Source organism: Durio zibethinus, chromosome 26, assembly GCF_047325235.1.
Source record: "Durio zibethinus cultivar Kanyao isolate XHJ-2024 chromosome 26, ASM4732523v1, whole genome shotgun sequence".
Taxonomy (NCBI): Eukaryota; Viridiplantae; Streptophyta; class Magnoliopsida; order Malvales; family Malvaceae; genus Durio; species Durio zibethinus.
Window position 1 is genome coordinate 5,123,057 of NC_143187.1, and position 69,062 is coordinate 5,192,118.

Consider the following 69,062-nt stretch of genomic DNA (forward strand, 5'->3'; position numbering starts at 1 on the left):
TTTGTCTTTTATACTCATTTATGCATTTTTTTTCATAGTACAAGACAAAAATATAAATTCTACATTTTTAGACGTTAATATAATATAAATTGAGTTATTACAGAACAAAACAAACGTAATCACAATAAAACATTAATAATCAAAATATTTAGCAGGTTCCAATGACGAACGAACAAACAAACAAACAAACAAAAATGGTTTGGGAGACAAGATCCGTGAAGCGTGGCACAAACACCACGTCAGCAGCTTAAGGAAACGACGGCGTTTGGTCTTGGAAATTATTATCTCAAATTTAACACTAACGGCTACTAAATTAAGTGGACCTCGGGGGAGTTGTCGACGGTAACGTGCGCCGGTGGGAAAACGGAAATACTTTAGGCATTGGGAAGTGGATTGACGGTGACAGGTGAAGGTTGACGGAGATGCAAAACGGCGAGTGGGTCCCACGGGAGGGGGTGAACTCTGGTCTGGCCTGGTGTGTGGCTTGGACTGGATTACTTTGAATTCACGTTTCTGCATTTAATGAGAGGAAAGTCAAAAAATTGAAGGTTGCTTCTAAACACTTTCTTTTTTTTTTTTTTAATTTAAATTTTATTCACTTTGAACTTTTGAATTTGTAAATTTGATAATTTTTAAAAATTTTTGGATCATATGTCTGAAATTTTTTAAATTAAACAAATTTAAATGTTTACATACATAAAATTTTTTATTAATTTATAAATAAATTTATAATTATTTAAAATAAATCATATTTTTTATAATATTATAAAAATTTTGTAAGATGTAAGATTTTATTTTTTCAATTGATTTTTTAAATCTAAAATATAATATATCTTATATAAAAATTTATATAATTTATTGAATATCAGATAAATTATATAATATCAAATTTTTATATTTAATAAATTAATACTTAAAATAATTTTAAAAAATGGTTATAAAAAGAAAAAAAAAACAAAGGGTGCGCATAAAAGCACCAAATTGACGAAGCGAGGGCAAGGGAGGTCGAGGAGGTGAGAAAACAGAAAGGGGCATACATTTGTCGATAATTTACCAAAATGGGATTTCCTTCTTTTTCTTCTTTAAAAAAATGGGAACCGTCGGATTAAACATATCGAAGATTACACGTGGCGAATAAGATACTGAATACACAATCACTATTGGGCGGTGTGCAAACTCTGAAGTTTTCTCCTATCAAATCTAGCATTGGTTTTAGATTTTGTTGCTTTTAACTTTTTTTTTTTTTAATCTATTTAAATGGTTTTGCTAACGAGCGTTGTTAAGAAATTTTTAATATTAATTTATAATAACTCTATATACAAGTTAAGGGTGCTTATCTTTATCATATATAAATTGCGTATAAAAATTAAGACCAAATAAATACTTATCATAATGAAAGAGAATGTAGAAGTTTTCATGTTTTAAATACGGAAAACGTTTTTTTGGAATATTAAAAATACAAATGCAGAGCTTCACGTATTATTAAATGGACAATGTGATGTTTGTAAATCTTTAATTTGTCGTGGGGACTTCAATTTGATGGCTGACTTGCCATGGTTCAGGATGGGAATAGACAGACTATATAAATTCTTTGTGAATTGATTTGACAAGTAATTTAGCATCCAGTGAGATTTAAATATCCATATTTATTATTGCATTTATGTATGTATTAACTATATTACGTAAATTATTTTTTTATTTATTTTTCATCATTAATTTGCATAGATCTTCTTCGTCAGTGTATGTAATTTTTTAATTAATTTATATATTTATTTTTAAAAAATTATATCTAATAAATTTGATATTTAATATTTATAATTAAATTTCTTTGTTTTTTTTTTTTTTCTAATTTTTATATCCGGAATTAATTGGCATCTCTAAAAGTGACTATGTTTTAGTCAAAAATGCAATCATGAAAAACATATGAGCAGGCATCCAGGAATCTTTACACCGTAAAGGTAAGTATAAATCGTAGCATTCAATCATCATCGTTGTATCGTTGGCTATTATTTCATCATTATTGACTTACATGACTTTCTAGCTCTCAAATGATTATTTTTGTCTACTCCAAATTCCAAAACCTCAGCTTATCATAAAAAAATATATGTATATTATTCATTAGTATTGTATTATTTAAAAACATCTATATGTATAAAGGGTAATATTATATTTTTTATAATGGTAATTGAATATCAAATAATATGAATATTTAAGACTTTAACATTTTTAAACCATATTTTACCTTCACATAAAATCAATTACTTATATGATAGACAGAGTCGCAGGCAGCAGCAGCAGCTCGGGAACGTGAACTCACCTGTGATTGTGCGCCACCCTGTGCCCCCCCCTGCGCCGCCTAATTTCCCCCCTCTTCGCCCCTTTCCTAAACGACAAATTTTCCCCTCTAAATCCAAACTTTTAACCTTTTCGTAAAGATGGCGCCTCCTCTCTTTCAAAACCCAACACCAAAAATTTCAAATCCGCTGTCGTTTTAGTAAGATAATCCAATCTCCTTTTAAATCCCAACCTCGAAATTCCATCCAACTCTAAGGGTATTCTCGTAACATCATTATATTTTTCATCACTGATTTTTCCTTTTTCTTTTTTTTTTAATATTTAAAATATAAGAAAAAAAAAACTTTTTGGGTTCTTCTTAGAAGCAAAAATTACTGTTGTTATCTCCGATAATGCAGAGATATGCAGCATTTAGTTGCCAAAGGTTGTTCTTTCGAATCTTTGTACTAAAACCCTAAAATTATTTCCATTTTCGCGCTTTTCTTTGTTTTTTTTTTTGTTGGGATTTTTGTGAGAGAAAATTTTATAGTATAAGTAAATATTTATCCGTAATATTTGTTTATTTTTTCTGTTGTTGCTGAGATGATGTGAAAGAAGAAGAGGACGAAGAAGAAGAACAGTGTGTTAAAATCAATAAAAAGAATTAAAATGCAAAAAAAATGTGTAATTTTCGTGTTTGGGTAGGAACCCTTTTGTTTCCCATGTTTTTTCACTTTCAAAAAAACTGTTCTTTTTTTCTTTATATTTCCTTCAACAAAGTTAGCTTTTTCTTTATCTTTATATATATTTTTTTCAAATGAAAGTTGCGTCCTTTTTGCCAACGGGCATCTGGGTGTTTGTTTTAAACAATTTTGTGGGGTTTGAATTGTTAGAAACTTAGCTGGTAATATTTGGTTTTCTATATCTTTTTTTTCAATGTTTCTATATGTTGTTTTGTCTGCTTTTTTGTTTAGTTATGAGAGGATTGATGAACCTTGATTATTAAAATCAAGGGTAAGTTTGGGCTTGGGAGATCTTTATTTATTTATTTATTTTTTGGTTTAAAGGAAGAATTGCAGGTGATTTGATTTTGTTTTCTTGCATTTTCTTTTTGGTGATTTTTGCTGGTTTGTCGTTATGGGTTTTGTTTAGTCATGGAAAAGAAATAAAAAAAGAAAGAAAAAAAAACTATGTTTAGTTGGTAATTCTGGTTGTTCTTGTTGTTTCTTGCATTTTCAGGCCTAATAAGCATGACATTAGTATTTTCTTCTTCTTTTGAATGCTTATTTAATTTTGAACGTACTGATCTCTATATCTTCTGTACATATTTGCAGGATTTCAACTGTGTTTGTGGCTTGAATTTGAGGCTTAAAAAGGGTACTTCTTTTTTCTTTTTATAGTGTCAAATGTGAGGCTTTTTGCTAAGAAGATTCAACAGTCAAATCCATCAAAAATAAAGCTGCTGGCTTGCAACATATTCCTTCTCTTGTCATTCAATGTGATTTGATTATCTTTGTATGGACGCCTATACAAGAGAATCAAAGAGCAGGTTTTTTTGTTCTGTTTCTGTCAAGAACTGAACAAGAAAAAGAGGGAGAAAACTGATCTTTGGATCCAAAATTTCACAGCTCATTTTTTCTTGTTTTCTAGCTGTTACTTTCACTGGTTTGTCTCCTTGATTTGAACCCCTTCCTAAGAAAAAAGGCGAAGCTAGTTGTGTGGTATAGATATATTGGTGTTCACTTTTTGGGGTAGCTGTCACTCTGCAGTTCGTGTCAAACAGGGGTTTGATTCTCAATCCGTGCCTAATTTAAGCGATAGGACTTAGTTTTTTGTTTTCTGAGACAAAGGCTAGCTAGATCTTCATCAAAATTTTCAATCTCCTGTGGAATATTCATACTAAAATTTCACAAGAAGGTGAAACTAAGAGGTCGTTGAAAGTGGGGGTTAGGAATTCTTGAGGAGTTCAATCAGTGAAAAGGGTCTTTTCTTAGATGCTCGTATCTATCTGTCTCTCTGCCGATTATCTGGAATGGAATACTTAGCAATGTCGCTGGTACATGTCCTAGAATCCAATATGGTGGGGCAGATCAATAATGCAAATGTTTTGTTTTGTTTGTGCCTTTTTAAGACATGTTTTTTTTGGCCTCTACAATAATAACTGGTATTAAGATAGGTTTTTAAGAGTTGAATCTGTTAAGTGAGGAAGTTTCATAGAAATTCTGCCAAATGAGTCGAGAACAGAAGGGAAAACAGGAAAAAGGTGGTTCGGATGTGGCTGAGAAAGTTGTGGTTGCTGTTAAGGCATCCAAAGAAATTCCTAAGACTGCTCTGGTGTGGGCTTTGACTCATGTTGTTCAACCTGGAGATTGCATTACGTTGCTTGTTGTTGTTTCTTCACATGGTTCAGGTACTATTTTCTTGCTTGGTTTTACATCTATCTGTGATGTTTTTAGTATTGAACTACTGCTGATGTATCTTTTTGCTTTGGGCTTTTAGAACATCGATTACATGAATGACTTTTGAACCACTGTGAAAGGGATTAGTCTTTTTGCTTTCACAATTACTGTTTCTGGTCTGAAGAAGTTAGATTGTTCTGACAAGTTATTTAACCAATCTTCTGCTTAATGTTGTTATAGCTGGTTGCTTAAGACAATACGTTGAAGTTAGTAATGAAGAAATTTCCTGCTTAATGCTATTGTTTATCTGTTGTATATTTTGGTTGCTGGGTGCCAATCTTGGAATTAGTTTGATGGATGCAGACGCAAAACATTATCATCTGCCCTGAAAATCTTGTTGTATATAGACTGTCTTCCAGGTTTTGCTTTCCAGTTTCTGACTTAGTAAATATTTCTTTTCAAATGATTTAGTTTTCCTGAGTATGTTAGGTTGTTTTGTGGCACAGAAAAGTGTGATCAAGGTTTGAAAGAGTCACAATTAGAAATGATTACGTGTTTAACTTCTGAAAAATCGTTTAACTTTATTTTCTCCAATAATTCCTGCTTGCTGGGTAAATGCCGCAATCTTTCAGGTAGAAAATGGGGTTTTCCAAGATTTGCTGGGGATTGCGCCAGCCGGAAGTCTCAATCAGGATCAAGTTCAGAGCAAAAATCTGATATTACCGATTCCTGCTCCCAAATGATCCTCCAGCTTCACGATGTTTATGATCCAAACAAGGTAAATACCTGTCTCTGGGTGCAAGATTATATTACTGATTTATGTAACTCTCCTTTTGTGCTAATGCTTTGTTTCCCAACTTAATTGCACAGATTAATGTCAAGATAAAAATTGTTTCTGGATCACCATGTGGAGCAGTAGCTGCCGAGGCTAAGCGAGCCAAAGCTAGTTGGGTTGTATTGGACAAGTAACATCCTGTTTGTTCTGTTTCTTCTTCCTTTCTTTTCCTTTTGTGTTCTATCTAAAAGGGTATATATATTGACAGTCTATATATATCTTTTGTCTTTGTTTCTTGGATTTTTTTTTTCAGGCAGCTCAAACATGAGGAAAAACACTGCATGGAGGAGTTGCAATGCAACATGGTGGTTATTAAGCGTTCACAGGCAAAAGTTCTCCGCTTAAATTTGGTTGGATCACCTGAGAAGGAAGCTGGAGCATCTTGTCAATTAAATTCTGAGAGAGATGAAACAGCTGAAAAGCATCCCAAAAACAAAAATGGATCATCTGATACTATTAGAGGACCAGTTGTCACTCCAACTAGTAGTCCAGAGCTAGGGACACCATTTACTGCTACTGAAGCAGGGACTTCTTCAGTGTCAAGCTCTGATCCAGGCACTTCACCTTTTTTCATCTCAGAAGGGAATGGAGACCTGAAGAAAGAGGAATCATTAGTCATTAAGGAAAATGAGGGTCTTGATGAATCTAGTTCAGACACAGAGAGTGAAAATTTATCCTTATCTTCAGCGAGTTTAAGGTTCCAACCATGGATAAAAGAATATCTTACTTCTCATCGTCAATCCTTACAACACCTAGAAGAAACTTCAAGTAGAGCTAATGACAGGGCTCAAGCTTCAACCACAAAGGCCTTGCTGGAGAAATTTTCAAAACTTGATAGAGAAGCCGGCATTGGAATATCAAGCTTTAGGAGTGATATTGAGTTTAGTGGAAATGTTAGAGAAGCAGTTTCATTATCCAGAAATGCCCCTCCTGGCCCTCCTCCGTTGTGTTCAATATGTCAGCATAAGGCACCTGTATTTGGAAAACCACCAAGGTGGTTTACCTATGCTGAATTGGAGCTTGCAACTGGTGGATTTTCACAAGCTAATTTCTTGGCCGAGGGTGGGTTTGGATCTGTTCATAGAGGAGTACTCCCAGATGGCCAGGCAATTGCAGTCAAGCAACACAAATTGGCTAGTTCTCAAGGAGATCTTGAGTTTTGCTCGGAGGTGGAAGTCCTGAGTTGTGCTCAGCACAGGAATGTTGTTATGCTAATTGGGTTCTGCATTGAGGATAGAAGGCGGCTACTGGTTTATGAGTACATATGCAATGGATCCCTGGATTCTCATCTATATGGTATTTCTTTCTGTTTAAGTAGAATAAAATCTTTATGCCAATCTAATTCAACTGCTATATGTATGTGCTAATCATTGATATAGTCATCATGTATGGTGCCTTCAAAGAGTTTGGTGTGATGGCTATGAGACTTAGAAGAGCTTGTTGTCTTTGCTTATTGAAAGTGCTGTTTTCTAACTGTTTGGATTTGATGATTGAATTAGAAAAAGTGTTCACCAACCCCCCTAGCCTCTATCTTGACTTGCCTCCCAACACAAACTGTGAGGGAAAGAAATGCAAAACTCAAAAACCACAGATAGCTGAAGTTAGTCACAGCAGTAACTATAGGTTTAACATAATCAAAATCTGGTTTCTAGAAAAAAAGATTTATTATACTCGAATTGCTTATTTCTATCTAGCAACCATGGTTTTGAATGTACCATCAATTTGATGTCTTTCAGGGCGTCATCAGGAACCTTTAGAATGGTCTGCACGGCAAAGGATTGCTGTAGGAGCTGCAAGAGGTCTGAGATACCTTCACGAAGAATGCAGAGTTGGCTGCATTGTGCACCGTGACATGCGACCGAACAACATTCTCATCACCCATGATTTCGAACCTTTGGTATGCAAACTTCTAATTTCCCAATATATGCTTCACTTCGAATCTTCTTACCTTCAATATTTTTAGATGGATACTAGGAGATGCCATTTTATGTAACTGTACCTTTTTAATACTTTCCTTAAATAGTTGTATCTGCAGGCATTGATTTAGTTTTGTTTTCACAGGTTGGAGATTTTGGCCTTGCAAGATGGCAGCCAGATGGTGATACTGGAGTTGAAACAAGAGTAATTGGAACATTTGGGTAATCTTGAATGAGAACTTTTTCTTTACAATTTACCTTCCCTTTTCAATTACAGAATCCACTAATTGTTTATGCTGTGGTATAGGTATTTGGCACCAGAATATGCTCAAAGTGGCCAAATCACAGAAAAAGCCGATGTTTATTCCTTCGGAGTGGTGTTAATTGAACTTGTTACTGGACGGAAAGCTGTGGACCTTAATAGGCCAAAGGGCCAGCAATGTCTAACTGAATGGGTATTTTTAAAACTCTGCTAGTATATTTTGCCGCAAATTACTAGTCTCTACTTCTGTGTAACTTCAAAGAACATTTATAAAACACATAGCACTCACATTTTCCACACAGAAGGGCAAAACAAAGGTTTTCTGATTTTTAAATGTCCTCTAGGCTTTGGATTTGTTGGTTTATTGTCACTTATTGCTTATGTTATTATCTGGAATAGGCACGTCCGCTTTTGGAAGAATATGCTGTAGATGAATTAGTAGACCCAAGATTGGAGGATCACTATTCAGAACATGAGGTCTATTGCATGCTTCATGCTGCATCATTATGCATAAAGCGGGATCCTCATTCTAGGCCTCGCATGTCACAGGTAATGAGAAACTTCGTGCAGAAGAGTCTATTTTGTTTTACCACACATTTTACTTTAATACTGATTCTTCTATGTTATTTTTATATAAATCTTAGTAGCCTTAAGATCAGTGGGAACTCAACACAACTTTACTTTATCACAACATTGTTTTACTTTCAAAGTTTTATTGAAAATGTTTATTCAAAGAAAATTTTTGGCTCCTATTTAATGGTAATGGAAGACATAAATGGTTAAACAACAGATTATGTGCTTAGAATGTAATTATGAGTATTTGGAAAGAATGGATTGGGTTACAAAATATCTCCTTTGTCACATTTTGATATTTAAAGTCATTACTCGGTAAGGTTCAGAATATTTTGCTTATTGATTGGATGTTCTTTTGAACAGGTGCTCCGCATATTGGAAGGTGACATGCTCATGGACACAAATTACACATCTCCAGGATATGATGTTGGTAACCGCAGTGGCAGGATATGGGGAGAACAACGACAGCATTACAGTGGACCCTTGGCAAACGAAGCATTGGAAGGGTTCAGCGGGAAGCTTTCCCTGGATGGACTAAGGCCGGGAGCCAGGGCGGCTTCATGTGAAGATAATTTATAAAAAGCGCACTTTCCCGGTTTCTTTACACGCATGGTACGCTAAATATCTGTGTGGCATCTTGGTCGTACTTTCTTTTGATTCTTTTATCCAATGCCATCTTGATTTTGCTTGTGTATAGTAGTAGTATCGGAAGCAAGGGGTAATAGGGTTTGTGTAATTCTTTTTGGAAATGCCAATTTTCAAAGCTGTGGTGAATATGCCTTCTAATTAAATCAATGAAGCAGCTTTAGTTATAGGGTTCTCTCTCTCTTACTTTCACATGTCTGTGGATATTGGATTTTGTTTGGTCGTGCATTGCATACAGTTCTCAATCCTAATTGATGAGCAAAAGTAAAATGCATTTTGGCAGTTCATGGTAAGACTGGTTTCCCATATTTTATTTTTGCTAAGAGAAGCTACTTATCAGATAAAAATGGTCTGAGAATTTGTCTTGCATCAATAACCAAACAAAAATTTAGGGAAAAACATGAGATTTTAAAGCCCATTTCATTTCAACCAGACGGTGAAACATCCTTATCATACCTGTTATTTTTTTTGTTTTCTTTAAATTTCAAACTTTTTAAAAGATTTTTTTTTTAAAACATAAAACGTACCCTGGCAATGGCACTACATATTTTCTCATGATGACAAGTCTGAAAGATGCAGAAAGACAGGTCATCAAGAAGCAAAGCTTCTTGTTTTTTGGTGCTTTGACAGCAGTGAAACCAAATCTTTTTCTTATGTACAAGGACAAGTTGGTTGGTTTTGTTGTCTTGACGTTGCCTCTATAACAGAACATTGATGATGATCAACATGCATATCCTTATTTTCTTCTGGTGTGTAACATCGAAGTTGCATCTTGTTAAAACTTGAGAGTGACTTCTCTCCCGAAAGATGCCTCCGTTAATGTCCTAAATTTCAATGTAGCGGTTACATTGGGATCTTATCCTCGGCTCTACGCAATTCGTTGTTTCACTTTCCCTTAAAAATTTAGGTTTTATTTGATGGATGTTTCTGTTTTTCAGTTATTTTTTAATTTTTGCTTTTCAATTCCTATTCAATAAAATAAATTGTAAAAGTACCCACCAAACGAAATTTTAATCTATTTTCCACAGCTTCGTTTTGGATACTACCGGAAAAAAGCATGCTGAATGGGTCAAGCATGAGAAATATGGCAATTCGAACCTCCAAACTTGGATAGCCACTTACAAATCCTGTTAACAATTAATTGCCTGTTGTCATTCCAATGCAATATTTTATTTTTCAAAATAGATTAATGTCACCAACAGCTTCTAAATTATAATAAAATATTTAATATGATACTTAAATTTTAAAAATTTTTAATATGATATTTAAATTATTAATTTATTAATCAATATGATATTTAAAAAATTATTTATCTATCACATGTAATCTAATAACATTAGAAGAAAATATCATATTAATTAATAGGTTCTTAGTTCAAAGATATCACATTAAAAATTTATAAAATCCAAATATCACATTGATAATTTCACTATGGTTTAGAGATCGACATTAATACTTCCAAAATCTATGGTAATCCGGAACTGTTGATTAGGCTGCTTTTCACATGTAAGAATATGTTTAACCATCTAATGTGAATTGCCAGCAGAAACAGGTCATTGATATATAGATTGGAAAAAATGGTCAAGTGAGTATCCATTCCGTAAATGCCATGAAATCTGCATTGTTGCCAGGGTGCTCAACATGATTTAGGTGAATAAGATTGGAATGTGAGAAAATTATGAGAAAAGAATTAGCGAAGAGGGTGGGAATAATAAGTTAGAATGAAATATGAATTTGCGTCTCCTTTACAATGTTGGATAATTGAACTCACCCTTCAAATAGGGACAGGAGACAATGTTTTTACAGTACAACTGGGATGGTGCCCTGCCAGGCCATTTTTTATAATTGCCAGCTCATTCCCTTCTTCCTAGGGCTTCCTCATCTTGGACCTTGCATATCTGGAAAAGAAGGAAAATATATCATTTGATATAATGAAATGAGACTGCTGAACAAGCAAATTTGACTAGTAAGGCCGGTTACACGTACTCTATGTGCATGCCGCCTCTGTCTGATGAAGGTAACAGGCTGCTCTGGAGGTCCATCATCACTTTTGTAGCTTGTTCTATTTGCTGTGATGCACAGAGAGAGAGAGACTAATGAGATCATGCACTAAAAATTATAACATGACCATTTCGTATGTAATTCACATGGTGACCATAGAACCAACAAGGAATGCAAGTAGCTATAAGTGATGAAACCAATAAAGACGAATGTAGCAAAATTTAGGATGCTCAGAATGTAGTTAGCAGGGCTTGTGACATAACAATAAATTATACATCATCAAAAAATTCAAGGGGTCACCACATTGTGTGATCGTTTTCAATGAGAAATTTAACCAAACAGAAACCCTAACAAATTTTCTTGCCAAATACATTATTTATCAATATCATGAAATACGAGCATGTGCATTTATCACAGATTTCTTCTTTTCTGTTTAAACGCCTGAATTCTTATGTAACCAACCAATTTTTGATAGATTACTTTGCAACAAAACTGGAAGGTGAATTTTGCATTCTATGTTTTTCAATGCTTCCCATTTTCCATTTTTACTCCAAAGTTTCTAAAATATCTTTACTCAGTTCTATTAAGGCATATGGTCTGGAATTCAAAGGATGTGACTTTGCGTGATGAGAATTACACTTTCCTGAGCAGCAAAAGATTACAGAGAATTTTATAGGGAAAAATACACACCCAAAAGGGAAAAAAAAGGTGTTAACTTCTGCTAAAGCTAAATATGATTTCATGGGAGTCTCTTTATAGAAACTCCACTGGTAAAATGATCTATAGATTGAATAGGTTATATGATGAATCAAGATTCATTGGTCATTTAAACAATCTAACAAAACCAAGGCCTATGTGTGCATCATTATGTTTGTATACCTGAAAATCAGCAAATGCAACTGGCATTCCACCTTTAGCCCGTATCTTTAGCATATTGAATCCAGGATACCTGAAACCAGAAAGAATTGATCTCAACTAGTTTCTTATCTCTACGTGGTAAGGAGACATGAGGGGTAAGGGTATGCTTGGAGGAAAAAAGGTAAAAAATCCAACACTTTTTTTTTTTCAACCAGAATATATTAGTATATAATGATTAGCACCGCAACTTACTGAGATAGAACTTGCTTTAGTTCATCTTCAGTGCAATTTGGACCTAGATTTGCTATAAACAAAGTAGAGCATGGTTGAACACCTTCATCAACAGTCGTTTCTAACTGCTCCTGCAGTAACCATCAAAATTAGGTGCAGAGTCAAAAATTTTGACAGAAATAACTAAAAAGTGCTTCTTGAATTTTGTCTGAAAGATGGTAAAATTTGAGATAAACTTTATCCCACACATGCTGTCTTGAATAAGCCCCATATGCCTCATACAAAAGAGCTTCAAATGCTTATATGATGATGGAAAGCAGAATAGAGTGGTTTCTATTTACATTTGCAGCTGCTACAGCATTTTCTGGATCCACTGCTGTCTCACTGCAATGCCAGACAATAAAGTAAACTTAGCAATGGGATAAAAAACTCAGAGGGTTAATTACAATGTGCTTTTTTATTGTTTACTTGTCATACAAAGCTATTCTCACTGTTTATGATTGATATAGAGATGCTTAAAATATTAAACTTTAACTAAACAATAACACATCTCCATAGAGTTTTCAACCTCTTTACAGTTTTCAAATCAGCCTTGTTTGAAGAATCAGCATTGCCAGCCCCAGATTGTTCTTCAGTGTCAGTGCCTCCTGAATATGGAAAATCATACTAGCATGAGTAGGTGATAAAGGATCGTGTTGAGGGTGCAGAGCCTCCCTCCGGTAGAATCATAGATATGCACATCTTTTGTTTTGTTCTTTTTTTAACCACAAGAAAAACAGCAAAGGTTGAGAGGGATTTTAAGAGCTTACCGTCATCACTTGATGTTTCTTGGGTATTAGCTGAGGTGTTAGTTCTTCTATCAATAACAACATAAGGACCACTACCTGAGCAAGGCAAAGTCAGGCATCACATAATAGTTTTGGAGATGAATAGCATTAAAGTTTCAACAAATATAACAACTTAAGACATTGTCTACCTGGTTTCCGTTTTCTCCTCGAGTTTGATCTTGCTAGTTCAATATGCAGAACAGATCCTGCTTGAGGATCAAACTTTACACCCTAAACATGGTCGATCAAAAGTATGAAAAGAATATAAAGTCACAGAAATCTCCAAAAGCTTCAAGAATTCTTGTAAATCAATAATACTCACGTTTAATGCATGCATTGCTGCAATTGCAGATTGATGATTGAGAAAGGTAGCAAATGCAACAACCTGTAATCATGAGATGCAGCCCCCAATATATTAATTCTCCAAACAATTGTCTTAAAAATGCGAAACAATAAACTTCTGCTAAGATTATTAAACAATGCGCAAGTGTCAATAAGTATATAAAAGTGGCAGAAACTTAGACATTTTCCCCATTGTATTATTGTTTTTTGAAGTTGGTTCTTTTGTCAAAGAACCTCGGAAGTGTGATCATAATACAAAATGCAGATCATACACATAAAAAAATTGGCCAATATTAACATTAGATAGCGATAAAGAAGTTATTTTTGCTTTCTCGAGAATAGCTAAAAAATGGGGCACAAAGTTAAAATTTAAGAGAAATTCAAAAAGATCAGTTCACATAAAAAGTAACATAGCACCTTTTTTTTATTTTAATTGCCCAAAAGTATTGCTTTTAAATCCAAATGTACTTCTGCAACAATAGTTAGATAAATTTCTACCTAGATAAGATTTTATTCAACTATTTCTAAATTCAATTAATCTTCATAATTCTTTAAAATATGAATAAAAAGAAAGCGAATCAACTAAGCTATGAGTCCTTACAGCAATTTCTCGTTAAGAATGAATGAATTTTCTCGGAAACCAAACAGAGAGCAAAAGGATTTGCAAAAATAAACTTTATTTACCTGGTTGCCACGGCCAGTGTACTTGAGCTGGCAAGAGTCGAAGCCGGCACGTCTCCGAAAGAGGTTGTGAATCTCGCGCGCCTTGACGTCATCCGGGAGCCCCGAAACGAAGAGCGTGTTGATCAAGTTGCGGTCTTGGTCAGGTTGAAGGTAATAAGGATCGTATTCGTATGGCGGGCGCGCCATTGGATTCTTGTTGTGGAGGCCTCCTATGAGAACTTGATGGACAGCTCTAATTAGAGATAGCTTGATGCCACTTATTGCCGGCGGCGGCGGAGACGGTTAGGAGAGTTTGAGGGGTTTAGAGAGGACAATCCTTGTTTCCCCTTTTCGTTTTCTCTCACATTTGTTGCTTATAAATGCACCACCATTTTTTCTCTGAACACTTTTTCCTTTTCACAATTATCTTTAGATAAAATTATTTAGTTATCTTTTATCATTTTAATTTTAAATTTTTTGGATATTAAAATTGGGTAAGATATATAATTTACTAAATTTTTAGACTCAGTAAATTATATTTTGAAAATTTTTCATAATATTACAAAAAAAATTATTTCAAATAATTATAAATTTATTTACAAATTGATAAATTAAAATTATGCATATGAGTCTATTCATTTTTCTTGATTTAAATAATTTGGAAAAAAAAAACTTTAAAAGACTTTTGAATTTACGAATTCCAAAATCAAAAACTTTTAAAAGGAAAAAGGCATTTGAGAAAGAATAATAAAATAATTTTATTTAAGAATAATTTCAAAAAAATGTGGAAAAAAATGAAGTACAAATTGTGAATTTATCAAAATATCAAGTTTCTTCATGTGGCTGAGCTAAATGAAAAGAGTAATATTAAAAAAATGTGGTTGGCCACGTTTTAACTCTTTATATTAAAAAAATTTAATATTTTAATGATAAAATTACCTCTAAACATTTTTACTTTAAAAATACTTTAATCACACACTTAATTTTTCTCTTCTCAACCTCACCCTATAAAACTTTAATTTTGATTCTCTTCATCCGCAAAACCTAAACCAAATATTAATTATTTTAAGTTAGAAGATGCCGAAAATAGAGGTGGAATACGAAATTAAAACCTTTTACGACGAAAACTGCAAATAAAACGATCAAGTAAACTTTCTGAGTTGAGATTTTAGATGAAATTTAATAAAAAATTACATATTTCTGATATATATTTCAGATATTTAGATAACTTATAAAAACAAAATTTTGTATAAATAAATAATTTTAGAAAATACACATTCATAAATATTATTAATTTAACATACAAAAATATATATTCAAAAAATTTTAACATTTTCGAAATGCATATTCAAGCAGTTTTTAATTTATCATATTTGTAATTTCAGAAAGTTTTAGTCTTTCTGAATATGCACTTTTGAAAATGTTAATAACATTCCAAATATATATTTATGAAAAAATTAAAAATATAAATGCTGATATTATAATTTCAATCGGTTGTTTTGAATAATTTTTTTTTTAATGTGTTTGAAATTTGATTGTATGCATTTGATTATAAAAAAATATTGCAAATATAATTTCCTTTATTTTTTTGTTATTTCTTCAAATTTGAATAGTTGAAGTGGAAAGTACGATGGCTTGGATTAAGTTCTTTCGAGAAGTCGATTGAGTTCTATTTGATCCTCAATAATTAAGTTGTTGAATATAAATTCACAGCCAGTACTTAGTCCTTCGGAAATTGAATTATATATAGCATGCATTTAATGTGATTAACAGATGGATTTAATTTCTTAATGTGTCATGGTCGGTGCATATATGATCTCTTCTTTAAAAACCGGGTATAAAAGATATGAAAAATTGATTTGAAATTGAAATAATCGATGTTAAGATCATTTAATTTTATCCACTTTAGATTAAATTTGAATATTAAATATATATATTAAATTTAGATACAAATATAAAAAATGATAAAATTAAATTAAATTAAATTATATATTTTTTTATTAATTTATATATATTAAATTTTATAAAATAAAAAGAAATATATATAAATTTATTTTAAATATATTAAAAATTTTATTAAAATTATATATAAAAAACAAAAAAATTTAAAATTTGAAATTGATGAATCGAATAAATAAAGTTTAATTCAAATCAATTTCAAAATTAATTTAACTCAAATTCAAATTAAATTTTAAAATTTAAAATTTAAAATTTATAATATTATACATTATAAAAAAAATAAAGGATACCGTTACTTTTCAGTTTCCACCTCAAAAGAAAAAAAAAATGCAGACTAACAGCATTAACCCCTTTATGTACAAAAAGCATGAACATAATGAAAAGCATCCAACAAAGCTGGCAGCGGAAATCGACTGCTGTGATGCGATTGCCCAATAAATCCATCGCCGTTGACTGGCGGTGGATCTCACGCGAAATCTCATGGACCCATGATTACCCTCACCACGATTATATTATTACATTGATCAGAGAAAATGCTGACCTTAACCAGCTACTGGTGCACCTGTGCACCATATCCATGGGCCATTACCTTTTGCTATAAAGCTATGTCAATGAAATTGCAGCAGTCCATTAATTCTGAGGACCATCCTCATCAGCTAGTTAATTAAATAAATTGTGTTCACTATTCCTCACCAATTATTTAATCTTCAATCTTGGTTTAGTAAAATCATGGCCGCAGGCTCCCAAGGCCCACTTACTAGACAAAATTTGCCCAGTCCCCTGTACAGTACTCTGCCGAGGTTCTATTCATCCAAATGAACGCATAAAAGAAAACCATTCAGGCCAAAATAGAAATTAGAGTGAAATTGAAAGTGAAAGACCACATTATAATCAAAATAAAGGAAAAATCCAAATAACCATCAAGAACCATGACCAGACTGTTTCAATGTACAGTTTACTGAGCCAAAGACCAGGAAAGTTCACTGAAAGCAATGGCTAGTTTTTGTAGCAGGTGATTTCCTGCTCTTTTGAATGAATGGATACAACTTTAATCATCTAAAAACTGAAAATAATGGCTAGCTGTTGCATATATTTTTATATCAGACACAGTATTGAAAGTAACAAAATTCTCAAATACCAAAGAAAAAAAAGATACTTGTCAGAAGAAGATCAGATGACCTGAGCAGCAGATTCCCTCATCTACCATTCAAAACTACCACTTGCAAACTTCCATTCAATTATGATTCAGGGGATCAAACCAAAACATCTTTTGGCACTAAACAATGTTAATTTAAAGAACCCATAGAAACAAACAAAGCAACAAAAAAATTGAGATCATAAAAATACCAATAAGAACTCAATTTGAAATCCAGAAAAAAATAAACAGAAAAGAAGAAAAGAAACCCACAATTATGAAGAAGATGAAGGTCCAGACATCAAGCCAGCAGATTCTTCATCATACAAATCATCAGTCTTCCTAAAGGAAGCGTGCACCAAAACGACAGCCACACCAATCAAAAGCGACACTAAAATATTGAGCGTGGCGTCAGTCAACAGCAAGAACACAATGGTCAAAACCCCCAACACGACCAGCACCACACGATCGTCGATCGTACGGTTGAAAACAACCAAAGGTTCATCCCTTAGGAAGTACAAGAACAACCAAGCGGCCATCATGACTATGAAGACTATGAGGGAGATGGGATGCCATAAAAGGCTAAGGAAAAGGATCACAAGTATGATCATGGCGTAGTTCATGCGGAAGTAAGCTACGTTAGTTGTAACCCTGGAAATGGCTTCGGAGAGGCTTCCAGGGATGTTGATGGAACCGATGTTGAACATGAGTTTCCATGGACGTCGAGCTCCGAGGCCTTCTTTGATACGTTCCTTGGCTCGAGATAGGTATTCAAGGTTCGTCGAGGGTCCTGGCGATGAGGAAGTCGGGATTGTGCCGTAGCTTGTCATGTTTTTCTGGTTTGAAGTTCAAAGGTTTGACCTTTCAAGGGCATTGGTTTGGGGAAGAAGAAGGACGAAGAAGATCGAGAATACCGTGCAGAAATAGAAAGGAGACTTAGGGAGGTGGGGTTTAAGGAATAAAGAATTCATGAAGGGGGCGTGGGTGGGTTTATAGTGTGATTCTGAGATCTATAATCTATTGCTTTAGTATGTCTCACGGTTTATAATTGGTTTAGATATTTTCTTTTTTTTTTAATATATACTATGTCCTGCAACTTCAATTTGCATAAAATAAATGGATATATAACTCAAATAGAATCTTGATAATTATTAGTTGGATAATTGCTTATTTTAATTTACATAAAAGCCAAGCCTTTAATTTACAAAATTAAAATAAGATTTTACTTTTAAAGTAATTTTTATAAGATTAACATCTATGGAAAAAATACTAATGAATTTTCAATTAGTTGCAATATTCACCCATAAAACATGTGGTTGAAATAATAAAAGCATTGAGTGATCTTGATGACATTGGTGTAAAATATACGGGAAAATGGAAATAAAGGAAAACTTTGAACTAAAGAATATCATGTTTCATTACAAAATTAGCATGGCCACCGGATTGATGTACTGAATTTGGTCCAACTGTCTAGATTTTGTGAGGTTGATGGGAGATGATGGACTTGAGCTACATCATAACATGTATGACTTTTGAATATTTAAAAACATTGGTAGATTTTTCATTAGTAGTAATATTATTTAAATTTATTACAATATTAACACCCCGACACATCCAACCTAACCCTTCAAGGGAGGATAAGACCGCACTAAAACGTTGTGGGGACGGCATTGATAAAGGGACGGCAAGTTACCAACGAGGCCGGCCACCTCGTCCACGTGGCACGTTGCTAGCTCTGGCAAAAGTTGTACAAGACTTTTTCCCTTGATACAACCTTTGCGGCTGTCGTTGCTAAATCTGGAATCACCTTGTCTTCACACGTTGTCTCAGGTGGATTTAGACAATTTTTCGGGACAGCCAACCAATCAAATATTTCCACGTAAATAACAACAGTAACGATTGGCAAACCGTCACAGAAGGACTCAAAACAGAAAGTCGTGCCCATGGCCATGGCTGGCATGTGAAGGAAAGATTTTGCGGATCACCATCAGTTAAGGGGAAGCAGAAGGCAATGGAGGGTTGCAAGAAATTTTTTTTGTGTATGTCAGTTTGTTTGACAATGTTGTTTTATGTTTGTAATTTAGAGGCTTGGTTTCCAGTATCAAATCAATGGTAATCATTTTGGTCACTTTTGCCATGATGCAAGCTAATAATTTAGATGAAGTTATATGATTTAAGCCATAGATGAAGTGGTCGTGACCCTTACAGGAAAAAAATGATTTTTTTGTCTGCTAAATATATCCATATAAATCCTTTTGATGTCGACTTTATTTTATATATATATATATATAAACATTTAATTAGTTGTCAAATTAAGACAAAAGCGAAATTACTGTTCATTTACTACAAGAAAGACATTCTAGTCTTCTGCCATCATCGTAATAATAATAATAATAATAATAATAATAATAATAATAATAATAATAATAATAATAATAATAATAAGTATTATTATTATTATTTTGTTAATTTCAGTTTCAATGGAAACTTAACTAAATTGTCAATTGTCATCTGTCCTTTGTATGTTGATTGGACGTTTGATAAGGCGAGATTTAGATAGTATTTTTTGGTAAAATTTATAAAATTATGTGTTAAAAATGATTTAATAAAAATGTTAACAAAAAATTAAAATTGATAGAAAAATTTTTTTTGATGAGAATATCAATAATATGAAAAAATTATTGAAAATATTAATTATAATTTAATTATAATTAATATTTATTTAATAATAAATTTTGTCAAAATTTTTTAAAAATATTTATTTAAAAAATTTTAAAAATTAGACATTCAAAGAAGTTTCATTTTCCGTTGGCCCATTTTGATTCATATAATTTTATAAAATTTTAAAGTTCCCAAGGCCTTACGAATGGCATAATCCTTGGTATAATTAGTAAGAGCAATTGGAATATAGGATAGAGAAGCAGGGCTTATTTGACAAATCAAAGTTTCATTCAATGATATGAAATTATTTAGTTACAGCTAATATTTTTTAATATAGTTAATCTTCCTTAAAAGCACTTAATTTACACGCAAACAAATACTTATAATGTTTTTGTGTAAGTTAAGAATAACAAAGTTTTGTTTCAACAATAATTTAAAATGTCAAATAACTCTAATTCAAATTTTATTATTTTCGAATTTAATCTAATTCTATATTAAATTTATTTAATTAATTTAAAAATTAACTTATTTATTAATTTAGTTTTTTTATTGATTTATATATAACTTCATAAAATGAAAAAGACTTGTAATTTAACATTGATATCCAAGGAAAAGCATTTTGATGCAACTAAAATTATCAAATCATATACATTCTCCTTCCTTAACAAGTGGCCAAAGAGCATGAAAATGGTGTTTCCTTTACTCACCTTTTCTCTATTTTTAAAAGTCATTGTACTATAATTGGTTTGGACAAGGAAAATGTCTTGGGATTTGCGAAAAGTTTTGGTTGGCATAGGGCCAATGTACTATATATAACATTTTATGAAAAGTACATTTTAATTCAAATTTTTATTCATGATGATTTTTTATATAAAAAAGTAACAATTTAGAGATAAAAAAATAGATTGTAAATATTAAAATTAAAATTTTAAATTTATTGTATATTATTTTTAAAAATAATTGTATAAACTGATTAAATTAAATTTTATATTCATTTCATCATAAATTTATGTGTCAATAACTGTGATTTAATATGTAATCTATCAATTGATTTGTACAGGGATGCGTGGATGCAAGCAGAATCAGGTTTCAATTTTTTAAGGGGGCCGGAAAAGTGTGATTTGAGTTGAAGTAAACTTAAACTTCAAGTGAAAAAAACATGTCAAAGACATGGAGATTGCATCCAAGATTAGCAATGGAGAATTTCACAAGTTTTTCCAAGGTGCCAACCCCATTATTCAATTGCATTCTAAGTTTCACATTGCGGGCAGCTTCAACCCTCACCTACCTTTATAAACTCAAGGATGTTATGACAAATTCCCTCTCATGTCAAAACAAAACCAATCATTTTAGCTTCTGATCTCTGCCTGTCTGTTTGTCCTCTTTGAGAGTTATAAATTTGAAGGCTCTGAGCAATGGAGGGAAAAGAAAAGTTCTTCCATGGAACACTTGAAGCTACAATTTTTGATGCAACATCTTACACACCTCCATTTCCCTTCAATGTAAGTGCTAATTTTATTGTAATTTGCATCAGCAAAATCTTACATCTGAGGAGGGTTTTTGGCTTTTTGCTATGAATGAATGCTTCTTCAATCTTTGCTGCAATTTCTTTTTAAAGCTATCCTAACATGGTTTTTTTTCTTTAGTGTATGCTTGCAAATGGAAAGCCAACTTATGTGACCATCAAACTGGAGAATAGGAAGGTAGCAAAGACGAGCCATGAACGTGATCGGGTGTGGAACCAAACCTTCCATGTTCTCTGTGCTCATCCACCTGATTCAACCATCATAATTACAATGAAAACCAAGTGCTCAATCTTAGGAAAATTCTGCATCCAGGCAAGACAAATTCTAAATGAAGCTAGTTTGATCAATGGGTTCTTTCCTCTCCAACTTGATAATGGTAAAACGAACCCAGAGCTCAAGCTACGGTTCATGTTGTGGTTCAAACCAGCAGAATTTGAACCAACCTGGGGAAATGTACTTAAATATGGAGGATTCCAGGGTCTTAGAAATGCTACATTTCCTCAACGGTCCAATTGCCGTGTCGTGCTTTATCAAGATGCACACCATAGCTCTTCGTTTCAGCCTCCATTTTCTACTTGTGGTACTCCAAGAAAATTGTGGGAGGATGTATACAAGGCCATTGAGGGTGCAAAACATCTAATTTACATTGCAGGCTGGTCTTTTAATCCAAAGATGGTTCTGGTAAATGAAACATTAATTAATGTTCCAATTCCCCATCACCATTAATCCATTCCTGTTACTTCCTAATCTAGTTGTCGTTAAAACAGGTCCGGGATCCTCAAACAAATATTCAACATGCAAGAGGCGTAAAGCTTGGTGAATTGTTGAAACGAAAAGCTGAAGAAGGTGTAGCAATAAGAGTTATGCTTTGGAACGACGAAACTTCCTTACCATTGATCAAGAACAAAGGAGTAATGAGAACACATGATGAAGACGCTTTTGCATACTTCAAACATACCAAAGTCATATGCAAGTTATGCCCAAGATTGCACCACAAATTCCCAACGCTCTTTGCTCACCATCAGAAGACTATTACTGTTGATACCGGAGCATATAGTTCTTCTGTAAATGATAGAGAAATCATGAGCTTTGTTGGGGGAGTAGATCTTTGTGATGGTCGGTATGATACAGAACAACATTCCTTGTTTCGTACACTTAATACGGAATCTCATTGTTTTGATTTCTATCAAACAAATTTATCTGGAGCCAGCCTCCACAAAGGAGGACCAAGGGAACCATGGCATGATGCTCATGCCTGTATAACTGGGGAAGCTGCTTGGGATGTCTTGGCTAATTTCGAGCAAAGATGGACTAAACAATGTGACCCTTCTTTGTCATTGCCCACAAGCTATATTCCAAATCTCATATGCCAGCCTTTTGCTTCAGGCATTTCCAACGACAGGAATTGGAAGGTACAAGTTTTTAGATCAATTGACTATGTCTCAGCTAACCTGTTGTCTAAAACCTTTACTGTGGAGCAAAGCATCCATGAAGCTTACGTGGAAGCGATAAGGCGGGCTGAGAGGTTCATTTACATTGAAAACCAATATTTCATTGGGGGATGCCATTTGTGGGATAAAGATAAGCAGTCTGGCTGTAGAAATTTGATCCCTGCAGAGATTGCACTTAAGGTGGCAAGCAAAATTAAAGCAAAGCAGAGGTTTGCGGTGTATATTTTGATACCAATGTGGCCTGAAGGAGTACCTGACAGTGAACCAGTACAGGATATATTGCACTGGACTAGAGAAACAATGGCTATGATGTATAAATTGATTGGAGAAGCCATAAAAGAGGGAGGCGAACCAGGGCACCCGAGAGACTACTTGAACTTCTTCTGTCTTGCAAACAGGGAAAAAGAGAGCAAAGAAGAGTTCGTACCTCCTCATTCCCCTCACCCTTCAACACAATACTGGAATGCCCAAAAGCACAGGAGGTTCATGGTATATGTGCACTCTAAGGTCATGATAGGTAATACCTAAGTCATCAGCTTCCCATTTTTATTTTATTTACGAATAACCGTATGATATGTTGGTAGAGTTTTGGGTGTATCAAAGGCCAAATCTTGATTCACGATTAACCATGTTTGTTGCTGCTGTTTTCAGTGGATGATTTGTACATTCTAATAGGATCTGCCAACGTGAACCAAAGATCCATGGACGGGCAACGAGACACGGAAATTGCAATAGGATGCTACCAGCTGCCGCCAGAAAATCCTGAAACTAATTCTGCAACTTCTAGAGATATCCATGCCTATCGAATGTCGTTATGGTACGAGCACACTGGACTAACCGATGTCATATTCCTGGAGCCACAGAGCCTGGAATGTGTGCACAAAATGCGTTCACTAGGTGACCAAATGTGGCAAATTTATGCAAACGAAGAAATCATGGACATGGAAGGAGTGCACCTAGTCACTTACCCCGTTAACGTCACAGTGGATGGTTTCGTTGAAGATGTTGCCGATGGTGATGGAAATTTTCCGGACACGAAATCCCCGGTGAAGGGCAGACGATCCAAAATGCTGCCACCGATTTTTACAACTTAGCTAAGGAATTTTATTTGAAATTCTTACATTATCATATTGTGTTACGAGGTCAACACATTATTAGATGTAAAAATAAAAAAAATATAATATTTATTTATTTTTCTTGTTATTATTCTCATTATTGATTCAAAATAATCTAATTAAATCTTTATACTATTATTTCATCCAAATAAATCTCTCAATTTTTATTTTCTATTATCAAAACCCTTACATCTTTATACTAATAATATATTAACATATTTTGAGACACGTGGATAATTATATTATAAAAAAATTTATACATATATAAAAATAAGTAATTTTAAAAAAATGATCTAACAAAAAATTTTATTAATTGATATCATAATTAAAAATAATTACAAAATTAATATTATATAAAATTAATAAAAAATAAAATATTAATAAAAATGATTAATTATTTGACCATAATAGAAAATAATTATAAAAAATTTATATATGTAAAATTAATAAAAAGATCTACATTCATATAAAAATATAAAAAAGATTTTAATTTTCTCTTTTCTAATTTTCATATAAATATAAATATTTCCTTTTTATTAATTTTATATATAGATATTTCTTTTTTATTAGATAAAGATAAACTATTATATATTAATAAATAACATTTATATTTTAATAAATATAAATAATAATTGTTTATAATTATTTATTACTTATTAATTGTTATATTGATTAAAATATAAATATTATTTCTAACTATTAAAATATAAAATATGATTTTAATAAAATGTTAAGTAATTTCACTAGTAATTAATTGTTCTATAAATTTAATATTTTAAAATTTGTAATATATAATATACTTTAAATTTATAGTTTTATGGTTGAATTATTAAACTATAAATTTAGTTAAAATTTTAAATTTTAAAATTTTAAAATATTTATAATATTTTTTATTAAATCCACAATTGATTCATTGGCTCCATAATTTGAACTATTAACCCAATAATCCGAAACTTATAAAATATAAATCCCTTTTAAGGAGTGCCATTAGTTTAAATGGAATTTGAGTTTTGAGTTTGAGTAAAACGGTTTTTCAAACCTTACCCTTCCGTCCATAACCCGTAACCGCAAATCCTTCTCTCTCTCGATGATTTCTTCAGCACACAAATGGATGCTTCACAGCACTAATAGCTCTATGGTGATCTCTCTCTCTTTTTTTCCTGTTTAGATTCAAATTATTTAAAAGTTATTTTTACGACTTTTTTTAAATGCTAAAAGGCTATGCGCCGTGTGCATACCAGTCATCGGACTGATCGAGTTTCTCATCTTCAGCTTAGCTTCTTGCTTCCACTATCATCATCATGTTAGGAAAATGGGTCCAGTCCCATGTAAGTGGTTTTGGACCAAATAAAGGTCGTGGGCCTTGATCTTTTATTTTACACAGAACCCTAGTTACTTAATAAAAAAGAGGTGGGGTTGTTTTAGGTGTGTGTCGAAAACCAAGCAGAGAAAGAAGAAAAATCAAGAAAAGCAGAGAGAGAAAAAGAAGAAAGGAGAGTTGGTTAAACGGAAGTCGATCCGTGGTCCGATTGAGTTAGAACCTTGTCAGGAGGTTTATGATTCAGAGTTCTACATTCTGAACGGTGAAAATCGGATTTGAAGCTCTCTAGGAATAAATTCAGGGTGTATTTGTTGAGTCACTTATTTGGTGAGATTTCTCCAATTGTTTCTCTAGTTGTTGATTAGCTCTAGTTTTAGCTAGAGAAGAACTTTATATAACTATTATTTGATAGTGAAGATTTTTCTGGTGGCCCGTGATTTTTTTCCTCTACACTGGAGGGTTTTTCACGTAAATCTTGGTGTGCTTTATTTTTCCTGCGTATTTGATTATTGATTATTGTCTATTGCTTCTGTATTGTTGTGATTATTGCTTCAGGCGCAACAAGTGGTATCAGAGCGAGGATTATTTTGAGATATCGATACAGAAGCAACCCAAGATAGAAGTAAATTCTGTTTGAGATCATGGAGGGTGATACAGGTTTCATGATAAAATTGACAGCATCGAATTATTCAATTTTTAAGCCTATGATGGAGGATCATCTATACTGCAAAGATTTGTATGAGCCAGTATTGGGTGATTCGGTTAAACCAGCAGATATGAAAGATGAAAGCTGAAAGAAGCTAGGTAGAAAGACGCTGGCTACAATCAGAAAATGGGTTGATATCAGCGTGTTCCATCATGTAGCGCAAGAGTCAGATGCTCACATTGTATGAGAAAAATTGGCAGCATTGTATGAGAGAAAAATAGGTATGAATAAAGTTATGCTTGTTAAAAAGATTGTAACTTTACAGTACAGGGATGGACGATCTGTTACAGAGCACTTGAGTGATTTTCAAGATATATTTAATTAGATGACTACTATGGAGCTTAAGATGGATGATGAAATAAAGGCGTTATTTTTTTTGGGTTCATTGCTAGATAGCTGGAATACTCTAGTTGTGACTGTTCTTAATTCAGCTCATGATTATAAGGTGACATTGAAGATGGTAAAGGACAGTATGCTTAATGAAGAAGCAAGGCGAAAAGATGTAGACCCTGGGAATCAAGCTTTAGTCACAGAGAATAAGGATAGAAACATCGACAGAGGTTAGGACTCAAAAGGCCGTGGTAAGTCTAAACATAGATCCAAGTCTAGAGGTAAAGTGAAGTGTTTCCATTGTGGTAAGACAGGTCATATAAAACGAAACTATAAAATCTTTAAGCAAGAGCGAAAATATGAGAAAGGTAAGAGTTCAGATGATAGCAATGTTACAGCAGTGAATTCAGATAGTGATTCAGTTACTTTGATTTGTACACATGGTGATTGCAATTATGTTAGTGATCCCGATATTGAGTGGATAGTTGACACATGAGCGACATATCATTATGTTCCTAAGAGAGAGTTGTTTACAACTTACAAAGCAGGAGACTTTGGTTGTACCAAGATGAGAAACAAGAGTGTGTCGTAGATTGTTGGGATTGGTGATATTATTGTACAAACTAGTACAGGCTACATGTTAACTTTGAGGGATGTCAGACACATTTCAGATATGAGAATGAACTTGCTTGCTATTAATGTCCTTGATAAGGAGGGATATGAAAGCCGACAAAAGAATGAACAATAGAAGCTTCTCAAAAGATCTATGGTAGTTGCAAGAGAAAAACTATGCTGCACAATGTATAAGACATGGATGCAATTGAAAGGTAACCAGGTAAATATCGTTGAAAATGATGCTTCAGCAAACTTGTGGCACAGGAGGTTGGCACACATGAGTGAAAAAATGTTACAGATTTTGGTAAGGCACTCTCTCATTCCCTTGACCAAAGGTATGTCTCTCGATTCATGTGATTATTGTTTGTTTGGTAAGCATCATAGAGTTTCTTTTCGTAAAAGTTTTCAGAAAAAAGAAAATAGATTGGAATTAATTTATTCTGACGTATGTGGTCCCATTGAGGTTGAGTCATTAGGTGGTAGCAGATATTTTGTTACTTTTATTGATGATGCTTCACGTAAGACTTGGGTGTATATATTGAAATACAAAAGTCAGGTACTGTAGTATTTTTAAAAATTTCATGTCATGGTTGAGAGGATGACAGGACTACCCTTGAAGTGTATTCGAACTGATAATGGTGGAGAATACACATATAAAAGCTTTGAAAAGTATTGCTCAAAGCATGGGATCAGGCATGAGAGGACAGAACCTCGAACACCGTAGCATAATAGTATAGCTGAAAGAATGAATCGCACAATTATGGAAAAAGTCAGATGTATGTTGAGGATGACAAAATTACCAAAGCCATTCTGGGATGAAGCAGTTAACATAGCTTGTTATTTACTTAACAGGTCACCATCAGTTCTTTTGGGCTTTGATATTCCAAAAAGAGTGTGGACAGAAAAAGATACTTCATACTCTCATTTGAAAGTTTTTGGGTGTAAAGCATTCATGCATGTACCAAAAGAGCAGAGATCAAAGCTTGACAGTAAAGCCACACAATGTGTGTTTGTAGGATATGGTGATGAAAATTTTGGTTATAGGGTATGGGATCCAGTAAAGAGAAAGGCAGTCAGAAGCAGAGATGTGGTTTTTCATGAAAAAGAAACTATAACAGATCTTGAGAAAAATGAAAAGACTACACGAGTTACTGTTGAGTGTGATGTTTCAACACCGACAGAGATTCCACAGGAAAGAGCCACAGATGATGAAAATGAACAAGAAACAGAACTTGGGGATATGAATGAGCCAGTCACAGTTGGTGATGAGCCAGATGCTATTAGTTTTGAACAGGAGAAGCAATCCTCTCTACCTGAGAATGTTGAGCAGGAGGAGCTACCTTCAGCATCAAGTGATGTAGAGTTTCAGCCCAGGAGATTTACTAGAGAGCGCAGACCATCTACCAGGTATCCAAGTTCAGATTTTATTTTAGTTACCAGTGAAGGGAAGTCAAAAAGCTTCCAAGATGTACAGGCTACTCCGGATAGAGAGCACTGGTTAAAAGCAATGAAAGAAGAGATGGAGTCATTACGAAAGAATGGTACTTATGATCTTGTTAAACTTTCAACAGGGAAGAGGCCATTAAAGAATAAATGGGTGTTCAAGTTGAAAAAAGATGATGACAAACTAGTGAGGTACAAAGCTCGATTGGTAGTAAAAGGTTTTTCTCAGAAACCAGGCATCGATTTTGATGAGATTTTTGCTCCAGTTATAAAAATGAGTTCTATTCGAGTGGTATTGGGATTGACAGCTAGTTTGAATCTTGAACTTGAGCAACTTGATGTTAAAACTACTTTTTTGCATGGTGATTTGCAGGAGGACATTTATATGAATCAGCCTGAGGGTTTTGAAGTGAAAGGCAAAGAGCATTTAGTTTGCAAATTGAAGAAAAGCTTGTATGGCTTGAAACAAGCTCCGCGACAGTTGTACAAGAAGTTTGATTCTTTTATGGTGAGTCATAGCTATAAAAGAACAGCAGCGGATTTTTGTGTGTATGTTAAACAATTTTCTAATGGTAACTTCATTATCCTATTATTATATGTTGATGATATGTTGATTGTAGGACAAGATGCTAGTATGGTTTGCAGGTTGAAAGAACAATTGTCTAAGTCCTTTGATATGAAAGATTTAGGTCCAGCAAAGCAGATTCTTGGTATGGACATTATCCGGGATAGGAGAGCTGAAAAACTATGGTTGTCATAGGAAAAGTATGTTGAACGAGTGCTTGGTAGATTTAACATGCAACATGCTAAATCAGTTAGCAGTTCACTTGCCAACCATTTTCATCTAAGTAAAAAATCTTATCCAGTGTCTAAGGAAGAGCAACTAGCTATGTCTAATATTTCTTATTCTTCTGCAGTCGGTTCTTTAATGTATCTTATGGTTTGTACAAAGCCTGACATTGCTCATGCAGTTGGTGTAGTGAGCAGATTTCTTTCTAATCCAGGGAAGGTTCACTGGGAAGCAGTGAAATGGATTTTTAGATATTTGAGGGGTACCTAAAAAATGTGCTTAACTTATGGAGCTTCACAACCAGTTCTAGAAGGGTTTACTGATGCTGACATGGCAGACGATCTTGATGGTAGAAAATCTATTTCAGGGTATTTATTCACTTTTACAGGAGAAGCTGTATCTTGGCAATCTAAGTTGCAGAAGTGTGTTGCTTTGTCAACTACAAAGGCTGAGTATATTGCAGCAACCGAAGCATGTAAAAAAATGCTTTGGATAAAATATTTTCTTCTTAAATTGGGGTTGAATCAGAAAGAGTATATGGTATTTTGTGATAGTCAGAGTGCTTTAGATTTGAGTAAGAATACCATGTACCATGCTAGAACAAAGCACATTGATGTTAGATATCATTGGTTACGTTCAGTGATTGAAGAACAACAGATGTTATTGAAGAAAGTCTATACTGATAAGAATGTAGCAGATATGTTGACTAAGATACTTTTCGGGGAAAAGCTTGAGCTTTGCAGTAACTTGGCCGGAATGAATTTTCTGGCCAAGGTAAGTTCCAAATGAAACTGCTATGGTGATGAATCTCCTCCTAATGGGGCTGAAGGGAGAGATTGTTAGGAAAATGGGGTCCAGTCCCATGTAAGTGATTTTGGACCAAGTAAAGGCCATGGGCCTTGATCTTTTATTTTACACAGAGCCCTAGCTACTTAATAAAAAAAAGGTGGGGTTGTTTTAGGTGTGTGTCGAAAACCAAGCAGAGAAAGAAGAAAAGCCAGGAAAAGCAGAGAGAGAAAAAAGAGAAAGGAGAGTTGGTTAAACGGAAGTCGATCCGTGATCTGATTGAGTTAGAACCTTGTCAGGAGGTTTATGATTCAGAGTTCTACATTCTGAACGGTGAAGATCGGGTTTGAAGCTCTCTAAGAACAAATCCAAGGTATATTTGTTGAGTCACTTATTTGGTGAGATTTCTCCAATTGTTTCTCTAGTTGTTGATTAGCTCTAGTTTTAGCTAGAGAAGAACTTTGTATAACTATTATTTGATAGTGAAAATTTTTTTGGTGACCCGTGATTTTTTTCCTCTACACTGGAGGGTTTTTCACGTAAATCTTGGTGTGTTTTATTTTTTCTGCGTATTTGATTATTGATTGTTGTCCATTGCTTCTGTATTGTTGTGATTATTGCTTGAGGCGCAATACATCGAACTCCGCCGCGACTCCAATGCTCCTTCGACGACATCGTTCGAATCTCTAACAACTCTCCTTGTCTGTTAATTAATTAAATAATATATTATTACTGATTATTTCTAAATATATTTAATTATCTGCCTTTTTTTTTTAGAATTTGGTTTTATTTTTTGGTTTGATTCGCAGTTAGTGTTAATGAAGTGGAGGCATTGCACGAATTGTATAAGAAACTAACCTTTTCAATTATTGATGATGGCCTCATTCATAGTGTTAAAATTAGAATTATGTAAAATTTGGTTTCCCTAAGATTAATACATTTTAATTATTAGCAATGTTGAATGAACCCTTTTTTATTTGAAGGAAGAGCTTCGATTGGCACTCTTAAGTAATCAAGCAGAGGAAAATCTTTTTCTGGATCGGGTAATTTTATTGCTATATTTATATTTCTTTCTTCAACTCTTTTAAATTCTGTTTTGTTCTATTTGTGCTTTTACTCATTCTGAACTTGACCATGTATTATTTGTTTATTTATTCATTGTGGGTGAAGTTTTTAAACTTGGCAAACATGATTAATGGATTAACAAGTATATTTTTTTGTTATATTAATTTTTTAATTATTTTTAATTTATTTTATAGGGGTATGTGTTATTCTTGTTAAATTACTGGCGTATTAAAATTTTCACAGGCTGTGGATTGGATAATTTTCCTATTAATTGAGTTGATATTGGGATTTGAGATGCTTTCTTCATTCATTTTGAGACTGAGGGTCTTTGTAGTGGGATAAAATTGCTGTCTCATATACGAACAAAGGCTTGTTTCTGATGCAATGGTTTTAGTTAATCCAGCATTTAACTTTTGTTAACAAAATCATGTATGAAAAAATTTTCCTTAATAATTTCATGAGTTTTTCTATAATCATCATGCTTCCATGAACCTTTTGTGAAATTAGAACCCAAAATATTGTCAAACATGAGTTGCTGGAGTTTCAGTTTTACTCTGTCTGGCAACCACCTTATAGTTTTATTTCATTTTTTTGCAAACTTTTCCTGTTAACAATTGTTATTTGCCGACAGCAGTGTGGCATGTTGGTATAGTATTGGACTGTTAATTCCAATTACTTCAATCTCAAATACCAAAAAATTATTATATATTTGAGCATAAATTTTGTTCTTGAGATAAAATACAAAATATATATGATTCGTAGTCAGCTCAGATGATATTTTGTTTATGATTGTACATGCTGAATAGGTTTTACATGTTTCCTGACTTTTGCATTCGATTATTCATAGCCTAGGCAAGCAGATTGAAAAATGTTTTCTTTCTTCTTGTATTTAACTTGAATTGAAAATAAGGGATGGAGTTAATTGAGCAGTATACAAACATTATCTGCCTACAACATAATTATTTGTCACCTTTCCTTTTAATCAGTGATCCAATGAGTTAATTCAATGATGAACCATTGTGCTTCTAGGTATTTGATCTTTTTTATGAGAAGAAAAATGGTGTCATTGACTTTGAAGAGTTTGTACATGCACTTAGCATTTTTCATCCTTGTGCCCCTACGGAGGACAAAATTGATTGTAAGTGAACAAGAACCTTTTCAGTTGTCTACTTTGTAGAATTAGGCTTGAGACATGTTAAACAACATTTCTTTGTTCTTTCCTCTGGGTTTCTTGCAGTCTCATTTAGGTTATATGATTTGAGACAGACAGGATTTATCGAGCGGAAAGAAGTGAGTATGTCAATTTGTTTAGACTAGTTCAGACTGGATGGTTTTGTCACTGAACATGGATGAAAACAATTGTCTGGGTCTTTGCTAGGTTTCTTCATACCAGTAAGGATTTGTAATCAAAACTATGTCTATGATGTTAGTTGGTATCAAAGTTTATTTCCATTGATCTTACTGCTACTTAATGAGTTTGAACTTTGGTTATATGGCAGTAAGGGTTTATTTATTTTTTTAACTGCCACTGACTGGAAGACTGTTGTTCATGCACAATTTTAAGTTTGATGAAAATGTGTTTGTTTGAGTTTATAGAATCCCCCGATGCAGTAAAATTTCTCTTGTATAATGATCTAACGACATTATTGATGTTTGTTTTCATAGAATAATTATATAGTAGATCAAAAATATTCTTTTGTTCCAAAATTAATTCTATTACCATCCCTTATCCATATCCTCACTAAAATTTTCTAACCAGCATCCTTGGTTCATTGCATATGTACTTACTGTTTACCTATTGATCGGTGTGGTCATTTTCAGGTTAGGCAAATGGTAGTTGCCACCTTGTTGGAATCTGGCATGACGCTTTCATATGAATTTCTTGAAGTTATCATTGACAAGGTAATAATTTTCTATGCTAGAACTTCCATCGTCTAATGTCTCTATAACTCCTACACTCATGCCGATATGTATATCCTTGTTCAGACATATGCTGATTCTGATGCAGACCTGGATGGAAGAATCAACAAACAAGAATGTAAAGCTTTTATTATTCAGAATCCCTTGATCTTGAAGAACATGACTCTTCCTTATTTATAGTACTCATCCTTCCATGTCTTCGAAGCTTTTAGTATTAGATTTTGTAATGAATTAGAAATACTAGTAGTAATTATGACATATAACCTTTCCCTTCTCTAACGCTGTTCATATGCTATGCTAGGAACATCACTACAGTGTTTCCGAGTTTTATTTTCAACACTGAAGTTGATGACTGACCAGTTCGGCTCTATTTCTAGCAAGGGCAGTGTACTTCAGAAAGGCAGATCATTCTGCTGCTCCTGGCGGTATTTTAATTAGAGACTGTAATTGTACATGTATTCTTTGTCATTAGAGACTGTAATAATACGTTTATTCTTGGATTTTCTTTTATTTTGAAAGAAGATATGAGTCCTTTCTCTTGAAATAAAAGATTCTGTTGTTATTAAGTCAAATAATTCAAATGTATCCATTCTTGACTTATTCATTTAAGGCCTTCTTGTCAATTTTCATATGCTCTGTATATTTATTTGATTGTCACCAAATATTTATCAGCATAATTATTTGCATTTTTCATTATTCTCATTTTATAAGATGGCATTTTACTAAATATCATGACCCACTTATGAAACCTCGGCTTAAAGGCAAAGAATATCTTAAAGCTTTGAAATTCTAGATTCTAAGTTTGTTGTGTTGTGGGTGAATTTGATTGTATAATTATATTATAATTTATTAATTAATTATTCAATAATCATAATTTAATTATGATATAATAATTAATTATGATTTTAATAATTTTAAAAAAAATTCACGACCCCATTTCCACAATTTTTTTTACCTCACTTCCATACTTTTTTATTGTAAATTGTCATGACTAAAACATAATTATTGAAATTAAAATTCAATCTAATAACAGACAACATCACTGTTATTACTTCACGCCTTTTCCCTGACAATAACGTGGGGAGTAAATCAAAAGCTTAAAGATTGTCAAGCCAAATATCGCCGGAGTTAGACGCCCAGTGTAAGTCTTAAAAGTTGAATTATTGTGATAAAATCAGAAATGGAATAGAAGACCATGCCTCAAACTTACAATTTGATTTCAACATTCTATTTTATAAAACTGCCTTCATCTTTCCTTTTTGTCTACTAAAACACTGAATGAACAAGATAAGGAAACCCGAAACTCTAAATATAGGCTTATATATATATATATATAATATAATATAATATAATATATATATTTATATATATAAAAGAAGATTTTCACATTCCAATGACCAGTATCATTTTAAGTTAAACAAGAGAGATTCATGGCTATTGTTTACAAAACTATCTCAATACTACAGAGAAAAGGGGCAGAGAGTCTCTAGTTACAGCATCACATCAGCTTCAGTAATCAAAGTAGCAACACATGACACCAACTACCCAGGATAGGTGTGACATAGACTATGCATGATAAAAGGAAGTGGAGCATGAGATCATATCTGTTTTACACACAGACTTGAAAAAGGGAAATTCGTAATAGCTATAACCTAACATTATATCACGCAAAGAACACAAAGTTTCATTCCAGAATATATAACAAATACAATTAGCTAGCGCAGGCATTCAATCTTGTACTTAATACTTGTTAGTAATTAGTGGCCAGCAAAAATTTTCTTTTTGAAAATAGAACGTGAGTTTTCTTCTCATACGTAAATGTTATAACCTGGAAAAAACAATTTTCAGAAATATATCACACATAAACCACCAAAAAATAAAGTTCGGAGATGTTAGCCAGTTCTAGGCTGGTTGGACATTCCATCTAACCAGAGATGAGCAAGACAGTAGCACATTTATGGCAATGCTGGCTGTGAAACAAGCATAACGTCCTTGGTTGATCATGCCAAGGAATTGTGATCAAAACCTGCAGTCACTAGAGATTGCAGGAGATCCCAAAATGGAATGGGGATGGAGGTCATTTGACTACAGAACATAAAGTACTGGCTGTCATTGTGTCACCTAACTACTTACAACCACCTTCGCAGCATAGCACACCTAAACTAAATAAAATCATACAACAAAGTTCCATGCATCTACTTTAAGAAATGCACATATACCAATGAACGAAGCCAGCAAACCAATGAAGGGGGGGTGCGAAACAGTGAATCAAGTTGAGAAGAGGGGGCAAGTATTATATTAAGGGACTGGAAGAGTGAATTATAGAATTATCAAGTTTTTTATGGGAGGGGGGCATGACCCCTGCCTGCCTCCCTGGATTTGACTCTGCATGCAGACAGAAGATTATTTTTTCATCTTCTTCCAAGTTTTTCCGGAAGCACATGTAACTTTACCTCATTCATATTTCCTCAATCTCATGTAAGATATACCTGATCTTCTTTCTTTACCTTTTTGCATGAGATATACCAGCTTCCCATCTGCAAACATTAAAAACAAAAAATTAGGAAGAATCTAGAGAATGAAATATCAATTTTCTGACTAAGTTGTTGAACAAACATGTAACAATCTTCTTTAGATCAGTAGTAAACAAGAAACAAGTTTATTTAACCACCAAAGTGATCTAAAGGAAACTACAATTATTTATTAACTGGTATAAAAGAACTAGCAAGCAATGCACTAGCCAGGGAATCACATCTACTTCTGCCTCCACTTCTACAATCACATAAGCATCTTACTAACAAGATGACCATAATTAACAAATTGAGGCCACCCACAAGTTGACTCCTCATATACCTTCAATTGCATAAGAAAGCCCCAAGAAGCAAATAGCAACTCCATAATAATGTTCATATCCAACTGTCAATGCTCAAGTAAAATTTTACATAATAAAAATAAAACTATTTTTCTTCAAATTTTTAGTATGACGTAGGAAAGAATCCCAAAACTAAGGCAACTCTCATTGGATGAGATCAATGTACAGCCAGGAAAATTTTTTGAAGTCTGCTTCATCCAGCCAATTCCACATTTCACAGACTTTGTATGTAGGATAAAACAAGTAGTTTCTCCAACTAGTACGGTGTTCTAACTATAAAAACAAAATGATTCAGATCTAGATCTCATAAAGGATAAAAGGATAATAGCAGCTTGGTGTCAGAAATACAACAAAAGTTTTTCACTTCCTCTAACAGCCTAGCGTCAAAATAATGTCATGATGCCAACAAAAATTTAGCTTCTGCTCATGATTCATCACTCCAACAGATTTTCTCTACATAAGTGCTCCATGAAATAGAAAAATATCTTATCTATTTAAAGAAACCACTCAAGTCATTCTTAAATAACCTCATAGATTATTGCTCTGCACACTCCTTCCCACTTAAATAGCGAAGAGAAGCAACTACCCTCAGCAGGGACACCATTTTTCTTGCCTTCTACACTACATATAAATTATTCACCAATTTTCATGAATATCTTAATTGTGAAGTACGTACTTTCAATTGAATCATATAAATCTAGAATTATCCAACCAAATCTTCCAAATAGACCTAACATCTTTTATCATCCTTGAGCACTTAGAATAAGATGTTCTCACTGCCAATCCAAGATTACTAATTCGGGCACATCCAAAGGAATATTTCACCACAAACTGGTAAATAAAGAGCAAACTGGTAAATAAAGAGCCTGATAGCATGATAAGTCTTGGAAATTTTGTTTGCAGGAACTTATCCTCAGCCAAACCCTTGGCAAACGACAAACACATAGCCACTCATTTAACTATAAATTGATCAACCTGAAACCTAAGTCAACCAATGTGAGGTACAAATGCTATGAAACTTAGCAATGAGACGAGTATGAAAACAGGCTCAATAAATTCTTCGAAGCAACAGTGCCATGTAACTACTAAACTCCACAGAAGCTTTCCAAAAAATCCCAAACCAAGTAAATTAAAACAAAAATATAAACTACTAATCCCAAATGAACCAATACTAGAAATGAACTTTTATAGGTCTATCTATATAAAGCAGGAAATGCCAAATTAAGAGGATGAAATCAAAGATGGCATGTCAGGAAAAATCAACGACAAAACAAACATGAAATTGAAGATCCAAGGAACTCATATAACAAAGACAGAAAACTTGCCTACATAAGTACAGATCAGTTGTCAGCATCTTCCACATGGCATGCTCATCTTCCTTCAGATATTTTCAGTCTCATGTCATGTATAAAGGAGCCACTTGTAAGCATGTAGGGAGCTGGAATATGTTGATCACTGAATAACTTTGCAGAACAAAAAATGATAGCAGAGCTGTAGAGTTGCACCAGGAAAAACGGCAGATGATGCTACGGACATGGTATATAACTGCAGACCATGGCTATGAGATTTAATTAAAGGATGAATAGCAAACAATGCTTCATCCCATCAAGGAACCATGATTTTTGTATTCAACCGCCATGTGTGCTTTGAAAGGATATACCCATGGCACTGGCCATTCATGGCAAAGCGCATTCAATAACTGACTAATATTCCAAAATCTAAACCCTTTTCTATGTATAAAACATATTGTACCTCATATTAGTGACCCACTGCATCAGCTCGATACTTGAAATCCCTCAATTATAGAATGTGGTCAACTCTATCATAAATTCTCTTAAAAAACAAAGGAAAAACTAGTAGAACCCTACAGTTCATTTTTTATCAGCTAAACTTTCTTGTAATGTTGATAAACTTACAAGGACATGTTAACTATAACTCATTATGAGTAGTGATATTGTATGCAGAAATGTTTGCATTGGCCCACACTCCATCAGAGAAAAACAATTTTTACAACTTTCACCATCAGAGGAAATCATTAGTAGTTCTGCAAACTATATCCAGATTAATACTTTCTCCATCCAAGATACCTCAAGTCAAAACCAATTAAGATCATGCTCTTCAGCACATTCCCATGAGACCATAAGAACATAAGGAAATAAAAACTCTCGCACCAGTTTTCCATGTCATATACTCCAAAAAGGAAAATTAATATAAAAACCACTAACGATATCCAAACAAATTCTGCTCACACGCACCATGCCATTTTGAGTAGTCCCTACAACACTTGCAGTCCAAGCTTCCAACAGAACCATATAGCAATGGATACCAAAGGGACTTTACCGAAATTTAAGACAAATGATTCTCCTCAAAGATTTCCTAGCAAGGAGAATACCAGTGACCTAAAAGCAAAACAGCTAAAATTTGCAGCAACCATATTTCATATACTGCAACAAAGCGAATAAAAGCACAAGAAAGGGAAGCTCATGAATGCTCTAAATAGTTTACATCTAGAGCATGAGATCATTCTCACCATCCACAAGGATTGCCGTATCGCTTACAGATAAGAATTCAATCTCAAAGATTTCTATTCATGGTAAAAATGCAAATTATAACCTCCGGAATTACATACCAAAACTGCACATCTTGATTCGACAGAGGTACAAGGTCTCACTTCATCTCAGAAGGAATATCATGCATTCAAAATTTAACAGATGAACTCCAAACAGTCCATAAAGTGACCCTCTGAAGCAAGTTGAACCACATCCTCCCATCAACTTCTGCTTCCTAGATTAAATACTCAAAATGCACATATTCAGAGTAACATGCACTCAAGATTAACAAATCCACCTCCAATAATATCCAGAACATGATAACTTTCAATTTTCAAGAGAAATATGCCCTCCACCAAAAACACTAGTATTCAAGTGGTGCACGAGACGGTCTAGGCACTAAAATCATCTACACTAAAACTAAAACGTAGAGTTTGTGTTCCATTGGACATTACATTATCTTTCTGCAGCTAGGCATAACTTCATTGCATCCTTCTAAAATCTACTATCAAACACAAATGGTTCCAAGAATATTGCCAAATCAGTCAAAAAGGTAGCATGTATATTAACTTCTAAGTTGTAACCAAAAGCTTCATTCATAGGCCATAAATTTCAAATAGACCTAAGAAAACTACCCTATTCAAGGGCCAGCACTTCTACGAAAAGTAATATTAGTTATAATCAAGCAAAACGGCTAAAATAATTATTTAAAAACAAACAAAAGAAAAGAAAAAGAAAACTGGCAATGAAGAGTCGAACCCAATAGAAGTCCAAATTATAATATTAGGATCTCGTGTACATATAAGGGACAACACTTCCTCTACCAATAAAAAGAAAGCAACACAGAATCTTATATAAGAAGTTTAAGATGACTAACAATGTATTAAGATAAAAACTGATGTGGCATGCACACATAGATGATGAACTCCACGCTGATCAATATTTTGCACTTCATAAGTGGAGCAACAATGTTGCCTTTCTTCCACCAAGTAATAACTCTCCTAGCGACGAGTCATGCGAGGCTTCTCCCAAGAAGCAGGACCAGGACCATAAAAAGGACCCTTGTCAGCAACACCCTGTTAAATAATAACAAAATTTAATTGAAAAATATTACAATCCTGATGTAATAGCTTTATGGTCAAACAAATAAATCAAACAAGAAGATGAGCATAAATACCAGATGAGCCACATATCCTTCATATGGGGCTGGAAAAGCTCCCTCTGAACTGTTGAATTTCATCCCATATGGTCCAACAGGAGCTATCATTCATCAAGACATTGAGATTAGAAGCAAGGTAAAACAATAATGCACCAGAGTCAATACATAATATCAACTAATCCATTATTTTATCAACTCTAGACAAGAAGAAAAGAAGCGGAGAGGGAGCAAAATATAGTTACTATCATTCAATTGAGCAGACCAAAAGACCAAGGCAAAATCCAAGAAACATCAATGCAGGTTGAATGGAGTCCACAAGAGACACCCAACCATTTGAACTTCAGACTTTCCACTTAAAGGTCCCTAGTTCAAAACTTCAGAATTGAAAAAAGAGATGGGTTGGAGCATTTATGAGATGAGAGAAGATGAGTCCGTTTGTGTAGTCCAAGGTACAATGGACCCCCATACGTACACAGAAAGATGTGAAGGTCCAATGAACAGTTGAGAATTTTTCTAAGAGATAAACTCCATTATATACAAGGGATGAAAACTAATGAAAAGCCAGCAAATTAAACAACAAACATCACACTACTCAAGTTTGAAGAAGAAACTTCAACCAGAAAGGCAAGAGAGAGATAGGTCATACCAGCAGCCCATGGTCTACCATCCACACTGGCAAGTTCTGCACGTAACTTTTCAACTTCACGTGCCATGGAGACCATGTTCTTCTCCATTGCTTGTCTCTGTTCCATCAGCTCAATATTTGCCTTCTTTTCAAAATCAATAGCCGTCCTTTGAAATAAATTACGAAATTAGCATTTAAATATATGATTGGATATAATAATGTGACGCTGCAAGTTAAATGCTCAATGAAAAGGAAGCACTTCCATTTGTTTGGAAAATTTTAAAAATAGAAGGGTGAAAAAGATTAAGGTATATACCTTGCATGCATCAGCTCCTGGTGCAGGCCATCAATTTCTGCTCTTAGAATAGGTATCTGTTGATTATCAGCTTGCAGCCTAGCAACATCTTGCTTGAGAGTCTGAACTTGGCCAGTTAGCTCCTGCTTAACATTATTCAGTTTCTGAACTTCTGCACGGAGTTGCACAGCCTCTTTTTTCAATGGCTCAGTTGCACGGAGATCTGCCTCCAGTTTCAAGCCTTTCTCAATAAGTCCCCTTGAGTGCAGTTCTTGTTCTGCACGAATTTCACCAATGACAAGGTTTAAACGATGAATTTCTTCCTTTGCAGCAGCAAGCTCTTGTTGTATAGCCATTCGATCTTCTACCAGCCTGCGGTTATCAGTCAAAAGCCTACGAATTTCTACATGCTGCATTTCAAGTTCTTCCTCCAACAACACAGGATGAGGAGGTGGTTGTGGCAGAGGAGGACCACGAAGGAAAGGTCTTTCAGGAGGGAATCCTCGCCGGTCATTGAAGGCTTCACGAGGAATGCGGTTTCTCCCAGCCATTTTAAATTATTCTGGGAAAAAGTAACACAATTGAATAATTTTATAGTCAGGTTTTAAGGATATTTGAATCACTTTAAAAATCAGCTATTATGAATATGGTAATGATGACAGAATTGACACATACTCGCATGTTCACACAGAATCTGTCAATCAGAGTCCTAATAAAATTTATGAGGTCTACTACCAAGAGGAAAAACAATACATTAACACACAACAAATGGCTACTGGATCTAAAAGATTTTCCATAATTAATAACCAGATGAAAAGAAAGATGCAGCTCAACTGAGTCTCCCATACAACTATTCAACAGAATTTAGATGAATCGTATGTAGAATACCAAGAAACAGAAGCAACAAAGCCAGAATTTTTAATTGATTTTCTAAGTTTCAATTAAGAGTGTTAATTAATAGACCTTTTATGAACCACCAAATCCCCTAATCCATACACTAAAGGTGCCAACACAAATTCAACCTTAAATTCCCATAACAAAACATAATCAACATCATGTTCTAAACTCCTATGGCAGACATTCAACAATAAAGCTACCATTGTTCTTGATTGAGCCCCATCAATTCCAGGAAAAAAAAAAAACCCGAAATCCCTCAATTTCTCTTCAAATACCAACCTCCAAAACCCTAGAAACCTTAGTCCAACTTAAACCAACCTGAAGTTTCTAATCATCTATTTGACTATTTTTAATGCAATATTAAGTTCTCTTTTATCAAATTCGGAAAAAATATATAAACATAAATACGCAAAAAAAAAAAAAAATACAAGGACGAAGATCACAACAATAAATTTACATAAATTAGATTTAAAAACCTAAATTCCCAATGCAAAACAGTGAAAAAAAGAGAGGAAAAGCTTTTTCCACTTACTTGAGCACAATTCAACTATAAGGGATCAGATTGAGAAAAAAAAATCCCACTTCTTTTCTCTAGGTCAACACCGTTTTGCCTGAAACCAAAACAGATAATTAAGCAAAAACTTGATTCAAAAAATGAAATAAAAAATTTTATCTGGGAAAAATCAGAGTATAATGCTAATCAAATAATAAATAAGAAGAAGAAGAAGAGAAGAAGAAGAATTGAAACCTGTGACGGGGATATGAATGATAAAGTAGGGTTTGCGAAAAGGGACTTGATTGAAATAATAGAAAAATATATATTTTTTCCAGGTGATTTTATTTTTATTTTTATTTTTATTATTATTATTTTTTTGGGGTAGAAAATTTAGAGGAAGAGAAGGTGTTAGCTGAGAGCTGGCCAAGATTGGCGTTTTACTAGATATGAAAGAGAATAAGTCCAACGGCGCCGTATTAATCATGCTACTGATCTGCTCGCCTCGGTTTTCATTTTTTAACAGAAAGTTCCGCTTGTTTTGTGTTAAAGATTTTTATTTTTTTTTGGCAGAATAATTTCCTTTTCATTATTGATTCTCATATAAAAATTTTAAAAAAATAATTTCAAAAATCTTTAAACCTTTTTTCTAATATTGAAACAACAATGCAGAACCCTTGTTTCTTTCAAGAAAAAAAAAAACAAAAGAAACACCACCAAACTATTCATTCACATTCACAGGTATAACTTACAATTGTAAAACTCAACCCTTATTAATCATTTGAATTAAATTATTAAAGTTCCGTTTGATGATTTTTTTTATTTGTCTTTAATTTTTATTATTTTTATTAAAAATTAAAAAAAAAGGCATTTAAGGATATATATATATATATTTATTTGTTACATGGGTACATATAGTTTCCTTATTATTCATTCATCCTAAAGTAGCTACTAAGTCTTTCGTCTTTAAGTAACCAAAAATGGCATACGAGGCTAGGAAAAAGCTTACATAAAATTTCACAGATGAAGTTTATAAAATTTTTTATTAAAAATCAATAAATAACATTAAAATAAATAATCTAAATTAATAAATTAAAAGATCTTATCACATAAATTAAACGTATAAATTTTAATAATATTTTAATAAATTTTTATATATTTATTAAATAGACATTTTTAATAAAAATTTTACTATTGAAAAAATATGCATCAAAATTGAATTATAAACAATATTTTCAATAATTTTTTTACATATTATTGATTTTCACAATAAATTTTATCAATCTATCGATTCAAAATTTTTATTTATTTATTATTTATTAAACTTCATGAACTCCACCTATCTAACTTCATGTAAGTTCTATCCTATGATATTAATGCTGACACATGTTAGCTAGGGTAATCACTAGAATAAATAGATTGAATTCATATTTAATTTAGTTAATTTATATAATTATTTATAAAAATATTATTTAATAAATTAAAAAAATAAAAACTTTTGTAATATTTAAAATTATTTAAAGTTAAATTTTAATCATTAAAATTAAATTTTTAATATTTTATTAATAAACCATTAAACTATGAACAAAAGTTACTCGTCAAATTTCAATATCTACCCTTTCTTTTTATATTTGTAAACTGCTATCTCTATTAAAAAGAATAGTAAAAGATCAATTAGAGAAAAATAGTTTAATCCTGATGACAATCACAACAATTAATAAGATGAGTGGGAAACCAAATGCTTCGTTTTATTAATTTAATTATTTTTCAGAAGAGATGTCATCCTTTGTCTGTTTAATTGAAAATTGCACGCTTGAGTGATGGATTGACAAAAGAGAAATGGAACAAAATTTCTGCCAAAAATAAAATCAAATAGAAAAGATAATCCTAAGTCGCTACTTACAAAACAAAAGGTGGTTTATTGACTATGTATAAGTCACGTCCATATATTTTTCTTTGATGACAAACCAATAGGAATCTGCCAAATTCTATACGTAACTCAACCCTAAATTCCAAAAATGTTCTTGATGTTAGGTATATGTTGAGATGCATGCATGGCAGGATAAAACTTCTCAGAGAAATTAAAGAAAGCTGCACAAAGATCCTGTTGTCCACTTAAAATACAATTATACAGATTATGTAAACTTCAACAAAAGAGAGAAACAGATAACTTCCATGCGCAGTTTTTTTTTTTTTTTTGAATTTCCCAGTTATGTGAAAGGAACCCAGTCTAGAAAAGTTTGACACTACATCAATATGATTCAATACTGAAGCTTTTCATCCACCAATTAGCTTACTGATTGTAATTTAAATTGAATTTCATATATAAAACTAATTGTTTTAGAAATGTCCTTTGTTAAGTTGGAATTGTGGAACTCATGATCAACATTTATGATTTTATTTCCCCGGCCACCAGTCTGTCATATCTTGGAGAAAACTATTTAGTCTCGACAAATTGTTATATCTTGACAGCCATGTTAATAACATCTTAATTGCCATCGCGTGTCTGCACACTATTTTAAAATAAATAATTATCTGTCTAATTAATTACATTATCATTTACGAGATATAAAAAAGAGAATCGAATTAAACATGCATTTTTTTTATTCTACTCTTTTTTATTTTCTCTTTCATCGTCTCTTTTTATTTTTTATTTCTTCGAGTAATTTAAATATTAAAACACGTCTTAAAATATTACTTTAATCATTCTCTAAATGTTTTTTTTTTAATGATAAGATTGATATGCTCTCTATCACAACATCTAGCCGACTTCTCTCTCACTAATAATTAAGATCCAAAATTACATTAACACCAATAAAAAGAATAAGGTAAAAAAATGGACTAACTTGATATAAATAACCTTCTTCATTTTATTTTTCTTACTGTTACATATTGCTAATGGTGAAAAAACAAGAGGGATATAGGGCAATTAATGCTAGTTTATGGGTCCCATTAAAAAAAATTTACTCAGACTTTTACGTCCAAACATGTCTAACTTGTCAGTGCTCCGACCACACGTGTACACTGTGGCTGAAACCTTTTTTTTCTTCTTTACTTTGCTTTGATGTCTTTCATGCCGGGTTTTGCTTTTATATCATTGTATTGAATTTGGAAGTTTCTGCTTAAACTTTTCTTAGCCAAAGGCCAAAAGCAGGTTTAGGTTTGCTAGGAGTCTTCCCTTCTTTTGACCCAAACCGGCATTCTGTTCTTCATTCTCACTGTTGGAAAGTTGACAATTGTGTCATCCTCGGCCACCCATCTGAAATATTTTAAGTTCAGATAATTCATCAGTTCAAGAGCAACAAAAGCAGTCAAAACATTAGGGGGTGAGACCAAGATCACATGTTACATTATTTATAATCTTTTTGTAGCTAGGTAAAGAAAAATATCTAGCCTCAAACCTGATGGAAAAGAGCCCCTATAGATGGTGAAATTAAATGCTATAAATCAAGTTTTTATAGGATAGAGTTTTTAAAATTATCGAGATCAGAGAGCATTCATTGGTGGTCTAAAGTCTAAACCCTAAAATGCATGGCTATGGCACTAGCATCTTTCTGTAGGTACACCTTTTTGTATTATAAGCTAGTCTTGGTACAGGCATTATATATAATCAATAAAGTCGGCAAAGACTAATATATGCTTGATTTGATTAAAAATGTTATGTGCTCTATGCATTTGACCAAAGAAAAATGAAATTTAGAAAATGCCAAATCCAAAAAGAAATTGAGAAAAGTGACCCCATGAATTGAATGATTCTAATTAAATCAAGTTGGTCATGACCACATGGCACATGTGCTTCAAATCAAGCCATCAAGGGGAACATTAGAGATTTTTTGAATTTGGATTTTCAGCTGAAAAATGGCTGCAAATTTTGGTATATATCTTTAGTACATGATTTTGTCAGTGTGCAATGGTCTGGAAAAGATGAATGGATTATGGTTTTGATGGTCATCACATGTGAAAAATACCATCAAAATGCATGTAGTTGCAAGCAACTATATATGGAAATGAATGCCTTGTTAAAAGCTAGTGAGTCCAAAAGGACAGAAAGTTTAGTGTCTTTTGTTATGATTTTGTCTCAACTAGAGATCATGTGGTAAAAGTGAAGAAATAGTAAGTGTTTAAGTGTGCATGACAGCCTTCAAAGATGACTTCCCTGATTTTTCCCTAATTATAATGTAAAAATATGGGAAATATTGAAAAAGGCCAATTAACACTTATTAAGATGCTGTTTATAGAAAAAAAATTGCAATTAAATTTGTTTATTTTAAATCTAATAAAAATAATATATTGAATGAAATTTTTTCTTAAAATAATATTTTACTTGAACCTTTAAAAAAATTATAGTTGGAAGTGTACGTTACCTGAAATTAGTGATAAAATGGTGTAGAAAAATGGAAGCTTCGAGCCTGGCCAAGTCAAGTCCAGGACACAGCCTCTGTCCACCTCCAAATGGAGTGAAGTTGTAGCTGCTAACCATGTCTTTCTCCTGTACATGATGATGAGTTCCCATATGTCTGTGAGTCTAATGCTAAAAGCAAAATTAGACGATAACAAGAGACAAGCCACTTTAATTAATTTAACACCAAAAGGAAATCATTAAAAGGGTTCCAATAATTCTTACTTTCCACCTCCATGGATTGAACTGATAAGGCCAGTCATAGTGATTTTCATCAAGATGAACTGATCTAAAATAAGCAAAAAAGCACCATCCTTTTGGTATCAGATACCCTTTTATCTCAATGTCTTTCATGGCCTTTCTCATCACCCCTATGATTATGTTTCCCATCCTTAGAGTTTCTGTAATTACCTGCTTAAACATATATATAATGCATGTTAATTATTGAAGCAAATAATTTCTTAATTAATTTTAATGGTTGAAATAGTACTTACATTTTGTGTAAAAGGTAATGATAAGTAATCACTCCAAATCAATGGCTCTCCTTTCTGAGCTTTCTGCCTTTTCAACTTCATGTTTTCCTCCTGAGAAATTTTCAGATCAGTTGATCAGAAAATTAATTAGCTAAATTATAATAAGTAGTATATGAGTTTGCTGCTTTATCTTAAAGTCGTAGATTTTGGGTTGATTGCATTAATTCCTAAAACTTTATTTATTGATTGAACCAAACAATTGAATTAAAAACTTGATTCTTCTTAAAGTTATAATTATTTTATATTATAATTTTTATATTTTTAAATTAATGTTCATAACAAATTCAAAAATAATTTATATATATATATTTTATTTTTTATTATAATTTTAATAGATTATTTTTATTTCTAATTTAAATGTTTTTGTACAAAATTTATATTATAAAAATTGGTTTACATGAGAATTTAATCATACTTTATTATAAAACAAACAAATATTACTATATTTTTTACAAATTATCATTTTTAAAAAACATTAAAATTATGAATGGTTATTTTATACTTTTAAATAAAATAATATTTAATTTTTAATAATATCAAATCTAATGATATTTAATTCTTATAAATTAATGAATATTAACTAAAAAAATGATTTCAAATCATAAGTGATAAAATCACATTAATAATAAAATTATCTCAATGATTATATTATAATAATAACATTAAAAATTATCAAACATTATCCCAATATTTGTATGTATTTGATTTTCTAAATGGACATAAAAAAACTTATTACCGCAACAATATTTTCAAACCAACGAACCAATCAGTTCTAATAATAAGCCTGACAGTTGTGACAAGATGGTCAAATAATAACTAGTGGCCAAGCAAACACTTCCCAATCAAATCACTATCGACAAGGAATCTCACAGTACCCCGAGAAAATCCTAAAGGATCTTATTAATTGTTGACCCCAAGTCAAGCAGACCAACATCATGATCATAGCAAACCAATTACTCTAGTATATGATGTTGGCATTATTTTCTAAAGGAAAAGAAGTGATATGATATATATTGCTAAAATGATTAAAATTTCTCATGTTATAAATTTTGTTGACTCATTTAGTTACAATCATAAAATCTCAATTAATATCACATTTATTAATGAAAAAATAATTTTTTCAATAAATTAAGAATTTATAATTATAATTAAACCACGTCAAAATTTCATGATAAATTTTATTTTATATCAAAACTCATATAATTGATTCTTAAAAAGAAAAAAGTGCTTACAGTCAATCGATGTAGGGCAGCAGGACAATCTGAAAGGTATTTGATTGCAAGAGTCATTAGGACAGGCACTGAATCTTCACCAGGAATCATCATATCAATCATGTTATCTGCTATTAGATCATCTGTTAATAGTTCACTATCATCCTTGAGCAAAACGTCTACCACATCTTTCGGAACTTTTGAGCTCATGCCTGAATTCCTTTTAGATTCGATAATTTTGTGTACGATCTTAACCATTCTCTTCTTTGCCTGAAATTGGCAAAAAAAAAAAATTCAACACAGTTTCCCTTCTTAGATTCCCATTTTTAGGGAACACTTACATAAAGAGCAATGAAATTTTAATATGCAATAATCTTGCCTGCAAGGATCGATAAAGTTGACTTCCGGGTACTTTTACAGGTAAAGACATGAGGCCTAAGATGAATTCTTGGAACTGTTTCTTGAGGAGTTCCATTTCTTCACCTGGATTCAAACTAATCAATGCCTTGACTAGTACTTGAAAGGCAATCTGGAGAAAATAAAAAAAGGCCTTTTTTTTTTACAAACTTTTCAAAAGGATTATATGAACAAATCATTATGAAGCATATTTCTCAGACAAAATGATTCATGCAAAATGATTGTAAACAAATGATCTTAACTGGGTTGTTGTTCACTTTCCAGCAAAAAAATATATTTAAACTTTAGTAGAAAAAGAGAGAGAGTGAGAGAGAGAAATAGAAGAGTTTGTGTGCACGTGTGTGAGTTTTGTCTGTGTCTGGTGCTTGTTTTTCCTTGTGTTGCATATGAAATTGAACTCCATTGAACTTAGAAATCAAGAAGAAGCCAGCTATGGATTTAAGATAGATGGCATCTTTTGTTTTATCCTGTGTCTGGGTATAGGAACTCTTATCAAAAAGTTATCCTAAAACTTTGAAAGGGAAACAATGGCAGAGAACAAACTTCAATGAAAAGAATATTTACTTACTCAAAGAAAGGAAGAAAGAGAGAGAAATTGAAGGCACTAACATTTTTGGTCTCATCTTGTATGTATATGGGATGATCATCTCTCCATTTATCCATTGTTTGTTGTACATAATTTTGCATGTCTTTAGTGATCTGATGTTTGAGATGTGGGGACTTAAAGAAGGATCCGATGAGACCATGGATTTTCCTTTGTAAGCTCCCATTTATTTGCAGAATGGAGGATTTTCCCATCAACTCAGTTAAGGATGTCGGATAAAAGGGAACGAAAGCCTTTGCATCACTTTGTAGAACAACTCGACTCACTTCTGCATCTGTGGAAACAATAGTTGGAGTCCCAAAAATGTGTGACTTGAACACTTTTCCATACCTACAAAAACAACCCAAATATGTAGAAATTACACATGGAATGAAAAGAAACCATATTCTTTTTTATTTTGAAGAAACATAAGTAGGAAACCAACTTTAACCACAGATCAATTAGCTGAAGAAGTAATTAATTGATTACTTAAAAGTCAGTATGAACAAACTCAACTTGAAAAAAAAAAAAAGCAGCGAAATCAACCTATGTATAGTAGTAGCTAAAACTTTACCTGAGGCGACGGCAGTCCATGAAGCTCTCAGGGCGGTCTGAGTAAGCACAAGATATGAACTCAATGGTTTCCCCAACAAAAGGCCATCCCAGAGTGCCTAAAGGAAGCTGGCATGAGTTTTTGGATGAGGGTATTGATCTGCTTAACTTGCTTTTGCCTTTGCTATAGACCAGAAATATGATGCAAAATAAAATTGCTGTCACAAACACAGTAATCCACAATGAACTCTCCATCATGAATGATTTTCTTCTCCCTCCCTCTCTCTCTCTCTCTCTCTTTGCTTCTCTTAAATACCCTTAGATTGTACTCTCACACCAGCATCAATACGCAATTTTTTATTCATTTGTGTTGCGATGAAAATATGAATAGATGAAAATATGATATTCATGTGCACGTGTACGCGTGTAAGAAAAAAAAAATGGAAAAAGGAAAGCGAACGAGGGTGTGAGAGAGAAAAGGATTGAAGCATTGAATCCAGTTGGCTAGCTAGGGAGAGAATAATATTATTAGTACTGGGGCCGGGAGATGAATCATGCATGGATATAAAGCGAATTGGAATTGCAAATCAATGAGGCAAAAGCATCATATCGTATATTGACAGAGGGCCGGGTGGGGTCGGGATCCTTTTGGAGAGCACTTATTTTCGACACCTTTCCAATATTTGATGCTCACTTGTAGCTAAAATCATAATGTTGCAAATGAACACAAAAGCATGGTAATTATATAAGTTAAAAGGTAACTTATTCGCTTAATAAAGTTTAAACACCTTAATAATTAATTTCAAGTTAGGTAAGAAAACATAGATAGCATAAGGTTAATTATCTCTTTTTATATTAAAGATGCTAATTTGTTAGATATGAGACAAATAAAATATTTTTTATTTATATTTTTGAATTTTTATATTATATTCATCTTCAAATTCATATTTAATAAGCATTTTAAATTTATTTTCATCTTCATCCTCACGAGATATTTAATGTGTATGATGAGTAATTCCCATACATATAGTTTTTTTTAAATAAAAATAAATAAATTAACTTTTTTGTTATTTTTATTTTATATATTTATGTAATTTTTTATAAATATATGAATATATATTTTTTAAATAAAAATATATTATTTTTAATTAATCTAAAATAATAATTTATATTATTTAATAAAAATCTATTTACTAAAATATATAAATATATTTGTAGAATATAAACATGCGTACAAGACAGATGTTATATTATTTATTTTTATCTTTAAATTTGATAAAAAATTTAAAATCATATCCATTTTTATATATATTTTATAATGTAATTATTATTTTTATCCTTGTTCTGATAAAATTTTAAATTTTTTATTATATATAAATTAAATTAACATAGCTATGTTATATAACCTAAGAAATAATATAAAGAAGTCAAATTTAAGTTTTACAGCATACCAGTGTAAAAAGCAATTTTTTATGATCGAATTCAAGTCAAGGTTAAATCAAGTTGATTTTACTGTTATTTTTAAAAGTGTAATATTTACAAATTTAAAATTAAAATCATAATATTAATAAATTTTTTTATTCACGGGTTATGATTTTTTTTACTATATATATATATAATTGAATAGAAGTACAAGAAAAAGCACGGAATAGCATAAAATCTTGTTCAACTAACATTTTTAATCGTACGAACACATGATTGATTGCTATTTATAGGAGGAAACAAATTTGTCCTCTCCCACCGGGATAGAGCTCAAACTGTTCAGAGCGGGTCGGAAAAAAATTACTCAGACAATTCGTATCTATACGATTAGTTTGAAGATTTTATTCAAAACTGTGAGGTATTTTAGCACTTTGATTTAAGATAATAAATCTTCGAATTATTGGTTTGAAAGCAAGACGATTTGTCATTATAATAATAATAATAATAAGAAAGAAATCCCCAATTGAAGTCATAGTGTCTTCTTTGCGTATTAATACTATAACAAAAGTGAATGGAAATCGGAGTGGAACATGTTGGGAAAACATTCCCATGAATGATTTTTTTTTTCTTTACATGGCCCCTATGGGGAGAGTATGGTTACAATTATGGGTGGTATGAGCCACAATAATTGTTACCAAGGTAAAAGAAAAGTGAACAAAAAAATTATTATTAAAGAAATTTTTTGACGGAACATAATTATATAAATTCATGATCAAATAAATTATTTTAATCTTAAATTAAATCGCGATAAGTATTATATTATGATAATTAAGTAACATAAAATATATATTGGCATATAACAGAGATGGAGAAGAGAAAGAAGTGGGGGGAATTGAAGTCCCAACATTAAAGTACTCCATGATTGATCTCGTGGAACTGTGGCATGATGAGAGGCGTCGTCCCTTCCTCAATTCCTTTGCAGGTGCAGGGGCAGCAGCATGCTGGTTGGCCTCATGCTTTCATGTGAGATTCAATTAGTCCAACCACATTCTCTCCATCATCTTCTATTTATTTTTTCCTCTTTGCCTTCTTCTTTCTCTCAACTTTTGTTTTGTCCTTTACTCTTTCTGTGTCCAATGAAACTATCACCCAATCCTTAGATACAATATATACATTCATAAAAATCTTAGGCCAGCCTCTTTTGATACTTTCATGCCTATCCCTTTATGATTTAATTTATATGGGAGAGGCCACATGCATGTGGCTACCTTTCTTTATATACCAAAATTACTTCAAATTGTTGTCAATCTGTCCCTATTGCCTTCCCTTAATCTAATAAACAAACAAGCTAATGCTTTTGAATCAAAAGAGAAATGGGTGATCATAATTGGCCTGAAAAACAGCCTTAAACATGGATTGGATTAGCTATGAAACAGAGCTTTTTCTAACTTTCAAAAATCTTCCTTTTGACTGTTGTAAGAATTTTATTCAATTAAATTCATTACAGTGGCCCCGATTTCTTGATTGGCCATGCAGTAGTATTTTAATTTCCTAATCCTCAGGTTCATTCCATGACTTGCATTTTGTCCATTTGTTCAAACAACCTAACTAATTATGATTAAGTATCTTATTTAGTAATTTATTAATTGAATTTAAAATTTAATTCAGTTGATCTATACAATCATATTTTTAAAATAACATTTAATAAATTTGAAATTCAAATCTCACCCTCAATAATTCTTTTTCTCATTTTTAAAATGTGATATTTTTTATAAAAAAAAATTATTACTTTAATTTTTCATATCATGATTACACCAAATTGCTTTGTTGATCATTCGGCTTTCTCTCTCATGTTTTTTTTTATGGGGTTGTATTTGTTTAATTCTACCATATCTTTTAAGACACCTAGAAAATAAATTGGATATATTTGATATATTGCTATGTATTCTCTGAAAAGTTAAAGAATTAAGAAACCTTAGATTATATTCATATTAGGTAGTAATTATTTATTAGGGGATATTTGGGGGGAAACAAAGATTGATTTTTTTAGCCTGTTAGGTAGTTTGGTTTTGGAATGTTGCATATATGCTTTGCATTTGAACGAATAATTTTTGCATATTAAGGGAAGGAGGGGTAGGGGTGTCCACATCCTTTTGGGAAATTGTGCTTGTTTTGCATAGTTGTCTTAGGCCCATGTGAATCTCTACACCTTAAAGTTGGAGAATATGCTTTCTTTATCTCCATAATTTTTTTTTTTTTAAAGGAGACAGCCAACGAGAATGATAATACTCTATTCCATTACTATGAAAATGATGTTAGACCCTCCTCACAAATGATGATATCAAGATGAAATTCTGAGCAAATTGCAAATTGAAAGGAGAGAAAATGGGTTTTAAGGTTGAGAAAGCATGAACTGAAATCTAAGCTTTATAAACCAGAAGGATTGGAAGGCCAAAATTTACTCCACCAAGTTTTGGTGGTGCATGAATCACTGCTATTTTACATTGTCCAAAAAATGGGAAAATAAACCATATTCTTGTTTAAATCAACAAGGACTTGCCATCAAGTTGAATAATTTAGGTTAATCAAACAGATCAGTCTGACTGTGCTTCAAGTTCAATTCACTTCTGGAAGTCTGCTGGGTGGAAGCCAGCTGATGGTTTAAAGAACAGAGTAAAGACTCAAAAGTGGCAGTCATCTAATTCTAATCACCAATTATTCATTGCAGATTTAACAGTTGCAGACTAGGCAATAATGCCTGAAATTTACATGGCGACAATTGTATTGGGAAAGTACTTGTCAAGAAAATGATACAATTTCTAGCAGATTTCACATAACTAACAGAAAACTTGAAATTCAAGAAACCAAACTTCCAAAATTCTGAAAGAAGGAAATATCCATGTTTGGACAAAGCCTATCAGTCATATCTTAGGAATGGATTTTGCTCGAATAAATTGTTTGAGTATAGCTTTCTCTTCATCAAGGCGCTTCTTCTCCTCTGGATCTTTCGGTTTGACTTTCCTTTTCTCTTCCAATATATGCTTAAAAAGTTCAAGCTGCTGACTGTCTGGAATAGGTTCAGGCAACTTCACAGGTTGTGTGATGGATGGTGCAGGTATTGGCTTTTCAGTAACTGGAGGGGCAGTGAAAGTTGTAGTTGAAACAGGAGTTGAACCTACATCTCCTGCTACATCTTCTTCCGTTATGCTTGTATCCTTTTTCTTTGTTCTCATGAAAAGGTAAGCTGCATTAATCATATAAATTTCTATCAGCCGAGTAGCAAATCATGTTTCTTAAAAATTACATTGTCAAGAATCTCAAGAACCAACCTAAAATCTCCAACATTCACAAGTTCGGCAATTTAAAAATACACTAGCATTAAAAAGTTGAGTTAGGACCAGGAAAGGGTGGGGGGTTTAGAGAGAAGGAAAGAGCAGGTGTCATAAGTTGGTGGGTGGACCACAATACATGTATGATTCTGTGAGAAAAAATAATATATCAACTGGTAACTGAACCAGATGCCACGATTAAAGAAGCAAGTGATTAGTGCTAATTACTATAGCCCGACAACAAAATACAATTACGATGAGCTCCTCAAGATGTCAACTAAACATATAGAAAAAAAAAAAAGCATTTATCACTATCAAAGACAGCTAGTTCTGTTTGCATCTAAAGGTCATTGTCATTAACTATTGGTAACTATCAGAACATGAGACCGAAAAAAAATCCAGAACAACCACGGTTAAAGAAGTGAACTATTAATGCTATTATTACTGCCTAACAACAAAAAGCAATTAAGATATGCTCCTCAACTAAACAACATACATAGGAAAAAAGTTTATTACTTATTAACAACAGCTAGCTCTATTTTCATCTAAAGGTAATTACCATTAACTATTGTAATGATCAAAACCCGACACTCAAAAATTCCAGAACAATGCATCAAGATATCCTTTATTACCAATAAGGAATTGCTCATTTTACTCTCATTTAAATGTAATTCAGGATCTCTGTCGGTAATCATCAGAGCATAGAACTAGAAAGAAAACCAAAAAGCACTAAAGAAATGCTTTCACTGATTACAGATTACTAGTTCAACTTTATCTAAAAGAAATTGCTGTATGAACACCATAGCAACCAACTACTGCAGAAATCCCCCCTTAGTTAACTTATGACTAATACAGTTTGCAACATATCACTGTAATGTTGATGTGCATGTCAAATCAATCAAGAGCTTTCAAGCAGTGCAGGGACAAATTGCATATAATTTGACTCATCATCATCATTATAAGCCCCAATGAATATGGAGACAATCACTCCATAATACTTGGTGCTTTAGTTTGTAACTATGCATTTAAGAAAATACCATAACATGGTGTTTGCTAGCAAACTTACACTAATCCTCAAAATGAGTCCTAGTTACTAAAAATGCTTAGCACCATCAATTCATACACAGTGATTGTACACTTAAAGATTACGCTTTTTCATCTCTGTAAATAACCAAAATTCCACTTTTGTGTGAATACCAGAGAAATTAGCTAATGCTTCCACCTCTGTAGCTTAATTAAATATTTAAATGATTGAAAAATAATCTCCTTGGATGAAATTATCATAGTTTTAGAATGTGCCAACTCATCATCTCTACCCCCAAAGAAACTATTTCCTTTAGTTATCATAATAACTGTTCTATGTGAAGTTATAAAGAGTATGATTGGTCACTTAAACAGGTAAAAGATAAATTATTCTTGATCACACGGTCATCAGCTAAAGGTTCCATGATTGACAGCACTAATTTTCAAGCTAGACTTTCTTGGGATGACTTTACTAGCAGCACTATAAGCTCCCATCATAATTCAATATACTATTTGTCGTAAATCTTTCATATGTCAAAGTTTTTCAACACAACAAAAAGCCAATATCAGAATGATTGCAGAATATACAGATTTTAACAAAAATGAGTAATGGTAAACGCCTAGCAAATAAATGGAAATTCTTTGCTGCAAAGAGTCAAGAAAACTCCATCAGTGAGAAGCAACAAAGAAATGTGTAGTGGTAAATCACCCTATCCAGTTAAATGTACTAAAATATAACAAAAATACATCAGTGCTAAATGGTACACCAAAGTATTCTCCCAAACAGGGTAGAATAGACAAATAATTTATACAGCCAATACAAATGACTTAAGGTACATAGAAAGTATTTTACTAACATAAGTTGAAACGACTCCACAATATAAATTTAAGATTAGGTGCATTTTTTTCTTCAAGATATTGCTCAAGACGAATATGGACATCTCAATTTATGTTATTAGTTTCCGCACATGCATACTCTCAAATATCCCAATAAACTCATTTTCTATCCTAAGTAAAACCTCTAGATCTGATTATGATGACAGCTATCACCTACAAACATTATAATTTCCAAGTCATTCTGTACCTATGTAATACAATTATATCTAATTATGAGTTGAGCTATCACCTGATAATATTATAAATCTTAATTTATGTATAAAAGGATGGGAAATTAAATCTTAACACAGATAAGGACCGCACTTATAGAGCTTATTACTCTTGTCCTTACTGCAATAGATACACATCATCAAATGCTTATCTATAGATACAAGGAAGGGAAACTTCAACCTTAAAGTATTAATTTCCAATTCATTGTCCCAAACATAATTGAAGGAATCTTGACGGCCTTAACATAAAGCTCTTGTGTTGGTTTCTCACATGCAGAGAAACATAACCTTAAGCAATGCTATTTTGGAAGCTCAAAACCTATGAAAGTCCTACTAGAAACATAACATAATATGGGTATGGCTAAGTTATATGTATATATTACACCTCCTAAACATGCTAAACCAGGTATACACCTAATAGAAGTATTCAACAAGTAAAGAGACATTGGGATACCCTGCTATAGAGATATAGTTCAATAATAAATAATCATGCCTAACAAGATTCCTATGATCCTCTAGCAATGGAACGGATAGACTATCTACCAAATTTGATGGAAACTAAGGTTCTTAGAAAAATATCAGCAACTAAATATCAATTAATTCAACATAGGCATCCACTACCTAAACACAACACTTAGTTACGACCTAAGAAATATTTGTAATGCTTAAACATGCCAAAATCAATTATGAAGGAAAATATGTTAAATAACATTCAGCAAACTGACCATAGGGTCAATTTTCAATGTAAGCACTTATAGGTGTCATGCAGTGTTTATTGTTACTATCAAACACTTGACACAACAGATGATCAAAGAACAAAAAGGCCTAAAGTTAGCTAGAAAACAAAGAAGGAAATGACTGAATATAAAAAAAAATGTGTCACAGAACACCATGCATTCCCCAAAGTTATTAGAAAGAAACAACGAAAAATGTTAATAGCGGATGTACCATGTTTTAATATGTTACTAGGTGAACCTGTCTGTATAATGCAGCCTTTTATTAACTGTTAAAATACCACTTTTCTTGAGGGTATGTTTGCTAATTCAAAAGCATTTTCCAATGCTAATCAGAATGTTTAACATACACACACACGAATTTGGATGCTTGGTGATTTTATCACCTCTACTTAAGTTGCCAATCCTTAGCACATTGTGGCTATCCCTCATTGAAATTTTACCATTCTTGTTGCACAACGAGTGACAATCAAACGCAAGAATTAGCAAACAACATATAACCAACATATAACAACATATAACAACGAAAAATGTTAATAGCGGATGTACCATGTTTTAATATTTTACTAGGTGAACCTGTCTGTATAATACAGCCTTTTATTAACTGTTAAAATACCACTTTTCTTGAGGGTATGTTTGCTAATTCAAAAGCATTTTCCAATGCTAATCAGAATGTTTAACATACACACACACACGAATTTGGATGCTTGGTGATTTTATCACCTCTACTTAAGTTGCCAATCCTTAGCACATTGTGGCTGTCCCTCATTGAAATTTTACCATTCTTGTTGCACAACGAGTGACAATCAAACGCAAGAATTAGCAAACAACATATAACAACGAAAAATGTTAATAGCGGATGTACCATGTTTTAATATTTTACTAGGTGAACCTGTCTGTATAATGCAGCCTTTTATTAACTGTTAAAATACCACTTTTCTTGAGGGTATGTTGGATAATTCAAAAGCATTTTCCAATGCTAATCAGAATGTTTAACATACACACACACGAATTTGGATGCTTGGTGATTTTATCACCTCTACTTAAGTTGCCAATCCTTAGCACATCGTGGCTATCCCTCATTGAAATTTTACCATTCTTGTTGCACAACGAGTGACAATCAAACGCAAGAATTAGCAAACAACATATAACCAACAGAAGCCAATAAAAGAATTCCATATTCAACAGAATATGGGTGTTCATCAAGTCTCAAACAGAATTATAGTTAACCAATATCATCTGTCGAAAAAATTCTCCAAACTATAAACCTCTTAAAACCTAAACTTTTTTTTTCCATCGAGAACAGAACCAAGCAATGCATTCAACTTAAACAAGCATAAAAATCAACATCCAAGCAAAATTAAAAAGAAGCCATTTAAACTACTCAGCATTAAACAATTTCAAAAGAAAGAAAAATGACCTCCAACAGTTAAGTTAATAGCCAAGAGAAGAGGCCAAAGAAACTTGTAACGCCTTGCAAACGATTCCTTGGGAGGCTGAGGTGGTGGTGGTGGCGGACCCATTTGATATGATGCTGCTGCACCTGATGATGTTGAAGCAAAATCCTTTCCTGTATGTTGCTCTTGAAATTGTTTCAATTTAGCTGTAGATTTGGAATAAAAAAGGAATCAAATTTGGAACACCCGTAAACCTCTATCGTTTGAGAAGCAAAGGAAGCTAAGACAAAAGTTAAAAAGACGATAACTTTTTTTTTATTGGTTTAAAAACAAAAGAATGATGGGGTTTTGAGATACCCTTTTTGGGTTTGTTGTCGTAGAGCTTTGGACCTTCGCTCATTGTTCGCAACACTTCTTTGATCTTCCTTCTGCTCTCTCACGTCACGTTTCTCAGCTGTTATGCCTATGCTTTGACTAATGACTGCTTGGTCAGCCACCAAATTAGGTTTCTTTTTTTTTTTTCAGATCACCAAATTTGTTTTAAGTGTTTCAAAAATAATTACACGTTTTTTTAAGTACTTAATAAGCAACTAACGTGAGCTGACGGGGTAAAGAGTTACTTCGAAGATTTTTAGGTGATGTTTACGAAGTTTTTTAATTAGAAATGATTAAATAAAAATAAAAATTAATAAATCAAAAGATATTAAATGTGTAAAATTTTAAAAAAATTTGATAGATAGTTTTAAATAAATATTTTTAATAAAAATTTGATAAAATTTTTATTATTGAATAAATATAAATGTAAGTAATATTTTTAATAATTTTTTATGTATTATTAATTTTAATATTAAATTTTATTAATCTATTGATTTAAATTTTTTATTAAAAATTTTATTAAATTATTTTTAAGACAGGATGTGTGCTTGGTCAAGGATATATGATTGACAAACATCTCAAAAATTTTATTATACGTTTGGTTTGTCTATAAAAACTTATTTAGGTTCATTCAATTTAAATTTATTATCATACTATTAAATGAATTTTTATTAATATTTTAATATTTTTAAATATATTTAAAATTAAATTAAAATTAAAATATATTTATTTAAAAAATATTTACATAAGCCAAATTTGAAGAGCTTCATTTAAGATTCAATTCAAATAAGACAATCGTAAGAGACTATTAATTTATTTTTACAAATTTATTGAGTAAATAAAATAAGTACCAAGTATTTATATCTTTTAAATCAAAGTGATAGATTTGATTATAACCCTCTTCGTACAGTTTGATTGATGGGTGCCATAAAGTTTTGATTATAAGATTGAGATCATAAACAATGTTGTTGCAATTTACATGACATGGTAAAACAAAGACAGTATCAAAAATCTGTTTCAAACAGTTTCCCCTACTATTAGAAATTCCCCCATTTAAAAGAAAAAAAAAAATGAAATAGAAAAACCATCCCAAAACCGCAGAATAATACAGTAGCATAAATGATCAAGGTCATTTCAGCTTTGGCCCTGTGGACAGGGTATGGACACTGGGAACAAAGGCAGCTATAGTTTTTTCGTTCATGGCTTCTTTGCTTAAATGGGGGGAAAAATGGATTATCAGAAAGTAAGTACAAAATTAATTTACAAGTTTCCGTCTATGCTTGCTCTTCCTGCTAGTCCTATAAGTTAAAGAGAGTTGAACCCAGAAAAATAGTAGTGACAGTCAAACAAAGTATGTCTACACTACACTATACCCTCATAGTCTTACAATTTTCCCCTTCTGGGGATCTTTTCAGTAATCAGCTCCATGAGCGACCAACACCATAACCCCTACCACGGTCTCGAAAACTGCCGTGACCTGATTCATCAGATATACAAAATGAGTTTGGGCAAATATTGTATCAAGCTTAAGAACTTGTCCACGATATGATAGAAGTCTATTTATGCATAAAAATCAAGTAATGCATCGGGCATCTCTGTTTAGCTCCTACAGCTCCATTTTAAGTTTCTTAAATAATCACCAGCCATTATAGCAAAGTGCAGAAACAGAGCAATGATCACATTACACATGGCGGCAATGCCCTAGTGTTTTCTAATAGCATCTTCATGAATCAAGGATCTAGATATGCAAAAGCTATCAGAACTAACTAAAAATCACTCAATCCCATTGAATTTGCTGCCGCGATATGGTGCCAAGGTATGAATGTGCCAGTGTGTTCCAAAGAAATACAGTAAACTAACCTGATGGTGGAGGAGGTGCACCACGTCCCATCGCTGCCAATTCAGGACTGATCTTTTGTCCAGCTTCCTCAAGTATGGCAATAAGTTCTTTTGCAAATCTGGCATTTGCAGCTGTGAAGAATGTATAGGCAGTGCCTTTTGCGCCAGCCCTACCTGTTCGACCAATGCGATGGACATAATCCTCAAGGGATCCCGGGAAGTCATAATTGATTACATATTTCACATCTTTCACATCTGCAACCAACCAAATTTAATAAGTAATCCAGATATTGAGGCCAGTGGTTCTTTCCATCGATCCTAAGGCAAGCTGGATTACCCCAAACTACCATGTAACTTTCTAGTTTGTAAGAGGAATAATAATCGTACTAGCCAGAAAAAATGCAATAAGGAGTTGCAAGCAAAAATGCAGACGTTGGATAGCAACATAAATAGGAAACTAAGGATAATCCACAAAATTCAAGTAAAAAAATTACCATGATCACAATTTCATTAATTAAGGAGACTAGCCCAGGTTCACTAAAGCTACATTAAGGAAAAATGTTATGCTTTGCAAAACCAGGATAGAGCATATGCATGCTGTACAAGAGCATCATATGACAAAAGAATGGATGAATATTTGACCAGAGCTACCAAAGCATCAACAATAATGAAGATGAATGGCTAAAATAATAATTTGTTAGCATAAAAAGGAGCCACAGATATGGTAATAAGGCCTTAGACTAATAGCTGCTAAGTAGCAATAATTTAGAACTTCAACCATTTAAAAAGGTGGAGGACTTATCAACATTATTGGCTGGCAGTAAATCAGATGCAAGATTCTAGTAAAAGTTCCAAAAAGAAAGCGAAGTATTCAATAAAATATAAATATACAGAAGACAAAACAAATTCCAATGGGTGCCATGTGATACATCTTTTGACAAAATGTTCAGAAAGGAAACAGCATTCAAACATGTAACCATAAAAAATTACAAACAGAAGACATCGATGATGGGAAAAAATACTAACAGAAAAGCAGTTTCTGGTAAATTAAAATATAACTTAAAAAAGTATATCTTATAAAGTGTGAAAACTGCAGAGAAAATTATCATAACAATAAACAAGGCAAATCAGACAAAGAAGACACATTATGCATGAATCTTGGTCAATTACAAGAAAGAAGAAGTGTACTTGTTAGAAATAACAAAGAAGACACAAAGTAGAGATTTAAGAGATATAAATACCTAAACCACGAGCTGCAACATCTGTTGCAGTCATTATAGGGCTCTTGCCAGCTTTAAACTCTGAGAGGACCCAATCCCTTTCTGCTTGACTTTTATCTCCGTGAATTGAGAGAGCAGGCCAACCATCCATGCAAAGTTGCCTGGTAATCTGGTCACAACCTTTCTTAGTATCCATGAAAATCAAAATTCTGCTGCCATCCATGATATCCTCCAGCAGCTTCACCAATCTGGAACATCAAGTACATCAAGGCAGATAAATAAACAGCCTATACACCCCCAATACTATTTGTTAATGGCAAAAGAATTAAAAAATCCATAAGAACAAAGTAAACTGCTCTCTACTTTTTATATTTCTGACTCTCTGTAACAATGTCTACATGTTGGCGAATCGCATGGTTAGCTTTCAAATCCGCAGATCCAATTATCACCTGCACAAAGACCAAGAAGACAATAAATTAAATAACAGAGCATCAGAAACAACAAAGTCAATAACAAAGACCCTTAAAAGTACTTATACCATCAGTTCAGATTACAAAATTTTAGAAGACATGAGCTGTACTAGGAAAAGACTAGAAATCCTCAAATTATAAAATAACATATAGAAAGCATTGAATAGAAAATCAAATGTCAAAACAAATAACAATAGATAACATAAGCCAATTAGTAAATATTACCAAAATTATGAATCACCTTACTTTGTATGGGTTGTAAAGAAACTGCCTTGCCAACAGTTCGACCTCCTTTGGCCAAGTTGCACTCCAATACAAAGTTTGACGGTCAGGACGAATCTGCATAAAGTATAACACAAAGGTACCACTCAGCGAAAGAGGGGGTGAACTAGAGGGAGAGACTGCCAATTCATTTCATTGCTTATACAAAAAAATAAAGGTTCTATACAGGTACAAATTCTTAGCTAAATCCTGGGTAAAAGTTTGAGACCTAAAATTATTTCCTCTTCTCATTTTGCGCTTTTAAATCATTTTTCTTCTGGCTGATGCAAGGCAGCATTGTATTGTAAACCAAGGCAAATAATCTAATTCTTTCATAAACTCTAAAAGCATTAGCATAGACATCTAAATTCAACACTCTTATCGTCCTCAAGAGTTAAATTTCATCACATCACTTGGATAATTAAAGCAACAAGTATAACTAGCAAAGTCTCAGATCTCATTTCTTTGAAGTGCAATTCTTGAGTAGCATAAAAGAGGTTAACAAGAAAGATAAAGAAGAGAGGTGAGAAGAGAAACCATTAGCCCACAATGAACTCTTCTCATACATAAAAACATAATTCATGAAATACTTTCCATGAAATTGAGTTAAGGAATTGTAATTTTCAAGGGCATGGCAGAAAGAGAGAGTAAAACGAAAGAGAAAGGTGAGGGGAGAACAGAGACCTGAGATACAATTTTTCGTATCTGAGGCTCAAACCCCATATCTAACATCCGATCTGCCTCATCCAAGACCAAATAAGTAACTCTTCGCAAATTTGTGTGATGTGACTCCAACATATCTATTAACCTCCCTGGTGTAGCAATAACAATCTCAACACCTGTTCCAACAAAAAATATTAACACTTTAATTAGTGTAGCAAGTAATAACCAAAGATAATTGTTTACTTAAACTACTAATAAACATGTTAGAAAAGCATCTTAAACTGAAAACTCATGTGTAAGAGACTACAAGCAGTTCAGAAACAACAAAATACAGTGACCCAAGCATATTACCACATACCTTTCTGGAGATCACGCACTTGAGGTCCCTTTGGAACCCCACCATATATGCACGTATTCTTGATCCTCGATGACGCACCAAACTTGGCAGCCTCTTGTTGTATTTGAACTGCAAGTTCACGTGTTGGAGCTAATACTAGTACAATTGGGCCATCTCCAGGAGCTGAAAATATATACAAAAAGACCAAGAATTATTCCTTCCCAATTACCAAAAACATGCTGATGAAAGTAAATTAATTCCAAGTTAACATTTTACCTAAAATTGGCTGTGCATTGACATGGACAATTGCAGGCAATAAATAGGCAAGAGTCTTTCCTGATCCAGTTTCAGCAATACCTATGAGATCACGGCCCTTCAAAGCCATTGGCCAGCCTTGAGCTTGGATGGCTGTTGGTTCAACAAAGCCAGCTTTTGTGATTTCTTGCAATACATAGTCTGGATTCAAGAAAAGAACATCAATTATCACAACAGAAGAGTCTATGACGAGATAAGAAATACTCAAACACTAATAAATAAAATAATTTTCTAAGTTATACCCAAAATACTTCGAAAGCAAAAACTTCCTTAACCACCAAAACCATAATCATTTTACTATGACATGAAGTATATATGCAAACCACAAAATACTCTTTAGACTGATTAACAGTTCAAAACATGGCAGCAGTAAAATCACCAGTGATTTAACATATAGAAACAACATGAGCATATCAGCAAAGATATAGGAAATTGAAGATTTGGGATGAGCCTATTTCAATGCCTAAAGGAGTACATCCACAAACGCAATAGATGGTCACTTCCCTGTGAGCATTTGATAACTACTAGTAAAAAATAAGATGACATAAAAATCTTCTATGAGCCTCCTTCAAAAGAAAACTTCCATTATGCTGCTTGTTAGCAGTAACTCTACTCAGACATCATTTAGAAAAGTTAACAAAAAACAAACAGTAACAAAAAAGTTAGCGAAAACAGACAAACAGACCATTCTGCTTCACTTTCTGTAGACAGACAAACAAAAACTCAACGAAAACAAAATGACAAACAAAAAAGAGTAGGAAAAGAAAGGATACTCAAAGGACAGAAAGGCTGGACTTATTAAAAGAACCAACAAAAATTACCTGGAAATCCCACGTCGCGGAAACTCTTCACAGGCTTTGGAACATCGCGACCTTCAACAGTAATTTCCTTCTGCTGCCTATACTCCTCCACCTCCATCTCCGACATTGCCCCCACCAATAGTGACTCAACATACAAATTCTTCTCAAAAGGAGTAAACCCATCCAAATCCAACTTCCTAGGGGGTTCAGCACTATCATAATCCCTTCTGCTTGAAGAGGACCGCACTGAACCACCAAATGCTGAAGACCCACCAAAACCTGAGTCACTATACCAAAACATCAAATTAACCAAACAGAAACTTCAAACTAATACCAATAAATAGATAACAGAAACTTCATAGAACTACAAACTTAGATAGGAGATGTTGCCAATGGTCCAATGCCCCATTGTGATAAAATTACTGAAAAACCACTATGTTTGAACTTAAATTCGATTTGAGAGCAATGGGCAGCTAAAATAGCATAAAATTCATTCAAATATTTAACAGAACCAAATTCGATCAAACTTTATCAGTCTTCAGTTTTAAGACACGCTAAACTAAAGAAACGAAAAACCCAGATGAAAAACACAGCTAAAACTAAAAATAAACATGACTTTTTCAGTTCTATTTCACTAATTTTGGAACAAAAAAAGCAATAAAATGAACGAATGAATCTAGATAAAAAAAATCAACACCCAGAATAATAAATGAACTTGAACATATAAAAAAAATGCAAAGTACATTAAAATTTGAGTAGTTACCTACTACGGTGGCGATAGGAGGTGGGATCGCCGGAGCGGTTATCATATCGACTCATTTTCTCTGCTGTTGCCGGTGAGATTATCAAAAGCTAGTGAATCTTAATGTAACAAAAAATAATTAGTAGTTTGTGCTTCTAATTAATGGTTTGGGATTTTAGGTGTGAGGATTTTTATTCAAGTGGAGAATTTTCTTTTTTTCTTCAATTCGAAGGAGGAAATAAACAAAGTAAAATTTAAAAAAAAAAAAAAATTCTTTCCCTCTCCGGCTGAAGCGTGTTGTACTTGTGGGCCTCTGGCCTTGTGTTTTTTTCATATGCTTCCCTTACTGTCATGGCCTTTTAACCTCATGCTGTAAGCTGTTGTAGTGTATATTTTCTATTTTCCTTTTTAGGAATAATTTTTCATTTGAATTTCGGGTTTTTTTTTTTTATTTTCTTCAATTTTGTTTTAAACAACAGCTTTTTTTTTTCGGTTGAAAGAAAATCGAAGGAAATAAATCACTCCTACTGTTTAAGGCGTAGATGTATTAAAGTAGATAGTTTAATCGGTATTCAATGAATTTTAATTTAATTTAATTTTTTAAGATCAATTTTTTTTAATTGAATATCAAGTCTAATAATAAAAAAAATTAAAATCAAAATTTAAATAAATTTAATTTTATCTAACTTGATAAATATTATATTTTAAAAATAATATTTTATTAATTTAAAATCAAATTTAATTAAATATAATTTTATATAATGTAAATTTAAATATAAAAAATTTAAAAAAATCATATCAAATTAAATTTGAGACAAATAAAAATCGACTCCGTAAGTACCTGTTACCTTTCATAAATATATAATTTTTTTCTCTCATTTTCTGTATTGCATTATGAATAGTATCAACAAATAAAAATATCAATTATTCACAAAATAAAAATAATAATTGGTCGACTTTAAATGTGTCATATTTATTTATTTAATTGGATAATTAATTATACCATATTATCTAACATGTCAACTCATTTTTATTTTATCACGTGTCTATTTTTCATTGATGGATATATTTATGGCATAAACATCAACTATAGCATTTGAGATTCTTAATTAAAAATTATATTTTTAAAGTAAGATTTACCGTTTAAAAAAAGAAGATCGTACAGGCAAAATTCCAAACAAAGTGTCTATCGTACATGTAAGTCAAATTTTGAGTGGACAAAGCCCGTTAAACCCTTCTTATAAACACGGTCAAAATCCCTTCGCTCGCTGGCTCGCTCTTCCAACGAACGGGGTAAAATGGCAGTTCTAACATGGACGCCATATTCAACGGCAGTGCCAATGGCGGTCAGAGCTTCATGGGACACCCAACAAAGAACCTCTTACAACCCCAACGCTCCACGAAAGCTGAAACCCAACCCCAACCTTAAACCCTCACCCACCGTCACCCTCTCCACTCGAACCGACCCATCGGTTTTCGACATCCTCAAGCGTCCCACTCAAGGTAATCCCCATTAACCCCTCCTTGTTGCTCGGTTTAATTCCCAATCTATTACTAGTAGTCATCGTATTTTGTTTTCTTATGATAATTGTAGAAGCAACGCCCGTAAAGGAAGATTTTGATGATTCTTATATGGGATACGAACGATGGTTACCCAACCCACCAAAAGTGGAGAAGCCCCGATCAGTTTTCAATGCTGCAACATTAGCTTATATTGGTGATTGTATTTATGAGGTTGTTTTATACACTTTCAGTATGTTAGTTCAGTAATTTGATACTACTCATTTTCTTAGTTACTTGGCAAAAACCTATGAACATGTTTCTGTGTTGTTTTTAAACTCCATTGTCGATGTATAGGATGACATAATTTTAATTGTAAAGTTTGATTACGCGTTTGTGCATGTTTTAGTTGTAATGTTTCTTGTAATCTGCAGTTATATGCCCGTAGACATTTTTTGTTTCCTCCGCTAAGTATTGAAGAATATAATGATCGTGTGACATCAGTAGTACGCTGTGAGGCTCAAGTATGATGTTTTCCTTAGTATATGTTAATGTTTTAAGGAGTATTTTGGTTATCTGTGCATGTTAATATTTTAAAGTTTATTTTGCTTCTTTTAGGATGCATTGCTCCAGGAACTTCTTAATGATAGCTTCTTATCAAACAATGAAAGGTTAGTTGAAATTCGTTTCATACTTGTATCCTTCTTTCCAATATATTTTTGTTTGCTTGTATGTGCGCACCCACAAATCCATCCTGCTTCTTTAAAAGTTTAGGATTTTAGACTTTGAAATTTCAAGTTGCATTCAAGCTGTTCAATAACTAATAAATTGATAATAAATGAATACAAAAGAACAGCTCTAGTTGCTTGATTACTGGTTAGAATAGATGAGATTGGTTGGTGTATACATCAAATGTTTTTGGCTTAAAAAGTGATCAAAGCTTGATAAGTTGTCTGGTCAGAACCTCTATGAGCTATGTGGCATTGAGAAGTAGATTCATTTCCTGAGGGTGTTTATTGAGTAATGTGGTTTTTTAAGAGTACAATATATGCAAGTAAATCTACCTCAGACACGGTTGGTTTTTTCTAAAGCTAGTAATATAGGGATAGAAAATGATTGGTTGAATGTCTTCTAGAAAAGTAAAAAATTTGCAATGCCTCCTACAAGTGACTAATGATAAACATTCTTATGACTACTGGGTTTTTTTATAGGATTTTGCTAACTAGTGCCCTGAGGACACTCTTTGAGGTTACTATATTAGGAAAGTATCTATTTTCAATGCAGTGCAATTATCACAATCACTATCAATTACTGCATTTAATACAAAGATATTACTATAAAGAGTATGCTAATTAACCTTAAAGAGTGCTCTAGGGGCACTCGTTAGCTAAATCCATTTTTATATAATAAAACCCTCATTAGATCAATTATTTCATTCTTTGTTAAGTTATTCAAGAAAGCAATATTCTGGATAATCTCAGATAATAATATGTTTTAATACAACGTTTATATAAGTTGTATGATTAGTAGATCACATATCAAGTAAAGGGTGCCCTAGTAAGCTCAAGAGGACACTCTTCAAAGGCATGTTGGATAGTTAAAACTTAAGAGATAATAATCCTTTATTTGTTTCCTGTACATTCTAAATGGTGATAAGACCAGAAGAAGGCTTGACATTTAAGATGGTTAAGTGATTCCATGATATGTACAATGTGTAGTAATGACATGACTAGAAGTCTAGAAGCAATAATAAACAGTGATTCTAATAGGTATAACAACCAACTGATATATTGCACAAGGAGAGGCATCAAGAAACAGGATTGGATCTCATGTCAGCACAGATCTAGAGATTCAAAATCTTATGTTTGCTCAGTCTTTTGAATGTCATTATGCAAAACCTCTTATAAATATATTTGAAAACTGGCATTTGGTCATTTTTACTGCAGGGATGTTCTTCGATGGGGAAAGAATATTAGTTCAACTAAGACACGGACCAAAAAGCGCACTGGTGCAGCAGTTTATAATAGAGCATCTTCACTTGAGACACTAGTCAGTACCCTTTTTCATTGTGTTTCCTCTGAAATAGTATTTGGTTTGTTTAGTTATTTTTAGTTTTGGTGAAGGGTACTTGATATCATTTTTTGGAGGAAAGTTGTGGCTGCCCCTGGGCTATGACTTCGTCCAAAGTGTTTGGTTCTAAAAAATGAGAGAGAACATTCTGTGTTCAGCTCGTTAAAGATTTTTTTTGGAACTTTCATTGTATTCACATGGCAATCCAGGTCACTTTAAGAGATC

The 69,062-nt window shown here is 32.8% G+C and overlaps 9 protein-coding genes and 1 pseudogene across 17 annotated transcripts in view; 4 read left to right on the top strand and 6 right to left on the bottom strand.

Annotated features, from left to right (window-relative positions):
* Nucleotides 1-2,644: 2,644 nt before the first annotated feature.
* On the top strand, nt 2,645-9,071 carry LOC111274621 (inactive protein kinase SELMODRAFT_444075-like). 3 transcript variants are annotated; one of them, XM_022859389.2, is made up of 10 exons: nt 2,645-2,975; nt 3,609-4,684; nt 5,306-5,451; nt 5,544-5,638; nt 5,762-6,804; nt 7,245-7,405; nt 7,570-7,646; nt 7,732-7,879; nt 8,086-8,235; nt 8,623-9,071. In XM_022859389.2, exons 2-10 carry the CDS (start codon nt 4,504-4,506, stop codon nt 8,836-8,838), a joined length of 2,217 nt encoding a protein of 738 aa, XP_022715124.2. In that variant the 5' UTR covers nt 2,645-2,975; nt 3,609-4,503; the 3' UTR covers nt 8,839-9,071. The 3 variants fall into 3 exon arrangements, with proteins under 3 accessions (XP_022715124.2, XP_022715123.2, XP_022715125.2); XM_022859388.2 differs by having other exon boundaries at nt 2,645-2,719; XM_022859390.2 differs by having other exon boundaries at nt 2,959-3,178.
* Nucleotides 9,072-10,607: 1,536 nt separating this feature from the next.
* LOC111318606 (RNA-binding (RRM/RBD/RNP motifs) family protein) lies at nt 10,608-14,177 on the bottom strand. The gene is made up of 10 exons (XM_022921481.2): nt 13,848-14,177; nt 13,144-13,206; nt 12,971-13,052; nt 12,804-12,878; nt 12,563-12,641; nt 12,336-12,378; nt 12,016-12,125; nt 11,785-11,854; nt 10,891-10,973; nt 10,608-10,802 (listed from the first exon to the last, which is right to left on the bottom strand). The coding sequence occupies exons 1-10, from the start codon at nt 14,031-14,033 to the stop codon at nt 10,772-10,774; spliced, it is 822 nt and encodes a 273-aa protein (XP_022777216.1). The 5' UTR covers nt 14,034-14,177; the 3' UTR covers nt 10,608-10,771.
* A 2,445-nt stretch (nt 14,178-16,622) lies between these two features.
* On the bottom strand, nt 16,623-17,978 carry LOC111274625 (PRA1 family protein F2 pseudogene; annotated as a pseudogene). The gene has a single exon (XR_016334341.1). The product of XR_016334341.1 is annotated as a PRA1 family protein F2 pseudogene (transcript).
* Nucleotides 17,979-20,730: 2,752 nt separating this feature from the next.
* Nucleotides 20,731-23,876, top strand: PLDEPSILON (phospholipase D alpha 4). Its single transcript, XM_022859394.2, has 4 exons — nt 20,731-21,083; nt 21,228-21,788; nt 21,875-23,075; nt 23,210-23,876. The coding sequence occupies exons 1-4, from the start codon at nt 20,997-20,999 to the stop codon at nt 23,650-23,652; spliced, it is 2,292 nt and encodes a 763-aa protein (XP_022715129.2). The 5' UTR covers nt 20,731-20,996; the 3' UTR covers nt 23,653-23,876.
* Nucleotides 23,877-24,613: 737 nt separating this feature from the next.
* Nucleotides 24,614-33,253, top strand: LOC111274627 (calcineurin B-like protein 9). Of its 4 annotated transcripts, none has more exons than XM_089755821.1 (7): nt 24,614-24,811; nt 30,648-30,707; nt 31,759-31,867; nt 31,967-32,019; nt 32,551-32,631; nt 32,716-32,828; nt 32,951-33,253. In XM_089755821.1, coding segments are annotated over exons 1-7 (468 nt in total). In that variant the 5' UTR covers nt 24,614-24,760; the 3' UTR covers nt 32,952-33,253. The 4 variants fall into 4 exon arrangements, with proteins under 4 accessions (XP_089611947.1, XP_089611945.1, XP_089611949.1 ...); XM_089755819.1 differs by having other exon boundaries at nt 32,965-33,253; XM_089755823.1 differs by having other exon boundaries at nt 32,716-32,767.
* A 740-nt stretch (nt 33,254-33,993) lies between these two features.
* Nucleotides 33,994-41,958, bottom strand: LOC111274624 (DNA double-strand break repair protein). 2 transcript variants are annotated; one of them, XR_002688244.2, is made up of 7 exons: nt 41,795-41,958; nt 41,579-41,657; nt 40,171-40,711; nt 39,876-40,021; nt 39,248-39,330; nt 38,948-39,146; nt 33,994-35,186 (listed from the first exon to the last, which is right to left on the bottom strand). XR_002688244.2 is itself a non-coding variant. In XM_022859398.2 (6 exons), the coding sequence occupies exons 3-6, from the start codon at nt 40,698-40,700 to the stop codon at nt 39,072-39,074; spliced, it is 834 nt and encodes a 277-aa protein (XP_022715133.2). In that variant the 5' UTR covers nt 40,701-40,711; nt 41,579-41,657; nt 41,795-41,958; the 3' UTR covers nt 38,817-39,071. The 2 variants fall into 2 exon arrangements, 1 of the variants encoding a protein (XP_022715133.2); XM_022859398.2 differs by lacking the exon at nt 33,994-35,186 and having other exon boundaries at nt 38,817-39,146.
* Nucleotides 41,959-44,289: 2,331 nt separating this feature from the next.
* Nucleotides 44,290-49,711, bottom strand: CYP90D1 (cytochrome P450, family 90, subfamily D, polypeptide 1). The gene is made up of 8 exons (XM_022859396.2): nt 49,257-49,711; nt 48,709-49,033; nt 48,062-48,211; nt 47,704-47,952; nt 46,433-46,522; nt 46,164-46,349; nt 45,904-46,028; nt 44,290-44,798 (listed from the first exon to the last, which is right to left on the bottom strand). The coding sequence occupies exons 1-8, from the start codon at nt 49,490-49,492 to the stop codon at nt 44,705-44,707; spliced, it is 1,455 nt and encodes a 484-aa protein (XP_022715131.2). The 5' UTR covers nt 49,493-49,711; the 3' UTR covers nt 44,290-44,704.
* Nucleotides 49,712-53,355: 3,644 nt separating this feature from the next.
* Nucleotides 53,356-58,760, bottom strand: LOC111274628 (uncharacterized). The gene is made up of 3 exons (XM_022859401.2): nt 58,603-58,760; nt 58,269-58,451; nt 53,356-53,900 (listed from the first exon to the last, which is right to left on the bottom strand). Exons 1-3 carry the CDS (start codon nt 58,643-58,645, stop codon nt 53,578-53,580), a joined length of 549 nt encoding a protein of 182 aa, XP_022715136.1. The 5' UTR covers nt 58,646-58,760; the 3' UTR covers nt 53,356-53,577.
* A 954-nt stretch (nt 58,761-59,714) lies between these two features.
* On the bottom strand, nt 59,715-65,615 carry LOC111274629 (DEAD-box ATP-dependent RNA helicase 20-like). The gene is made up of 10 exons (XM_022859402.2): nt 65,289-65,615; nt 64,547-64,812; nt 63,687-63,866; nt 63,432-63,593; nt 63,095-63,249; nt 62,396-62,488; nt 62,043-62,128; nt 61,701-61,927; nt 60,481-60,714; nt 59,715-60,097 (listed from the first exon to the last, which is right to left on the bottom strand). The coding sequence occupies exons 1-10, from the start codon at nt 65,342-65,344 to the stop codon at nt 60,039-60,041; spliced, it is 1,518 nt and encodes a 505-aa protein (XP_022715137.2). The 5' UTR covers nt 65,345-65,615; the 3' UTR covers nt 59,715-60,038.
* Nucleotides 65,616-66,472: 857 nt separating this feature from the next.
* The window catches only part of LOC111318607 (uncharacterized), a 4,099-nt gene continuing 1,509 nt past the window's right edge, over nt 66,473-69,062 (top strand). Inside the window, exons 1-5 of one of the 2 annotated variants that reach the window (XM_022921482.2) lie at nt 66,478-66,770; nt 66,862-67,001; nt 67,202-67,291; nt 67,386-67,438; nt 68,714-68,816. In XM_022921482.2, the coding sequence (XP_022777217.2) occupies nt 66,566-66,770; nt 66,862-67,001; nt 67,202-67,291; nt 67,386-67,438; nt 68,714-68,816 (591 nt within the window). In that variant the 5' untranslated portion in view covers nt 66,478-66,565. Of the gene's footprint in view, nt 66,771-66,861; nt 67,002-67,201; nt 67,292-67,385; nt 67,439-68,713; nt 68,817-69,062 lie in introns of both variants that reach the window. The other variant, XM_022921483.2, reaches the window with a different exon arrangement.

Bases quoted from the DNA above. Each gene is read 5' to 3' on its own strand.
- LOC111274621 (XM_022859389.2), top strand. From the start codon at position 4,504: ATGAGTCGAGAACAGAAGGGAAAACAGGAAAAAGGTGGTTCGGATGTG. The intron at 5,639-5,761 runs GTAACATCCTGT...TTTTTTTTTCAG, and splicing joins AGTTGGGTTGTATTGGACAA to GCAGCTCAAACATGAGGAAA. The intron at 6,805-7,244 runs GTATTTCTTTCT...GATGTCTTTCAG, and splicing joins CCTGGATTCTCATCTATATG to GGCGTCATCAGGAACCTTTA.
- LOC111318606 (XM_022921481.2), bottom strand. From the start codon at position 14,033: ATGGCGCGCCCGCCATACGAATACGATCCTTATTACCTTCAACCTGAC. The intron at 13,053-13,143 runs GTGAGTATTATT...GACCATGTTTAG, and splicing joins CAGCAATGCATGCATTAAAC to GGTGTAAAGTTTGATCCTCA. The intron at 12,642-12,803 runs GTAAGCTCTTAA...TTCCATATTCAG, and splicing joins AGAAACATCAAGTGATGACG to GAGGCACTGACACTGAAGAA.
- PLDEPSILON (XM_022859394.2), top strand. From the start codon at position 20,997: ATGGAGGGAAAAGAAAAGTTCTTCCATGGAACACTTGAAGCTACAATT. The intron at 21,084-21,227 runs GTAAGTGCTAAT...TTTTTTCTTTAG, and splicing joins CACCTCCATTTCCCTTCAAT to TGTATGCTTGCAAATGGAAA. The intron at 21,789-21,874 runs GTAAATGAAACA...TCGTTAAAACAG, and splicing joins TTAATCCAAAGATGGTTCTG to GTCCGGGATCCTCAAACAAA.
- LOC111274627 (XM_089755819.1), top strand. From the start codon at position 24,761: ATGATTTCTTCAGCACACAAATGGATGCTTCACAGCACTAATAGCTCT. The intron at 32,020-32,550 runs GTGAGTATGTCA...GGTCATTTTCAG, and splicing joins GATTTATCGAGCGGAAAGAA to GTTAGGCAAATGGTAGTTGC. The intron at 32,632-32,715 runs GTAATAATTTTC...ATCCTTGTTCAG, and splicing joins TTGAAGTTATCATTGACAAG to ACATATGCTGATTCTGATGC.
- LOC111274624 (XM_022859398.2), bottom strand. From the start codon at position 40,700: ATGGCTGGGAGAAACCGCATTCCTCGTGAAGCCTTCAATGACCGGCGA. The intron at 39,331-39,875 runs GTATGACCTATC...GATGAATGATAG, and splicing joins TGGTAGACCATGGGCTGCTG to CTCCTGTTGGACCATATGGG. The intron at 39,147-39,247 runs GTATTTATGCTC...ATTATTTAACAG, and splicing joins AAGGATATGTGGCTCATCTG to GGTGTTGCTGACAAGGGTCC.
- CYP90D1 (XM_022859396.2), bottom strand. From the start codon at position 49,492: ATGATGGAGAGTTCATTGTGGATTACTGTGTTTGTGACAGCAATTTTA. The intron at 49,034-49,256 runs GTAAAGTTTTAG...TTGTTTTTGTAG, and splicing joins ATGGACTGCCGTCGCCTCAG to GTATGGAAAAGTGTTCAAGT. The intron at 44,799-45,903 runs GTAACGTACACT...AAAATATTTCAG, and splicing joins CATTTTATCACTAATTTCAG to ATGGGTGGCCGAGGATGACA.
- LOC111274628 (XM_022859401.2), bottom strand. From the start codon at position 58,645: ATGAGCGAAGGTCCAAAGCTCTACGACAACAAACCCAAAAAGG. The intron at 58,452-58,602 runs GTATCTCAAAAC...CCAAATCTACAG, and splicing joins CGACAACAAACCCAAAAAGG to CTAAATTGAAACAATTTCAA. The intron at 53,901-58,268 runs GTCATTTTTCTT...TGATTAATGCAG, and splicing joins TATTAACTTAACTGTTGGAG to CTTACCTTTTCATGAGAACA.
- LOC111274629 (XM_022859402.2), bottom strand. From the start codon at position 65,344: ATGAGTCGATATGATAACCGCTCCGGCGATCCCACCTCCTATCGCCAC. The intron at 63,594-63,686 runs GTAAAATGTTAA...ATATATTTTCAG, and splicing joins CAATGCACAGCCAATTTTAG to CTCCTGGAGATGGCCCAATT. The intron at 62,129-62,395 runs GTAAGGTGATTC...GTCTTTGTGCAG, and splicing joins TTCTTTACAACCCATACAAA to GTGATAATTGGATCTGCGGA.